Here is a 72,089-nt window from a genome sequence, read left to right as displayed (position 1 = left end):
TGTTTCATGGTAGTCTCTGGCGAGTCTTGATTTATATTTGAGCCTATGCTAATTGTTGGAATTCTCAGGTTATGTTATTTGGTTGTGTTTCCATGGGAGTTAAGTGTCAGTCTAATCCTAGTATGTGTGGGATCTTATATCATTCTCTAAGAATAGAGGGGTGGTTCCTTTTGGTTCCACATGGTTGGGCGGATGTGCCTTTTCTTCCATTGGGATTCATCTTCATTGGATTTTTGTGAGCGTGATGGATACTTCTACTTTTTTTTAGTTCTTATGCTATGGATTCTTGAAACAGATGTATATTATGATTTACTATTGGAGTAGATATTGTATATTTGTATTGGTTACTAGTACATGATGAGATAAGAAATATGTAATGTAATTATGATCTATGTAATATTGGTTTTGAAAGCAATTCATGAACAAGTGCTTTATGGCATTTTAATATGGTTGTATATCTCTTATTGAATTGTAATTAAGTAGTGACTTTATGGTACTCTAGGGAAGGATGTTTCTATAATTAGATATTATTTTCGCTTGTGCACTTATGATTATTCTTAATGAGTAATTTTAGTTAATGTATTATGGTATCTTTAAAAATAAATTATTATCATTATTTTCCTAGATTGTGTTAGTTTCTCTAGGGTTTCGTGGCAGACATAACAATAGAAATGTGTTCGAAGGGGATGATTTTGAGTGAAGAGTGGTCTTATTCGTTACACTTGATCAATTTGATCAAAATAAAATTGAGTTGCTTGGAATATGACCAAATGATTACAATTTAACAAAAAGTTTGAAATATGAGTAACTTGGTTTGAATTGATCAAGGTTTGTGATCCACTTAGTTTGAGTTAATTAAATTTTAATTAAACTATTGCAAATTTGGTACAATTTTATGTAATTTCAATAAAAATATGGCTAAATTGGGATCAATCAATCAAAATTTGATCATATTGTGACTTGATCGGTTGCATTTGGTTGAATTTTAATTAATATGTATACAATTTGGGCTTGCTTTATTCAATCTTGATAGGTTTGTGATGTAGCTAGTTGTATTTAATCAAATTCTCTTTATAATATGGCTGAATTGTTTCCATTTGATCAAAAGACTATCTAATTAGTTGTAGTTGATAAATTCAAATTGAAATTTTAATCCAATATTGATGGAGATGCATTTGAGTTAGGTTGAATTGATCATTTCTAATCAAAATATCATGTAGTTGGTTTGAAATAATTGAATTTCAACTAAAATTAGAGTGTTTTGGTCCCATTTAACCTAATTTGATGGAAATATGTTATGTTTGGATTCAATCAATTAAATTTTAATTGCATTATAAGCTAGTTTGTTGCATCTAATTTAATTTAAATTTAAACCCATACCATTTAGGTTTCTTGAATTAAAATTTCACAGATTTGCAATATGTTTATTTTGAATTTGGTTAAATTTTTATAGAAATATTATAATTATGTTCATTTGTTTTAAACTTGATCTAATTAGTTATTTGATTGAAATGTGATTGATGTGCTTTTCTTTGACTTAATTTTTTGTAAATGGATTAGGTTCATTTGATACAAATACTTTTGATCAAAGGTAAAATAAACTTTGGAAAGATATAGTGTTATGATAAGGTGAAATTAACCTTGCAAATCCTATGTCATTAATATTGTGTCCATGTTGCTTAGAAAGTGTTCCCTAGGACATGAGAAAAAAATTAGATTATTGTACTTTATGGAAATATTTTAATTGAATTTTCAAGATGTAAACATATAATGGTGATAAGGATAAGTCAAAATGGATAAAATTCACTCTCTTAGTTGTCCACATTAGGATATGAAGAGTCATGCTATTGGGTGCCCAAGATTGGAAGGTGAAAATTTTTCCATTGGGTGATTCAAAGAGTCACTAGGGAGTTATGGAGCATCTGGTAAGCTAAATGTTTGAGTGGCTATGGTTTAGGTACCTGTGTTGGAGCTATTTGAAAGAAATCAATATTTTATTATATCTCATGACTATCCACTTTCTTAGGCATGGGTTTTCTTCAAGTGGCTTTTTGCCTCTTGTTTTGGGATACCACTATGGTTTTCCCTCCCTCAGTTTGCTATAAATTGGAGCCATGTCATTGTAGTTTGGTATGAGTTATTTGCAGGTATCTAGGCGATGCCAAATTTGGTTGGAGGAGTGAAGTGTGTTATTGTTGTTATCTCTTTTTTGAAAAATAATAATATATTTTCCCTCTTTCTCTAGTGGTGTTTTTTCCCATAAGGGTGTCTCCATGTAAATCTAGTGTCTCATTTGGTTGCTGTTTTTATATTATGTTGAATGTTGCAATAATTTTATTATTTCAATTTTGTATTCTATTTTCAGATTTGCAATCACATAAAGAAGTTAAAATTGGAAGATTTCTTCACCTTTTTTTCAAACATTTGTTACCAAAGCTAACAATTCTGTTGAGATGGGATGCCTTTCTTTCTAAGTATTGAATATTTTTTTACTGTAGTGGGAGATTTTGTTGCATGGTTTTGTAGATTTGAGAAGACGATTGTAAGCCATGGATTCTACTTCTTGCACATATATTGGCAAATTCAATAAAAATGACCATGAGATGTGGAAATTGAAGATAATTTCTTTTTTGAAAGAAAGAGATCAATGGTTGCTAGTTTCACAAGAGACAAATCCATCTACCATGATCGACAAAGATTGGAAGAATTTGGACAAGGTACAAAAAACCATTTGATTGTCTTATGGATTTTGTCCTGTTGAATGTCTCCATAGAAGACTCCACTTACAACTTGTGGAAGTGGATAGGCGATATCTATCAAAATAAAACATTGTCCAATAAGCTATATCTCAAGAGACAATTGTATTCTTTAAAAATGAAAAATGATGAGTCTATTGCTAATCATTTAAATTTATTTCATGCAATTTCAAGTCAGCTTGCATTAGTAGATGTTAAGATAGAAGATGATAATTTATTTTCTCAAGTTGCTCGTAGCTTTGGAAAATATATATTGGATTTGTGTGAATGTTGTCATTGATGTTAAACCCGGTGATCCGGTTAGGACCGTATGTGGCAGAAGCATTTTGGGTATTGTAGGCTAAGCAACAATGGAAGATAGGTATGTATGTGATCTACTGGAGTCAATTCTGGAAGATCCCCTTCTCCAAAATCCTATGGTGTGCTTATCATGGTTTGTATCTAGTTCTGGCATCAACTATGTGAGTTCTGGTATCGATATCAGTTATATCAGTCATATCAGTTGTATCTATTTCTATTCAAATGATTATATTGCATCATGCTTTATCTTGTAGTTGGGAGTTGCCGTGCTTGGAGTTTGTGCTTATGGGTCCAAGTATATGGGTCTGATAGACCCTTGTTTTGTTTGAGCAATTGTGGCATACATTTTGGTAAATGAAGTTTGCGAGGGAAGCGTGTAGAAGATTGGTGAAGGCCAACTTGTTCATCCCATTTTTTGGTCGATGCATGTTTTATATAACATGTTGATCCGAGTAGTGCATTATTGGGTAAATCATTTATTTTTGGCGGACATAGTATCTTGGTGTATGTGCTTACTAGTATATATATATATTTGTGTGTGTGTGTGTGTGTGTGTGTGTGTGTGTGTGTGTGTGTACACACACACACACATTTAGTTGGTGTGTGAAATGAAGTGATATAATGAGAAGTAGAGTGTGTGTGGTATAACATAGTAAGAAGTGTGCAAGTGATAGAGTTGTGGATAATAGATCAGTTGCAACAAGAGAAGAAGTTTATAGTGTGAGTAGTATATGAGCAAAGGTGTATGAAGAAGAGTCAAAGTGTGGACAATGTTGTAGTAATCCTTTACTAGATCTACTGCAATGATCCCTTACCAGATTTGTTGTGAATTTTGTGAGTTGTAATTTGGAACTAACCTTACGCATTAGGAGATGCACTTTTCTTCAATTCATTTACTATCTATTGTAGTGAGCATTCTGACAGTGAGCTGCTTGTAATATAGCAGTGAGCCATTCGACAATGAGCCACTCCTTATAACTAGTTATATTATCTTGAGAGTTAACACTCTCTATGGTTTTTCCCATTTGGGTTTTCCACATATAAAATACGGTGTTCAATTTGTGGTTGTGTTATTTGTTTATTCTGTATTTTTTGTTTCATTTTAATGAATTAATAGATAAGATTTATATAATATCATAAGTTTTTGAAACAGTGGAAATATTGATTCACCCCACCTCTCAGTATTCCAGACCATTCAACCAATTTAACAATTAGTATCAGAGCTTGGTCCCTTGCTTGAAAGCTTAACTACTTGAGGGAGATCCTTGTTGGTTGAATCATGGCACCGATGTGTATGACCAAAGAATATCATCTAGATGAGGAATTGAAAACAACTCTTGAAGATCTAGAAAGTGTGGAATCTAAGAATGAAGAATTGAAAGAGAATGTGATGGTAGCAAATGAATGTGTGCAGAAGCTGAGAGAACAAATTTAGAAGTTCAAGTTGATACATAAGGAAGTTAACAATTAGTTGAAGTAGATGAATGAAATCATTAAAGATCTGATGATGAAGATTGAGGAGAAGAACAAGATAGAAGAAAACTTAAAACAATCAATTAAGATGCAAACAAAAGAATGTGAGAAGCTGGAATAAGAAGTAAATAAGATGAAGGTAGAAAGTAAAGTCCTTGAAAGTAGTAAATTATTGGAAGATTTGATTAACATGCAGAAAGATCATTTAGACAAGATTGGACTAGGATTTTAGACTGGTAAATATTCAAATCAAAATGATAAAGACAAAGGCAAGGAAGTCAAAGTTGATGTAGAAAAGAAACCTGGAGATGCAAGCAAAACTTGGAATCAAAGATCTACTGCAAATAGACTGTTGGTTCGTCAATCCAATGCACAAAGGTACCCATCATTTAATGTTTATTTTTTTCAATGCAATAAATTTGGTCATAAGGCTGTAGATTGTAGAAGCATTCAATGTTACAATTGCAAAAACTTTGGTCACAAAGAAAAATACTATAGAAATCATGCTATGAGTCAAAATAATAATCCAGTTATAATAAATAATATGAATAATAAATTTCATGGATATTGTCATCTATGCAATGGTTATGGTCACAAGGCTAATCAATGTTAGAGTAATCATGTCTTTACTTGATTAATTAAACAATATTTGTTTAATTCTTTAAGTTCCCTATTATCTCTTTTTACACTTAAGCTAACATTAGGCTCATAATAATTAATTCTTTTATTAATTATTATGTGCAAGCCTAGGTTTTCCCTTTTAAGGTTTCTTGACCTATTAGAGGTTATTTTTCTTTTCCTTATATCATTATCACATTACACATTTTTGTGAATATTGAGCTCTCATCTTTTGAGCATATTTTTCTGTGTTTTTGCTTTTAGTTTTTTTTGCTTCCTTGCTTCTCCTTGTAAAAGATTATTCAACTTGCAAATGATCTTTAGGCTCCTATGGTGTCGTGTTTCTCAAATCTCACATGGTATCAGAGCTTCAGATCTGCAGCTATTTGTTCTTGTTTTGAGAATTTTTGCATTGGAAGTAGATCTGGGGTTTCAAGAAGTTTTTTTGTACTTAGGGATAGACCTTTCTTTTTGAGCACTTTGGGCCTAAACAGACCTCACCATCGTGCTCAAAAGGCCCAAAAACCCCTATAGTCATATAAAACTTGCCTAGTTTTGACTCCTGAGCATCTGAGGGTATTTTTTCTCCAAAACCAGGCCATCGACCCTGACACACAAATCAAGAAATTTTTTTTTCAATTTTTTTTTTTGCCTTTTTATGGCATGTAGGCCGATTTTTTTATTTTTTATTTTTAAAATCAACAAAAAAACCAAAAAAATAAAAAAGGCAATAAAAAAAAGGTTTACAAAATTTTTGGAGATTGGCGGATTTCGCAAGGTATCGAAGCCTGGCAGTTCGATCGCCATACGGTTGACCGGATCTGTCCATCCGGCCCCTGTCAGTCCTTGCCAGCCCTGCCCTGCGGCTCCTGCCGACCCCAACCCCCCCGGCACTGCCCTGTCGGCCCTAGCCGACCCTCCGCCACCTGCCGGCCTCATCGGCCCCCGCTGGCCCTCCGGCCACCTGCCGACCCCGCCAGCGCCGCCGCCACCCGGCCCCGCCAACGCCGCCACCTCGCCTTGCCAACACCGTCGCCACCTGGTCCCGCTAGCGTTGCTGCCCAACCACCCCCTCTGCAACCCCGCCACTCTGTCGCTCCTCCCTGGAGCGCCACCAGAGTGCCACCGGAGAGCCACCAGAGCGTTGCTCATGCGCCACCGCCACCTAGCTTCCCCACCAGACCACCACCCTCTTGCCTTTTTGAGGGGGGGTTCATTTTTTGGCCATATCTAGAGCATCCAAAGTCATTTTTTGGGAAAAAAAAAAAAGGCGTCAGAAAGATGGTTCCGAGCCGGACCTTGTGGTGTTGGATTTTTTTTCTGAATCTTGTGTTTGACTATACTTTTTTCTAGTCAAAGTCAGGACTCTTTTCTGCACTTTCGGGGCCGTAGAATGGGCAAACAGACTCCGTTTTTCGAAAACAAATAGGCGTTGGAAAGCTCTTAACATACTCTATTCAGATATGTAATCTTATTTCTCAGAATTTTTGTCAAGTACATGAGATTTTAGTTTTAAGTTTTTTTTCCTTATGCACTACTTCCTTCTCATTAGTATGTACTAGGGTTTGGGTTTATCTATTGTGGGGGGGTGTTTTTTTCTTGCTTTCTGTCATTTCTATCAAAAATCAAGAACACCAAAACTCTCAAAACAAACAAACGCTTCTGCATCTTTTGTCTATTTTGAAAGATCACATAATAAAAAAAACCAACAAGTAGGTGCAGGTGCAAAGTTTTTTCATGTCAGATCCTTCAGTTGAGTTGTTGACTTCACACAACTATCACACCTGGAAGGCCCACATTATGAGGCTTCTCTAGGCATGAAGGTTGTGGTCTTGTTTGGATGAGGTTCTACCTCTCTTGCAGCGTCCTTATGAGCTTCTTCAACATAGAAACAAGATGGATGAGGCCATGGGTTTGCTCTCTTTGCATGTCTCCAACAGTCTTCTGTTTCACCTTGATGAGTTGCTCACTCCTTGGACTATGTGGTTAAAGTTTGAGTCTCTCTTCAAGAGGGTGAATGAGATTCAGGCATTACAGATTGAGGCATAGTTGGTTTCCTTGTCACCTGATTTGTTTCCCACCATTGAGGATTTTTTGAACAAGTTCAAGACTACCAGATCTATTCTTCAGGGATGTGGCAAGACCAAGATAGACACAGAGTGCATTCACTTGATTCTTTGAAAGCTTCGAGGTCATTTTCAGTTTTTTGCCTCTGCTTTCTACTCCACCATGGATGGCTTGGGTGCTCGTTTCACCATGCCTACCTTTGATGTTTTTTGTGAGCGTCTGTCTCATGAGTAGTCTCATCTTTCTTAGCTAGATATGCTCTCAGGATCCAAGAACAAAGCATTGGTTGCTCAGTTCTCTAAGGAGAAGCAAAAGCAAAAACCAAAGCCAAATAAAAATTCTGCTGACAGTGAGCATTCCTCCAAGGCTCCTCCTAAGTTTGATTCTAAACCACCATTTCCTCCAAATCATGGGAAATATTCATAGTCTGGTGAGTCTTCCTCCAAGACTAAGAAAAAATTAGGAGACACTTGCAGTTTTTGTGGCAAGGAAGGACATCCAGTTTCCAGGTGTTGGAAATGCTTAGAGGCTTTAGAGGAAACCATGCAACAACATCAGATATCCTCACCTTAAGCGTCTTCTCCTTCCATAGGAAAAGGTCACGCTCTCACTGCTCGAGCTTAGAACTATGGGTCCACATCGATACTTGATTCTGATGATTCTCACCATATGACTCACACTCAACAGTTGGTTACTTCTCTTGCCTCTTGTGGTACTTCACAGATTGCAGTGGGTGACCTAGTTCAACTTTCAGTCTTGGGTTCAGGTTCTGTCTCTTTGGATGGGGGTACTCTGCAGGGTGTTCTGGTTGTCCCTGACATCTTGACGAACCTCCTGTCCATTTATCAGATTTGCCATTCTGGCTCTGGTAAGACAGTTGAGTTCTCACCACATGATGTGGTTATTCGGGACCTCCATGACTCTGATTTGGTTGTGGCTACTGGGAGTATTGATACTGCATCTCAATTTGATGGATTTGAGCCCTCTGCGGGTGTAGGTTTGTCTCTTATAACACATGTAGATTCAGTGAGTAAGCTTTGGCATGAGTGCTTAGGCCATATCAATTATAGATATCTTCAGCAGATGAGTACACAGACACTTATTCTTGGGCTTCCACAGATTTCCTGCACTGATGGTGTTTGTCATGGTTGTGTGCTTGGTAAGCATCACAGAGATCCCTTTCCGAAGGGAAGAGCCTCGCGTGCTTTGGCACCCTTGGAGTTGATTCACAGTGATCTCATGTAATTTCCCACTCCTTTTTCTAGGGCCAAGTATGTACTCACTTTTATTGATGACTTCTCCAGACGCACATGGGTGTACTTTCTTAAGTACAAGTCTGATGTCTTTGATTCATTTCGAATCTTCCAGACATTTGTAGAGAAGCAGTCTGGCTATTCTATTCGATAGATACATACAATTAATGGGGGGGAGTATGTGAATCAAACTTTTAGATATTTTTTCACTGAGCATGGTTTGCAACATCAGTTTACTGTTCCCTACACCCCTCAGCAAAATGGTGTCGCTGAGTGCAAGAACATAACTTTACAAGAGATGGCGAATTGTATGATTCAGTCCAGGTCCATGGATTCATCTTTTTGGGCTAAGGCAGTCAATTGTGCCAACTATATTCAGAATCGGATGCCTCACAAGGCTATTCGACATATGACTCCTGAGGAGGCTTGGTCTCATGACAAGCCTGATGTTTCTTTTTTTTGAGTATTTGGCAGTGAGGCATGGGCTTTTATTCCTGATGCTCAGAGGAAAGCCATGAAGCGGAAGAGCCGACCCCTCATTTTTGTTGGCTAATATGAGGATGTTAAGGCATACAGGTTGTTTGATCCTGATTCCAGAGAGGTCCTATTTTGATGGGATGTTCAGTTTGATGAGCACCTTCCCACAATGGATACCCGACCTGACTCCAGTGTCTACTCCTCTGCCTACTCCTCCCACTGCATCTGTTCAAGATTATTTTGAGGATGATTCTAATAATGGTGCTGATGATCCACCATCCCCACCTCCACCTGCTCCACCTCAGATGCCCATGTGGGCTCGCTTTACTGTTGAGGTGACATGTTCTATGGTTGGTGATCCTTTAGATAATCGTCGCACTCGTTCTCATATTGTGGGTTCTAGTCTTTTGAGTCATGCCATTTTAGATGATCTCAGAAGTTTTTCAGAGGCTACAGGACACCCTAAGTGGGATTGTGCTATGGAGGAGGAGTATTCTTCTTTGATGAGGAATCATACTTGGGATCTCTGTCCTCTTCCTAAGGGAAGAAATATGGTTAGGTGCTGCTGGTTGTATCACACTAAGTATGCTGCTGATGGTTCCATTGATAAGTACAAAACATGTCTTGTTGTGAAGGGTTTCTCATAGGTTGAGGGTATTTATTACTTCGAGACCTTTGCCCCTATCACCAAGATGAACTCTATTCGCTTTGTACTCTCTCTTGTAGCTTCTCGGGGATGGCCGGTTTTTCAGATGGATGTGAAGAGTGCCTTCTTGCATGGGGACCTATAGGAGGAAATCTATATGGAGCAGCCTCCTGGATTTGTGCAGGACAATTCTTTGGTTTGCAGACTTAGGTGTTCATTGTATGGTCTCAAATAGGCCCCCCAGGATTGGTATGAGAAGATGGATTCTTTCTTGCTCTCCACTGGTTTTACCCGTAGTCATTCTGATCACACCGTGTATATTCAACTTCTTGAGGGTGAGATCCCAATTCTTGTGCTCTATGTTGGTATAAATGAAGGTGGTATGAAGAAGTTGATAGAGAAGAATGCAGTGAAGACTAGTGAATCAAAGAAGAAGGAAGTCATGGTTTGGAGAAAGAAGTGAATAATGAGAGTAAGCCTGATGTACCAGAATCTGATGCCTGCATGTCTTCCTCTAGGAATTGAGCATATTGATTTAGCTCGGGGGAGTTTTTTAAGGAAAATATTTTGGTCCCCTCTTTTGAATTGGCTCATGTTGTCAGTCCGACATGACTATGTTAGAGATGATATCTAGTATCTCAAGCTTTGTGCTGATGTCATCGACAAGACACTTTTTGGTAGAAAAACCCTAGAAGAAATTTTTAAGTTAAATTTGGGAATTTGAGATCATGTTCATCATTATGTGAAGAAGAATATTTTGAAGAGAAGGAGCAACAATTAAAGTGTGATGAGAAAAGAAGCAGAGGAAGAATGAAATAAAAAATGTTTGTTGGAGAATCAAGCAACAAATTTTTTCAGTGTTTGGGAAAAGGTACGGTTGGATGAATTTGGGACAAAGAAGATTAGAAAAATGGAAATGAGTTTAAGTGAAGCATATTTGTAGAATGTCAAGGAGTTGAGTCATAAAGGAATAGATTTATGGAGCGAGTTCCCATTATTTGATAATGAGGAAGTGATCATGTTGATCTCGAGTCATGTGTAGAATGACTGTATTGTGTTAGATAAACCCTATCCAATCTTGAAGGACATTATTTTAGCTATTACTGGCCTATGCAACAGTAGGAGTGTATTGGTTAAGACGCCAGTAAAGAACAAGGAGCTTGAAACCCTAACTGGTGTGATGAGCGATCAAAGAGCATTTCTAATCAACAAAATCATTAATCTTATTGTGAGGTATGTGGCATATGGTATATCCTATAAAATTTTGTTTTAGAGATAGGGCAGGTTCTACTTCGACGATTGCTTTGTTTGTTGCGTATAAGATTGCTATGGAAGATGTTGTGTTCAATTTGTGCAAATTGTTAAGGAATTAATTATTAGAAAATATCAGAATGATAAAATATCAAGGTCACCCCTTCCTGTTTGGATCGTTACTTGTGTGTTTGGTTATGTATTGTCTGGAATCTCTTCCAGCTAAGGAGAATGTGTTATGGGAATTTGGAGTCCCAATTGGTAGACAAGTATTTTGATATCTTAATGGATTGGATAAGAGAGAAGATGTATGTGATTCTTATTTCAATTCATTTTTGGATATGTGGATTATCGGTTGCTACCAGTTCGGCTGAGGAGGGTCCGACCTCCAAAAAGAGAAAGCGTAAGGAAATTGAGTACTCTGGTTCTTCTAAACTTGAGGAAATTAGAAGTGCAGAAACAGGAAGAAGTCATTGAGTTGGATGATTCAAAATCCCCTACAATTAAGGAAGAATTGTAAGTTGCAAAGCAAAAATAAGAAGATTCAGAAGAAGAAGATGATAACATGCAGGATTTGTTGGAAAAAATGTGAAGATGCTAGGAAGAATTTATCCATATGCATAAATTGATGGAAATAGGGAAGACAACTAAGGGGGGGGGGTGTGAATCATTTTTCACAAAAAATCACACAATTTAAACTTATTCTCAGATCTAATAATTAAACATGAAATCATAGATCAACAACACAACATAAAAACACATAACACCAAGATTTTTGACATGGAAAAGCCGGTCAAGGGAAAAACCACGGTGGGAACACACCCACAATATGAGTATACTCTATTAGAAGTATAGAAGTATTACAACGAGGAATAAACATGCATTCAAGCACACTGCTTAGAGCTCGCTGCTCAAAAACAAAAAGGGCTACAACCTAGGGAAGGATCAATACCTTACAAATAGATTCGGATCACATCTAGAAGTAATGAATTGGAAAATAACATCACCTTAATTCCTGGTTATAGTTCTGGTTAAGCACATAAGAACTTTCTCTTTCTCCTTCACACTTCTTCTCTTCTTCCAAAAGATCAATACATTATTCATACATATACTCACTCTCATCCATAGCACCATACTCAAATACAAAGATATTACATTTATTTATACATGACATCAACCTTGGAAAGATCAGCAAGGTCGGCTCAACACTCACCACCTAATTACAAAAATATAACCACAAACAATACAATATCACATGCGGACCAAGCAATGTCGGCCAATACATAACATAAACCCAAATCTTCCGCCTTGAATATGAAACACCTCGAAGAATTATGCATCAAACATCTACAACACGTTACCAGCATCCGACTGGCCAAAAACATGAAGAAAACTAACGGACCAGTGAGAACCATAAATTACAAACTCAATGATCAATGCAGACCACCAACACAAAAGGCACACAATCCACAAGCATCATGAATTACCACAACAACATCCACACCAACACAAATTACTAGAATCACATCATCATTATATCGAACCTTAGAAACACTAACTGCAATGACTGTCAACCTTGAAAAATCACTCACGAACCTCCAAACCTCAAACCATATAAATTGAGAACACAGACCAACGTCCCAAACATTATTTGAAATCCATAGATCAAGATATTATAATGGGAAGCAAAATACTGACACTCTATCATCACTAAACAACTGAAAAACCAACCACAACACAGATACCCATAACTCAATCTAATCTTCATGCAAACCTCTGAAACCTGATCTAAATCAACTATAGACAACCTTCTACAAATTCTTTAATCTGCAAACTCTGATCTTCAGCAAGCTAAACAAACCAACTCACTGAACTTCACTACATCAATGTCATAGAGAGAATTATATTGACATCAATGACAACACAAATATTAGATATCTCTTAAGCATATATTTGCAGCATACTTCCAACAATATCTAGCAATCTCCCCCTTTGGCATTGATGGCAACATATAATGTAAAAAACAATCAATGACAAAGTAAATCAACAACTCTCTCTCTTAGACCTTGCATACTCTCTCTCCCTAAATCAATTCATAGTTTTTCACATGACTCTCTCTCCCCCTTTAACATCAATGACAAAGACACATATTTGCAATCAAATCACAAATCTCACTTACAAAACTGACTATTGACTACTCTCCCTGAGTAGCAGCCATCACTCATCAATCCAGATCACAAGATATGATTGTGAAATACATAGGACTGATGCATATCAATGCATCTTAGTTCTGATCAAGAGGGGTAATCACCCCTAACTTCCCTCTGAGATAATCAAAAGTATCTTTAGGCAAAGGCTTATGTCTGTAGTCTATTCCTTTGTAGGCACATACTTCAATCTGACTTCCTTCTTTTCTACCTTGTCTCTCAAAAAGTGAAACTTGATAGATATATGCTTAGTCTTTGAATGCAACACTGAATTCTTATAAATGTTAATTGCACTTGAATTTTCATAGTAGATAATGATAGGCTCATCATGCACTACTCTGATATCCTTCAACATCCACTTCGTCCATACCACCTGAGTATAATTGTTAGCAACAAAAATATACTCTTCCTCTGTAGTAGATAGAGAAATAGAGTTCTGCTTTTTGCTTAACCAAGAAACCAATGTTTTTCCTAAGAAAAATACACCACCATTAGTACTCTTCATGTCATCCATATACCCTACCCAATCAACTTTAGTAAAAGAACTCAAAGTAAAATCATCATCTTTAGGATACCATAAACCAAAATCAATAGTTCCTTTCAATTATCTAAAAATTCTTTTAATAACTACAACATGAGATTCCTTAGGATCATCTTTAAATTTAGCAACAAGACAAACATGATTCATGATATCAGGTCTAGTCTGAGTCAAATATAGTAGTCCACCAATCATAGATATGTATCTAGTTTGATTTTCTTTAGGGGAATCATCATCTTTAGTCAACTTACATCCGGTCACCATACGAGTACCAACTATCTTTGTATCTTCCAAACCAAACTTTAATAAATCCTTCACATACTTGGATTGAGATATAAATATTTCTTTTTCTGACCGTGTGATTTGCAAACCTAAAAATAATTTCATCTTACCAATCATAGACATCTCAAACTCATTCTGCATCTCATAAGAATTTTTTTGACACAAGTTATCATTTCCTCCAAAGATAATGTCATCAACAAAAACTTCAACAATCAAAATGTTATCATGATCAATCTTGAAGTATAAATTACTATTAGTAGTACCTTTGTTAAATCCTACCTTCAACATATATGTTGGTATTATGGATATGTTGCATTGGTTTTGTCATTGATGTCAACACTTATCAACACTTATCCTTTTGGAGATCTTTGGTTATGTTGAACCGACACATTATATTCACTGGCAAGTTTAGTGACTTATGCACAGTCACCGGTATATCACTCACCAACAGGTTATATTGTTCACTGACACTGAGGATGACTTGTTATCATCCGAAGATCACTTGGTTATGTCAAAGACATGGTTTGGACAGTTGGTTTTAGTTATTGGTCTAAATAGGTTGACATATTTGCTGTTACCAACATATTGGTCTAGGTTATGGATCGACATGCATTATCTATTCCAGATCAACACAACACGTTATGGAGGTGATTTAATTAATTGGATATTGTTGTAATTATATTGAGCCGACATGATGCATCACATCTTGACTTATCTGTAATTGCTTTAATTGTAATATTCTTAGTGAGCCGACCTACACATTTGGTCTTAGGTTTTGGTATATATGTAAGATCTCATTTATGAGATAAAAGATAGATAGAGAGACGATATATGGTTATGGTATTGTAACATGGTATGTACTAATATTGAAGATCATATGAGAAGATCATAGAGAAGGTTCAAGTAAGGTTTGAATGTGATTACCAGAGCTTAACCGGTACTAAATCCAGCACTGGAAATGCTACTTTGAGTAGTACATTATCATTAGATTTAATCATCCAATTGTAGTCAGTGTGACTCCTATTTTGTGATTGAGTAGTGAGCTCTAGGCGGTTGGCCTTTCTACATGTGTAGACCCCATTTGTATACACATACTATCTGCATTAGTATCATCTTACCTTTTTCCCCTTACAGGTTTTCCACATACAAATCTCTGTGTTATGTGTTGTGTATGTTGTTTCTCTTTCTGTTATATGAATTGAGTTTCACCGGTATTAATATTAACTGCTAATCTATCTATTAACATTAAGTTTGGTTTACTAGTATTAAGTATCAAGTTTGATTAAGTTATATTTGGGTTGAAATTAATAGACAATTGATTCACCCCCCCTCTCAGTTGCCTCTGGGTCCTAACAATTGGTATCAGAGCTAAGTCCTCTTTTTGTAGAAGTTTAACAACTTGACGAGATTCTATGACAAGTAACTTTTTCAGGAAGGACAGTCCGAAACTTGATGGAGCTAACTATGGTATATGGAAGATCAGAATGGAGACACATTTGAATTGCATTGGAAAAGACATATGGGATGTTACAAAGAATGGCTATATTGGTCCTACACCGAATCAACCTAATCCACCAACATTAGGTAAGGATCAAGAGAATGATTGCAAAGCAAGAGAAGCACTCTTGAGTGCCTTGTCAGGTCAACAATTCATGAGATTATCGGACTGATCTACTACTAAAGCTATTTGGGATAAATTGGAGACATTGAATGAAGGAAATACCACTATCAAAATTGCAAAACTGGAATGCTTCCGGGTTAGGTATGAAAATCTGAAAATGGAAGAAGATGATAGAATTTTTTCTTTTATGGAAATGGATAATAAAATTATTTTGGGAATAAAATGTTGTGGAGGTTCCTTAAGTGAAGATGAAATTGTTTCTAAAGTTTTAAGAGCATTGTCACCAGCATAAAAAATGAAAGTAACAGCTATTAATGAGTTGAGAACAATGCTTGATACATCAGTATCTAGAGATACCTTGGTTGGAAAACTTTCAACATTTGAGCTTGAGGAATTTGGTCCTGTTGCTACAATTAAGACAGATTTAGCCTTCAAAGCATGATCATCTGCAACACCATCATCATCATTTGATAAATCTGATTGGAAAACACTTTATGCAAGAGAAATTGAAGATACCGAGAGGGAAAATGAAGAACTAGATGAACTTGAAGCACTATTTGCAAGGAAAATGCCTAAAGGTCCTATTGGAAGTAAGTATGAAGGTAAAGAACCATTTAAATGCTTTAATTGTAATAAAGTTGGTCATATGGCATCTAGATGTCTTGATAGACATGCAAGATTGAGAGAAGAAGCTAAAAGAATATATAAGCCTAACCCTGAATATTAAGAGATACAAATTTAAGAAGAATAGAGACAAATCATGTTACTATGCTGATGAAGGAGTTACTGATGACTCTGATGAAGAACCGACAGACAATGGATGGGCTTTTGTTGCAATAAAAGAAGATCAATCGACACTTACTATTCCACCGGTAGAGCAGGCCCTGATAGCTAAAATTGAAGAAAAAGATGAATGGATTATAGATTCCGGATGTTCACATCATATAACTAGTGATAAAAGTAAATTCTTATCTTTTCACAAATACAATGGAGGTCTAGTAAGATTTGGTGATGACAAAGCTTGTTTGATCAGAGGAAAAGGCACTATATCTTTTGATGGTAAGCACAATACTGACAACGTTTATTATGTTGAAGGTTTGAAGCATAATACTTTGAGTGTTGGTCAATTAGTTGAAAAGGGATTTCAGTTACAATTCAAAAATGGTAAATGCAAAATCATGAATAGAACTGTTTTGGAGATTGCAACCAACAATCAGACTAGAGGTAATATATTCCATTTGAATAACAATGAAAATACATGCTTGATTGCACATATTGATGAAAGTTGGTTATGGCATAAAAGACTCTATCATGTGAATTTTGATTGCATTATAAAGATAAGTTCATCTAAGGCAGTAAGGGATTTACCTAAGATTGTAAAACCTCATAATCCATTATGTAAGGAATGTCAAATGGGAAAGCAAGTTAGAACAACTTTTAAGAGTATTTCTAAGAAATTCAATAATGTTCTTGATTTAATTCATACTCACTTGTGTGGTCCGGCAAGAACAATAAGTCAACAGGGAGATAGATACTTTATGCTAATCATTGATGATTATTCTAGAATGTGTTGGGTTGCTTTTCTCATGGATAAATCAGAAGCCTTTGGGAAATTCAAATTATTCAAGGCAATGATAGAGAATGAAACCGGTAAGTAAATCAAATGTTTAAGATCAGATCAAGGAGGTGAATTTACATCTAAGGAGTTTTATACATTTTGTGAAGTGAATGGAATTAGAAGACAATGAATTGTGGAAAGAAAGAACATAACTATTCTGGATGCAGCCAAAATTATGATATTAGAAGCAAATCTACCTCATGTGTATTGGAGAGAAGCAGTGAATACAACAGTTTACACTTTTAACAAAGTTCACATCAAAGGTGAAACTAGTAAGACACCTTATGAACTATGGTTTGGTAATACTCCTACTCTTAAATACTTCAAAATATTTGGAAGCAAATGCTACATTAGGAGAGATGAGTATATTGGCAAATTTGATCCTAGAAGTGATGAAGGAATATTTCTTGGTTATTCATCTAAGAGAAAGGCATATATATATTTTAATAAAAGATTGTAGAAAATCATTGAGAGTGCAAATGTGAAGATAGATGAACACTTTAGAGGAAATTCAAGGTCTATGGATTCTGAACCGGCAGTTGAGATGATCATAAATGAACCTATACAGAGTGCATCGATACAAAATGTGGATCCAGTCACATCAGCATCATCAAAGAATTCTACAGTGATTGAAGAACAACAACAAGTGAACACACCCAGGTATGTAAGACTGAATCACTCGGAAAGTCAGATAACTGGGAATAAGTATCAAGGTGTTATGACAAGAGGAACACTGGCAAATGAAGAGGTATGTTTAATTTCTCAAATTGAACTATCATCTGTTATTAAGGCATGTGAAGATAAACATTGTATTAAAGCTATGGAAGATGAAATAGAACAGACTGAAAAGAACAATACATGGACATTGGTTCCCCGACCTAAAGACAAAAATGTAATTGAAACTAAATGGGTATTCAGAACTAAACTTAATGAAGATGGAAAGGTAATAAAAAACAAAACAAGACCAGTGTGTAAAGGATATTCATAGAAAGAGGGAATTGATTACAATGAAACCTTTGCACCGGTAGCTAGAATTGAGGCAGTCAGATTATTTCTTGCATTTGTAGCACACAAGAACTATAAAGTATATCAAGTGGATGCAAAATGTGCATTTCTGAATGGTGATCTTGAAGAGGAAGTTTACATTGAACAACCTAATGGATTTTCATTGACAAATGATAAAGATATGGTTTGTAGATTAAGGAAAGCTTTATATGGATTGAAGCAAGCTCCTAGAGCTTGGTATGCTAGTTTGGACAAATATCTTTTGAAGCTTGGTTACACTAAAGGTAATGGTGACAACAACTTATATTTCAAAATGACTAATGAAGACATCTTGGTTATTGAAGTTTTTGTTGATGACATCATTTTTGGAGGAGAATATGGATTGTGTAAAGACTTTGCTAATAAGATGCAGGAAGAATTTGAAATGTCTATGATTGGGGAGATAAAATTCTTTTTAGGATTGCAGATTTCACAGACTGATAAAGGTATATTCACATGTCAAACAAAGTACTTGAAGGAACTATTGAAGAAATTTGGTATGGAAAACTCTAAACCGGTAAGTACTCCTATGACTACAACTGATAAATTGACATTGAAGGATGATTCAGCTCTTGTTAATCTGACAAGATACAAATCTATGATTGGAGGTTTATTGTATTTGACACAAACAAGACCTAATATAATGAATGTAGTATGCATTGTTTCAAGATTTCAGAGTAATCCTAGAGAAAATCACTACATTAGTAGTGAAAATGATTTTTCAGTATCTACAAGGCACAACAAATCTTGGTTTATGGTATCCTAAAGATGAAAATTTTGATTTATGTGCATACACCGATGCAAATTGGGCAGGAGATGTAGATGATAGAAAGAGAACCATCGACAAGGAGCTCTTTCTCGATACCAGATTGATTTCATGGTTGAGCAAGAAACAAAGTTGTACATCATTATCAACAACAAAATCAAAATATGTTGCAACAACATCTAATTGCACTCAAGTATTATGGATTCAGCAAATGTTGAAGGACATAAAGGTAAAATGCAAAGAACCTATAATCATTTATTGTGATAATTCAACAACAATTGATATATCTAAGAATCCAGTATTTCACTCTAAAACTAAATATGTTTCTATCAAATATAATTTTCTGAAAGAGAATGTTGAAGCAAAAGAAGTGAGATTGGTTTATTTGAATACTAAAGAGCAAATTGTAGATATCTTTACTAAGCCTTTGCCTAAGAATTTTTTTGAATATCTCAAAGAGCAGCTTGGGGTAATACCCTCATTGGTAGAGACTTAGATAGTTGATGATTGGCATCAAACCAACATAATTAACAAAGAAAACCTTTTTCCAGCTTTGATGGAGGGGAGCTACTTCTTAGAGGGAGTAGTTGGTTATTGTAATTGTTTCTATGAATTGGTTATATCTGGTATTTATATTGCTTTTGAATTTGATGTCAAAGGGGGAGATATATCTATGGAAAATCATTATCCTTTGGGAAGAGATTATTTATTGGGGGAGTGATATATACTCTCTGCATTTGTATTTTGATTTCTGGTATTGATCTATTTGGGAGATTGTTGGTTTTTGGTTTTTGGCATTCTGTTTTGGCACTTAGATGTTTTTCCATCTTGTGTTGCCATCAATGACAAAGGGGGAGATTGTTGGTATTATGGATATGTTGCATTGGTTTTGTCATTGATGCCAAAACTTATCAACACTTATCCTTCTGGAGATCTTTGGTTATGTTGAACCGACACATTATGTTCACTGACAAGTTTAGTGACTTATGCACAGTCATCGGTATATCACTCATCGACATATTATATTATTCACCGACACTGAGGATGACTTGTTATCATCCAAAGATCACTTGGTTATGTCAAAGACATGGTTTGGAAATTTGGTTTTGGTATTTTGGTTATTTCTCTAAATGGGTTGACATATTTGTTGTTACCAGTAAATTGGTCTAGGTTATGGACCACTATGCATTATCTAATCTAGATCAACACGACATGTTATGGAGGTGATTTTATTAATTGGATATTGTTGTAATTGTATTGAGCCGACAAGATTCATTGCATCTTGACTTATCTATAATTTATTTAATTGCAATATTCTTAGTGAGCCGACCTACACATTTGGTCTTAGGTTTTGGTATATATGTAAGATCTCATTTATGAGATAAAATATAGATAGATAGAGGATATATGGTTATGGTATTATAATATGGTATTGGCAAATACTGAAGATCATATGAGCAGACCATAGAGAAGGTTCAAGGAAGGTTTGAATGTGATTATCAGAGCTTAACCGATACTGAATCCAGCATTGGAGATGCTACTTTGAGCAGTGCATTATCATTGGATTTGATCATCCAATTGTAGTCAGTGTGACTCCTATTTTTTGATTGAGTAGTGAGCTCTAGGCGGTTGGCCTTTCTACATGTGCAGACCCCATTTGTATACACATACTATCTGGAGTAGTATCATCTGATTGTGGGTAAGATTTCCCACCATGGTTTTTCTCCTTATAGGGTTTCCACGTACAAATATCTGTGTTATATGTTGTGGATGTTGTTTCTCTTTCTATTATATGCATTGAGTTTCACCAGTATTAATAGTAACTGCTAATCTATCTACCGACATTAAGTTTGGTTTACTGGTATTAAGTATCAAGTTTGATTAAGTTATATTTGGGCTGAAATTAACAGACAACTGATTCATCCCCCCCTCTCAGTTGCCTCTGGGTCCTAACAATATACTTATCCAATCTGGCATACCATGCTCTACGAGCTTGCTTAAATCCATACAAAGCTTTCTTCAATCAAAACACCATATCTCCTTGATCACTCAATTGAAATCCATCCTATTGCTCAACGTACACCTCTTCTTCCAATTCACCATTTAGGAATGCTAACTTGACATCCATCTGATAGAATTTGAAATTCTTGAAAGTATTATAAGGAAGAAATAATCTCACAACTTCAATCCTTTCCACCAGAGAAAAAGTTTCTTCAAAATCAATTCCTTCCATTTGAGAATATCCTTTGCAAACAAGTCTTAATTTGTTTCTAACAACTTCACCTTGCTCATTCAATTTATTTTCGAAGACCCATTTTGTTCCAATCACATTTTTGTCCTTAGGTTTGGGAACAAGAATCAATTTGTTGTTCTTTTCAATTTGCATCAAATTCTTCTTTCATTGCTTTTACCGAATGCTCATCTTTACATGCTTCATTCACATCCTTAGGTTCAATCTTTGAAATCAAACAATACTCAATTTGATCTTCAACAATTATTCTTCTTGTTTGAACACCTTTATTTCTATATCCTATAATCTGATTTTCATAGTGATTCAATCTTACATACCTGGGAGTCTTAGGATTTTCTTGAATTTCAGACTTGTTTGTTCTTCTTCAACAGTTGCACTAGTTCCTTCTCCTTGAGTTACTAAATTCATTGAAATGATTTGAACTTGATTATGGGTCTAAGGTTACTTTCCTTTGTTTGAAATATCATTCTGATCATTTGAATCAAATCTACAAGATCTATGCTATCTCTCATTATTTTAAACAACCTTGATATTTGCACTCTCAAGTATCTTCCTCAATCTCTTATTATAACACCGGTAGGCCTTACTTTTAGTAGAATAACCAAGAAATATACCTTCATCACATCTTGAATCAAACTTTCTTATATCTTTATCCCTCTTGATATAAAATTTGCTTCCAAAAATTCTGAAATATTTAACAGTAGGAGCATGAGCAAACTATAATTCATAAGGAGTCTTACAGGTATCACCTCGAATTTGCACCTAGTTAAGAGTGTAAAAAATAGTACTCACAACTTCTCTCCAATAGACATGCAAAACATTTCCTTGCAACATCATTGTTCTAGCAACTTCTTGAATGATTTTGTTCTTCCTTTTCAAAACTCCATTTTGCTGAGGGGTTCTTAGAGCAGACAACTATCTTCTTACCCCATGTTCTTCACAAAATGTATTGAACTCATGAGAAGTAAATTCACTGCCTCTGTCAGATTTTAGACACTTCAACTTCAAACCTGTCTCAGTCTCAACCATAGCCTTGAAGATATTGAACTTCTCTAGAGCTTCAAACTTCTCCCTTAAGAAAGTAACCCACATCATCCTTGAATAATCATCAATCAACAACATGAAATATCTGTCTCCTTGTAAGATTCTAACTCTACAGGGTCCACACAAATCAATATCTACAAAGATCCAATAATTCATTTGAAAAATGGTTCTTACTTTTGAAATAAACTTTGGTTTATTTCCCTAACTAACATTCCTTGTACACAGGGCAAATAGGTTTCATAAATCTAGGAAGATCTCTCACAACTTGAGTAGAAACTATATTGAAAGTGTTATCAAAGTTTACATGACACATTCTTGTATTCCACAATGAACTTTCATCAATTTGAGCAATCAAACATATTTTACCGACACTATTTGAATGAAAGATATTACCTCTAGTCTTTGTACCTGATGCAATCTCAATTCCGAAACTCTGCAAGATTCTACACTTGCCATTCTTTAATTGAGGATCATATCCCTTGTCAACCATCTATCGAACACTCAAAAGATTATGCTTTAGGCCTTCTACATACAAGACATCATCAGTATTGTGCTTACCATCAAGAGAAATGGATCCTCTACCACATATTATACCAACTTTATCATCACCAAATTTCACAACCCCACCTTCATACTTCTCCAAGCTCACAAAATTACTCTAATCACCATTCCTATGATGAGAGCATCCGCTGTCTATGACCCATTCATATTTCTTTTCAACTTGTGCAACCAAATCTTTTTCCACATTCATGCAACTAGCAGAATCAGTAGGCATTAGATCATCTTCCTTGATAGCAATAAACACCCATTCACTATCACTTGTATTTTCCTTATCTGATTCATCATCTAACACACCTTCATATGCAACATAATAACATCTCTTCTAAAATTTAGGCTTGAAAGGTTTTCTAGAAACTCTTTCCAGACATCTTGAGGCAAAATGACCTATCTTATTGCAAGAAAAAACATTTAAAATGAAACTTTCCTTCATACTTACTAGCTCCTTTGGATAATCTCCTGGAAATAAGTGATTCAAGTTCCTCAAGATCTCGCTCTTCGTCTTCAATTTTTTTAATCTCCTTCTCATATATAGACATCCACCTTGAAAAAATTTATCCGAAATCATATCTCTTCTTATCCTTTTTTGAAACAATATATTATACCTTAGGAAGAGAATCACCAAAATCACTCAACTTAAAGGCTGAAAGCTTACTAATCAACACCCTTGGTTACATCATTCATAGTTTTTATCTCCTCAATAGCAGCAAATTTGTGCTTATAGAATGCAGGTAATACCAACAATCTCTGATTCTTGCAACTTTCCACCGACAAATTTGATATTGCAAACAAGTTCATTCACCTTCCTCATGAAAGAAGTGGTGTTCTCATCTTCGCTCATCCTCAACATCTCATACTTTCCTTTTAGGCTCTACAACTTAGCATTCTTCACATAACGGTCTCCTTCATACAAGGTTTCTGACTTCTTCCAAATCTCATGAGCAACTTGCAATTCCCTAACATTTGTCATCTCAGAATCAGTCAGGGCACTCAACAATGATTCCTTAGCCCTAATATTGCATTCAACTTCCTTTATCTCATCTGGAGTTGAAGGTCAATTTGTAGGAATGGTATACTTGTTTTTGGTAATAGTCCAGTAAGATTTGCCAATGCATGTCAAATGACACTCCATGCAACTTTTCCAAAGAGAGTAGTTGGTACCATTAAATCTCAGACTATCATTGTAAGATGCCATCCCAAATCACCTCAAGCTGTTAAGCTTCTTCGGAGGAACCTGCTCTGATACTAGTATTAAACACAATGTACCACTGAGAAGGGGATGAATAAGCAGTTTCCAAAACTCTTTAACATTTTGATCCTAAGAGTGAGTACCTGTTAGCAAAGCAAACACAAGTAAACCTACAGATGAGATAATGCAAGACTTTACAATGCAATCAAACAAAGGCACATCACATGACATTGGTATATACAAGGAAAATCCAAGATGGGAAAAACCTCAGTGAGAAGAGCTGCTGGAGACTACTACTCCAATCCAACCTCACAATGAAACATTGAGTTACAATATTTAGGGCACCAACCCAAGGAGTACCACTCCTACTTTATGGCACCAACCCAAGGAGCACCAAACCATGCACCAAGCTCCAACTCAGTGACAACAATACATTATATCAAAATAATACAATAGTTGAATCCTGGTTACAAATGAGTTATGTAACCTCTCTAAGTAATCTCTCTCTACCGGTTTCTCTCCTGCTCAACTTTTTTGGTAGTGTTCTCTATCTTCCACTCTACCTCCTCTTTGATAGTTCACACTCCACTACCTTACCGGTTCATTGCCATCTCCTGATAGTCTGCCTCCTCGTTGTCTGATCTCTGCCTACTCTCTTCTTAGCTTGCTGCTACTATCTTATTGGTTCAAGATCTACCAGTTGTCTGTCTTTGCACCTGGTTGCCAATGAATTCCTCATTACTAGTTCAACCCTTCTTTGTCCTTCACCTTACTAGATCTCCTTCAACACTCTCTCTGCATGCTTTATTATTCTCTGCCTGCTTCTTACCGGTGCAAACCCTACCAATTTACACTACTATTAAACTTTGTAACAGTTTACTGGTTGCCTTTGCCTTACAGGTTAAACCACTTTCAATCCTCTTATCGGTTACACCTCCAAATGCTTAGTTGTTTCACTCTCTTAGTTAGATTAACTATTTTCATTGAATTGACATCACACCTTCTAGCCACATCATCAAATCCGGTCTTCTGCCTTCATTCTTATTGTTGAGATTTCTCGCCAAAATGCAACTTCAAACTTTTGGTGCACTGGGGTTTCCTCACCGACCAATTTGATGTACCAGATTTGATCAAATCTCTTCTCTGATATTATAGACCTGCAACAAATCATCCATCAACGCCCATTTTGCGTCTTCCAATACTTATTTTCTATGTTTAGCAAATACGATTGACTGATCACCAAACTGCTTCTATCCATCACATTAAATGATCTTGCGGTTATCTTTTCTAGGTTGTTAAGTTGATCACATCTCCTTCTTTGATCAACTCATCAGGGGGCACCCTTTGATTTGCCTTGATCCATACACTTTTGTAATTCACCCGTGATTGTTGGAGTCAACATTAAATATTGACCAATGCCAACAAACTCACTGACATGACACTTCACCGACCTCTCCATGCTTTCCACTTCAACTCCACATGGCATCCTTGTTGGTATCCATCTCAGCTTAGACCTCTATGTTGGTTTAGATAGGATCACCAACCAAACACTTAACCAATGCACACCTACCAGTCATCTAACCCTACCAGTACACATCACCTTCTCTATCTTTCTGGTGTATCACATTTACCAGTCATCAACCTTGCTGACTAGCAGTAGATATCCATGGTGAGTCATCATGTACCTTACCACCTAATTAGGATTACTCCACTTTTCCTCTTGGTCCTTTGCTTTATACTAGTAACCACCTTATTTACTTGTTGACATGTTTCTGCCTTCATACCGGTAATGTGCATAATGTCTTCATGTCATCCATCTCCAACTATTATGCATTTGTGGTAACAAATTTATCCATATGCATCTCAGTAACACCATGTGTGCAACTATAAAGATTCATCTACATCTAACCAATTCTCCTCTCAACCGGATTTCCAAGATGGCAAACACATAATCTCAACTCTTTCTCCTTTGTCCCAACAAAACAACTTGACTCCACTTGTTGATCCAATGTACATATTAGGTCTTGAATTTTGGAGGCTTCCTCATATTTCTCTTTGGTCATCCAGTTTAAGCATCCAATCACATACCTTTTCTTATTTTGACTATCATATCCTAGAGAGTCATGATGTATGCCATGTATGCTATGAGGTAATCAAGGTATTAACACTTACTAGTGGGAGGAATAGACAATTGCACTTCATTTGCTAAACATCGATGGAGGAAGATCTATGTCACCTGCTGGCTAATGGAGTGACATCCATGTTATTGGGTAGATGATACTTCCGTACAATCCTCAAGCAACATTCCTTCTTCAATCTTCTCTTCTTTCAGGGACAATATTATTTACCGGTGGGAGTCCTGCTAGATTGCCTCATACTAACATACGATGGCTTGTTCACTCTACATAATCTTATTGGTCATCATATTACCAGTTAGTACCAACATGTATACTAACATTTTCATCCACTTGTTCACTAGATACCGATTTCTTTATACCCATTCATCAACTTGTATACTGGTGACTCTAGCTTGCATACCGGCTGGCCTCAACTGCACATACTGCCAATTGACATCCATGACATTAATACAAGTTGACATCAATGAAAATACTATGTATACATCTCCCATACCTGTTTCCACCCTATACTGGTTGACATCAATGACAACAGAATGCCAACAATCTCCCTCTTTGGCATTTATGTCAACACATGTAGTATCCAGTATAATACAAATTATTTCTCCCCTTTTGACGACAATGGCAAAGGGCATTGACATATGGTAAAATACATGCATTATGTCTCCCTCTTCCTACTGGTTGCTTCTCCATATTTGACCACTATGCTTTGCATCATCTCAAAGAACAACACTTGAGATGGAGGGCTCAGACACCAACTGACTCCAATCTTATATACCAGTCTGATACCAATTTGTAGAAGCACCCAATTGTTGAAAGATGTGTCAGTGAATACTACTTACCTACTGGTAAGACTGCATCTTCTCCATCTAATACCAATTGTTGATGCAGACCCTAATACCATTTGGTGCAAATCTGATGCCAATGGTACAATCTTAATTTATGAGGGTTTCACTAACAAAAATCCATTGGTAGCAATACCAATCTGATAGATTCTCCCCCTATGCAGGTAACTCTCCCTCTTTGTGCTCACAATTGGTTAAGTGAGCTCTTTTCTTCTCCTTTGTAGGTTGTTCTTCTTGTAAACTAGACTCCACTTTCAGTATGGTCAACCAACTGCTTGATGTGCCACTGTTTTTAGTATGCCTGACACCAATTAGAGGATATAGCTGTGAACTCTCCCCAAACTATAGATCTCTGGTGTTCTTAGCATGTCAGGTCCTAATGTAGTGCTTCATTTTGCACCTTGTGCTGCTAGAGGTGACCATCTATGAACTACAAATGATCAATCACTTCCATGATGTCCATCACAATCTTGTGACATCCTCTTCCATGACCAAACTACCAGCCTATATAAACATCATATCACCTATCCCACTGATTGACTCATCAGGATGTGTGCACATGAGATCAATTACTGGTTTAACACATTGCCAGACAATGCTTCTCCAATATTGCCCAAGGCAAATTTCTTCTTTCCAAGCCACCAGGGCCAATGCAATGTTACCCAAATGCATTGCAACACATATTCTTCAATATCGGTAACTGTCCCTACTGACAACATACTACACATGTGAGTTTACTATACCAATCTAATATCTCTGTTAGTATACTTTGTCCACTAGCCCTCCTTCCTATGTCACATCCCACTTTGACACTTGCTGCAGTGATCCATCTCGCCCGTGTGAATGTGTAGCCAAGATATTTATTTCACACACTCTTTCATCTCAACTTCTCCCTCATACTGATAACTGCTCGTCCTTAATATTTGTCCTTCTCAACATTTGAGGGTGAATGATTTGATAAACATGTAGCTCCCCCTAAGGATCTGTATCTCCTTTAAACTTTAGGAGATATCACCTCTGCATTGAATGCACAGTGCTGGTCCATGGTCATGTTTTCATCCTTCTTCCTCCATACTTGCTTGGACTCCCTCCTCTTCTGATTTGTATCCATTAGAGAAGGTCTCATCTTCTTCTACTGATAGGTCTTTGCTTTACCAGGTTCTATAGTATGACTGGATACATTTCCATAGAAGAATACTACATTCATCCCAACTGGATGATTGGAAGACCTTCTATCAGACCAATTTTATCTTCTTCTCAAGGTCATGCCATTGTAGCCCGCTACTGATTTCAATTGACTTCTTGATTTTTCTAGGGCGGTTCTCCTTTGGGCATAGCTGTTATGTCAACTGCCATGTGCATGAATCATCTTCTTCCTGTACTCATTACTTCTATGGCTAGATCCATTGCAGTTATAACATCTATAATTCATATTTCTTGAAACAACAAGTAGACTCTGGTTAGCATAACCGGGGGTGAGCTTATGCACGTTTCTACATTATGATGTTCTATGCCCAAATGCATTACATCTTGTACAAACAAAAATTCTATTCCTAGGAAAAACACCTTTTCAATTCCTAGAAATCATTTTGCATTCCTCTTCCCTATGGCCATATTCATTACAAGCAAAACAATAATAAGAGAATGGAGGCTTATTACTTACAAATTCAATTTGCCAGACATGAGATGATCTTATTGGTTTGGCTTCTCAACTTCTACTTGTCCATGGTGCAAAATCTCTTTGTCTTCTATGGGTAGGAGATATTTTAGGCTGCCTTCTTGTATTCTTTTTTCCGATGAACCTATCTTCTCTCAGCTTTGTTTTTCCTTTAGGATCTGCATTATTTATTCTTGCTACACCAGTCTTTATTTTTAGCTTCATGTCCTCACTGGTTGTAGTTAGGTCAACCTTATTTCTTGTTGCACTTCAGACTATGAAGGTCTGAACCTTGTTATCTCCATTAGAGGAGACAAAATGAATGCCCTTGTGGGATACATCCATGCTTGTGGAGCATTCACTGACAACATATCCTAATCCTCTGGTATCCTTGGAGTCATTTTGTTTACTCAACATTTTGTTCAAGGCCTTAGTGCTGCTATCATACTAGATCCTTACCTTGAGCTCATCTTGACACTTCTCAAGGTCTTTTGTGATGTCCATTTCACCTTTTAGGTCCTGACATTCTTTGTCCTTTGTCTCTACTTCTAGTTGCAGTTCCTCACATCTTCTCTCATTAGCATCAAAGACTGATTTCAATTCACTAGTTATTCCTTTGCCTTTTTTAGTTTAGATGTCAATATGTAGATATTATTATTTGATTATTCAAGGCATGTTCTGAACTGGCTGCATTCTTCATGAACTGAATCTTTGTACCTCTTAAATTCATTTCTAATATTTTGCAGCTCTTCTAGTGCACTTACTAGTTCACATTCAAGATCAACTTCTGCTTCATCTTCACTATCACTTCCAAACACATCTTGCCAGTAGGAATGATTTGCATGATCACTCTCTGATGCGTGCCTCTCATCTTTTTATTCTTGAGCCATGAAGAGGTGAGTTCCTTCTTCATCATTTTTGCTACTGCTCACTGATCTATAGTCATCTGCAGACGCATGTGTTACGTTTTCCTCCTTATTTCCACAAATCGATTCTGCAGTGCTAGGATCATTTCCATAAAGCTTCTTTAATCTGTCCCATAAGCTCTTTTCCGATTTGCATTTGTCCACCTATGAGGAAACATCATCTGATAACCCACAAAATATAGCCTTCATTGCTATATCATTACATTACTATCTTCTTTCTTCTTCTGAATCGGTAGGAGGACTCACTTTACTAGGGTAACCATTTAGTACTGATATCCATACATCAAACCCAAGGGAGGATAGGTAGAATTCCATCTTACAATTCCAAATATAATAGTTTGAACCATCAAATACAAGAGTAGGGATTGACACTAAACAAACCATTATGTTCAAATACTAGAATCTACCCAAGCTGGAGAAAGCTTATCAACCGAGAACCTAGGCTCTGATACCAATTGTTGAACACAATGTACCATTGAGAGGGGGGTAAATCAATGGTTTCCAAAACTCTTTAACCTTTTTATCCTAAGAGTGAGTATCGGTTAGAAAATAAAACACAAGTAGACCTACTAGTGAGATAATGCAAGACTTCAGAATGCAATCAGATAAAGGCACATTACATGACACCGACATATACAAGGAAAACCCAATATGGGAAAAACCTCGGTGAGAAGAGCTGCTGGAGACTACTGCTCCAATCCAGCCTCACAATGAAACACTCAGTTACAACATTTAGGGCACCAACCCAAGGAGTACCACTCCTTTATGGCACCAACCCAAGGAGCACCAACCCCTACACCAAGCTCCAACTTAGTGACAACAATACATTATATCAAAATAATACAATAGTTGAATCCTAGTTACAATTGAGTTATGTAACCTCTGTAAGTAGTCTCTCTCTGCCGGTTTCTCTCCTGCTCAACTTTTTCGATAGTGTTCACTATCTTCCATGCTTTCTCCTCTCTGCTGGTTCACACTCCACTTCCTTATCGATTCATTGCCTCCTCCTTGTTTGATCTCTGCTTACTCTCTTCTTAGCTTGTTATTGCTGCCTTACCAGTTCAGGCTCTACCGGTTGCCTATCTTTGCACCTGGTTACTGATGAATTCCTCAATACCAGTTCAAACCTACTCTATTCTTCATCTTGTTGGATCTTCTTCAACACACTCTCTACATGCTTTATTCTTCTCTAACTGTTTCTTACTGGTGCAAACCCTACCGGTTTACACTATTGTTAAACTCTGTAACAATTTACCAGTTGCCTTGGCCTTATAGGTTAAACCACTTTCAATCCTCTTATTGGTCGCATCTCCAAATGGTTAGTTGTTTCACTCTCTTAGTTAGATTAACTCTTTTCATTCAACTGGCATCACGCCTTCTGGATGTATAATCAAATCCGGTCTTTTGCCTCCATTCTTATTGTTGAGCTTTCTTGCCAAAATGAAACTTCAAACTATTGGTGCATTAGGGTTTCCTCACTGACCAATTTGATGTACTAGATCAAATCAAATCTCTTCTTTGATATTGCAGACCTACAACAAATCATCCATCACCGCCCATCTTGCAGCTTCCAATAGATATTTTCTATGTTTAGCAAATACTATAGATTGATCACCGACCCACTTCTATCCATCATTAAATGATCTCACGGATATCTTTTCTAGGTTAATAAGTTGATCAAATCTCTTGCTTCGATCAACTTACCAGGGGGCATCCTTTGATTTGCCTTGAGCTGCACACTTTTGCAATTCACTTGTGATTGTTGTAGTCAATATTAAATGTTGACCAATGCCAACAACCTCACTGACACGATACTTCATCAATCTCTGCATGCTTTCCAATTCAACTCCACATGGAATCCCTATCGGTATCCATCTCAGTTTAGACCTTTGTGTCGGTTTAGACAACATCACCGACCAGACACTTAACTGGTGCACAACTACTAGTCATCTAACCCTACTGGTACACCTCACCTACTTTTCCTTGTCGATGTATCATATTTACTAGTCATCAACCTTGCTGAATAGTAGTTGATATCCATGGTGAGTCATCATGTACCTTACTACCTGATTAGGAGTACTCCACTTTTCCTCTTGGCCCTTTGCTTTATACCGGTAACCACCTTGTTTACCGGTTGACATGTTTCTACCTTCATACCAATAATGTGCATAATGTCTTCATGCCATCCATCTCCAACTGTTATGCATATGTGGAAACACCTTTCTCCTTCTGTATCTCCGTAACACCATGTGTGCAACTACAAACATTCATCTACATATGACCGGTTCTCCTCTCAACTAGTTTTTGAAGAGGGCAAACACATCGTCTCAGCTCTTCCTTCTCCATCCCAGCAACACAACTTGAATCAACATGTTGATCCAGTGTACATATCAGGTCTCTACCTCTAGAGGCTTCCTCATCTTCCTCTTTGGTCATTTAGTCTAAGCATCCAATCTCCTCCCTTTGCTTATTCTAACTATCATATCCCGGAGAGTCATGATGTATGCCATGTATGCTGTGAGATATGAAAGGTATTACCACTTACCAACAGGCGGAATAAACAACTATGTTAGATGCAATGACAGTCCCAAAGACATTGAGAGGGGGGGCGTGAAACAATGTTTAACCGATTATTGGAATATTTAAACTTATTTATAACTTTGTAACCCAAATTAATGTACCGATAAATAAGTAATAATGCAACAAAGAGAAATAACAAAGACATCATAAATGCACATCATAACACAAGATATTTTGGCAAGAAAACCCGGTAAGGGAAAAACCTCGGTGGGATTTGTGACCCACAATATTTACTTACTGACCAATATGAATAAATTTTACTTACAATAGGGGCCTGCACATGTAGGAAGGCCAATAGCCTAGAGCGCACTTCTCAATGAAAGAGTCTCACTGACTAAAAAATAGATAATTAAATCCAAGACAATGTACTACTCAAAATAGCATCTGCAATGCTTGATTCAGTACCGATTCAAGCTCAGTCAGAAACCTTAACCAAAAACCTGCCAGTGAATGATATTTGCTCACATAACCTATCTTCTATAATCCATTACATAATCACTTTTCTTTTATTATGTATATTTTCTCATATCAAAATGACCTATAAGATATCATACATATATGAGTCTTTACAATGCATCATGTCGGCTTACAGATAATTAATTACATTAAAATACAATTCATATAAATAAAACTTGTCTTATGTCGGCCTGAGTGCCAGTATGCTTTATTTTCAGTGTAAGCTAGATGCCGATGAATGAACTTGTTGTGCTTGCTGATGCCGGTAGATGATGTCTACCTTGCCGGTGAACTTGTAGAATCCTATTATTGATTGGTTGCCATCAATGAAAACATCAACCATTCTCATGTGAATTTTGAATGCCAACAAACTGCACTTCAAATGATAAACACTAGTGGAGGAGGATCTATGTCACCTGCTGGCTAATGGAGTGACATCCCTATTATTGGGTTGATGAAACTTCCTTCCAATCGTCAGGCAACATTCCTTCTTCAATCTTCTCTTCTTTCAGGGACAACATCATTTATTGGTGGGAGTCCTACTAGATTACCTCATACTAACATACCGGTGGCTAGTTCACCCCATAGTCTTACCGTTCATCATCTTACTGGTTAGTACCAACATGTATACTAACATGTTCATCCACTTGTTCACTGATACCAATTTTTTCATACCCATTCGTCATCTTTTATACCAGTGACTCTAGCTTGCATACCAGTTGGCCTCAACTGCACATACTTTCGGTTGACATCCATGACATTAATATCAGTTGACATCAATGACAATACTGCACATGCATCTCCCATACCTATTGCCACCCTATACCGGTTGACATCAATGACAACATTATGCCAACAACTAGCTGATAGAAATAGGACAGACAACTTAGAGGGGGGTGAATCAGTTATTACAAAAAATCACACAATTTAAACTTATTCTCAGATATAATAATTAAACATGAAAGCATAGATCAACAACACAACATAAACAAACATAACACCAAGATTTTTGACATGGAAAACCCAGTCAAGGGAAAAACCATGGTGGAAAGATACCCACAATATGGGTATACTCTGTTAGAGGTATATAATTATTACAATGGGGAATTCACATGCATTTAGGCACACTGCCTAGAGCTCACTTCTAAAAAACAAAAAGGGCTACAACCTAGGGAAGGCTCACTACCTTATAAATAGATTCAGATCACTTCCAAAAGCAATGAATTAGAAAATAGCATCTCCTTAATACCTAATTATAGTTCTAGTTAAGCACATAAAAAATTTCTCTTTCTCCTTCACACTTCTTTTCTTCTTCCGAAAGATCAATATATTATTCACACACATACTCACTCTTATCCACAACACCATACTCAAATACAAAGAAATCACATTAATCTATACATGACATCAACCTTAGAAAGATCAAAAAGGTCAGCTCAACACTCACCACCTAATTACAAAAATATAACCACACATAATATAATATCACATACAGACCAAGCAATGCGAGCCAAGACATAACATGGACCCAAATCTTCCGTCTCAAATATGAAACACCTCCAAGAATTATGTATTGAATATCCACAACATGTTATCAACATACGATCTACCAAAAACATGAAGAACACTAACACACCGAAGATAACCATCAATTACAAAATCAACAATCAATGCAAACCATCAACACAAAAGGCACACAATCCACAAGCATGATAAATTACCACAACAAAATCCACACCAACACAAATTACTAGAATCACATCATCATTATACCGAACCTTAGAAACACTAATTGCAATGACTATGAACCTTGAAAAATCACTTGCAGACCTCTAAACCTCAAACCATCTAAATTGAGGACACAAACCAACATCCCAAACATTCCTTGAAATCCACAGATCAAGATATTATAATGTGGAGCAAAATACTGACACACTGTCATCACTGAACAACTGAAAAACCAACCACAACACTGATACCCATAACTCAATAAAATCTTCATGCGGAACTCTAAAACCTGAACTAAATCAACTATAGACAACCCTCTACAAACCCTTTAATCCACAAACTCTGATCTTCATCATGCTGAACAAACCAACTTATTGAACTTCACTACATCACCGTCATAGATAGAGAATTATGTTGACATCATTGACAACACAACTCTCAGATATCTCTTAAGCACATATGTGCAACATACTTCCAACAATCTCCAACATAAATGAGATGAGACATTGTATCAACAGTGTCAACACGTTCTACATGTATTGCCTTTCATGGCTAGTGGTGAAGCATGAAGAAAAAATCAAAACCGTTGAAGAAGAATTGAGTTCTATTGGCAAGTGATTTGATTTTATGAGCGATAAGGATGGAGAGAAAAGGAAAAAGGTAAATTCTCTATAGGCCAAGTTGTTATTTTTGCAAAGGCAGAGAGAAGATTATGTGAGTATTTTTTGAAAATTCAAAGAAATTGTTGAAGCTAAATTTGAGCACTTTTTAATATTGCTTGATGATGTTGTTGAGTATGAGCATAATCTGTCTGTTCTTGATAGTTTTTCTCATGCTATTGATGTATTGGTAGAATGTAGAAGTTTTTCTATTAGTATTAGATTGTCTATTCAGTCCTAGAAGGTTCTCCTTTTAGAACTTAAGGAGAAATATGAGCATATATTTTAGAAGAAAAGCAATTGAGAATCTTTTTGAGTTAGTATGCAATTTTGACAATTTGGTTGTTGAATGCATTGATTTTTAATTTCTTTTCTTTTTCATCAAAGGCACACTTTTTCCTTGATGTCAAAGGGGGAAAAAGGTAAATGAGCAAGGTAAATGGAGAAATAAGGAGAAAGGTAGTTGAATGGAGATATATGAGTATGGGGGAGTTATACATAGATATGTTTTTGAGATTATTCTTTTTTGATGTTTTTCCATCAATGACAAAGGGGGAGATTGTTGGATTTGTGTGAATTTTTTCATTGATGTAAAACCCAGTGATCCAGTTAGGACCAGATGTGGCATACGAAGCTTTGGTATTGCAGTTTGAGAAACAATGGAAGATAGGTATGTATGTGATCTACTACAGTTATTTCAAGAAGATCCTCTTCTCCAGAATCTTGTGTTGTGCTTATCATGGTTTGTATCTAGTTTTGGTATTAGCTGTGTGATTTCTGGTATCGATATTAGTTATATCAGTCATATCAGTTATATCAGTGGTATCAATTATATGTCATATCAGTTGTATCTTTTCTATGCTCAAATTCATCATTGCTAAATAGGAAATAAGGAAAATCACGAATCCCTTAACTATCTAAGCAATCCAAACATAAAACCAATGAAATAGATACAAAACAAAATGAAATTAGACAATGTAAAACTCCCTATTGTACATCATGGCTTCCATTGTTCTTCTCCTCTTTTTGGTATGGTGGCTTTTAGATATCACACTGGCAACCTAAAATTGACACAAAGATTCAAAGTTCATGATTGTTGAAAATGGAGATTGAATGCTCAATTTATAGATTATTGGAGAGGATTGATTGAAAGGTGGAACAAATTGATCAAGAGGCGGAACTCAGGTGAGCTCACATGAAGATTGATAGTTGAACTGCTGATTTAGAGGTGAAACAAAATAGATTAAATAGATTAATTGAGTCAACTAATTGAGAAAAAGATGACCGAGGGAAGAAAAAGAATGATTGGAGGAAATTAAGAAGATGACAAAGCTAACTAGAAGATGGAAATAGAGATTGGAGAGATAAATGATTAATTAATTAATTTAGCATGTGCTTGCACTTTAACTTAGATTTTCAATTTAATCTTTACATGAGATTTATTCAAATAATTGAATTTATTTTAAATTCAATTTAGTATTTGAATATATTTAGAACTTGACATTGATTTTCAATTTGATTTTTGAGATCATGCACATGTATTTGAATTTAGAAGAAATTAGAAGAATTTGAAATTTGAATGAAATTAGAATTTGGGGATTTGGAAATGGAATTAGAAGAATTAATTAGCTAATTAAATAATTTAAAGAAACTATTTAAATATTTAGAAATGGACTTTAATTAAATAATAAAGATCATTTAAATTAAAGGATTAAATCACAATTAATTAAATAATAAATATTTAATTAATATTTAGAAAAGGGTTGAATGATTAATTGATTAGAGATAGAAATTGAAAATAGTAGTAATTTATTTAAATAATAAAGACAAGGGTTTTTTCAGGGTACACAGGGAATAAGACAAGGCAACCCTTTATCACCTTTTCTCTTCATTCTCATGGCAGATCCCTTGAGCAGATACATCAATTTTCAATCTTCAAAAGGGCTTTGGCTTGGTGTCATCTTCCAGGTACTTTAATAACAGTAACTCACTCTCTTTTTGTTGATGATACATTGTTATTTGGTAAGTCTTCCCTAAAAGAAGCCAGGCTCATCAAGCAAACACTGGATATCTATTCCTTTGCTTCTAGTCAGAAAATTAATTTTGCCAAGTCTAAGATTTTCATTTTCAACACACCTTCAATCTTGTCACAAAGAATATGCAAGGCTTTGGGTTTCTCAATGGACCAATTGCCATCTTTCTACCTTGGCATCCCCTTTTTTATGGGAACAAACAAACCTTCCTATTGGTCTGCTGTCATTGGTAGAATCAACGCACAAGTTTCAACTTGGAAAGTAAGGTGACTTTCACTATCAGGTAGAATCCTTCTTAACAAGTCAGTGTTAACAACAATACCAAACTATTACATGTCTGTTCTCAAAGCTCCCTCATCCGTCATTCAACAATTATAGAAAATCATTAGAGATTTTCTATGGAATAATAAAATGACAAATGAAAGGAAAATCCCCTTAGCCTCTATGGAAAATATGTCATGCCAAAAATCACAAGGGGTCGTGGGACTTCACAATATGAAGCATCGCAACAAGGCTTTTGGTGGGAAATTGATTTAGATAATCTACACTAATCTTGTTTCCAAATGGTGCCAGATTATGCAAGCTAAATATTTGGACAACACTCAATCATCAAGAGTGTTGACAATTTTAGACCCTCCAAAGGGGTCTTCTATTTGGAATTTTATGATGGATTTAAGAAATCTAATATTTAAGTATGTTTCATGGGAAATCAATAATGGTCTTAGTGCAAACTTCTGGACAGACTCATGGTGTGGGAATCCTCCTATTGCTCAATTAGATAACATGAAAGACATTATGAATATAGCTATAGCCCATTGGGGGACAAAATTGAGTGACTATGTGTCTGCTATAGAAATATTTTGAGGGAAAATAATCTGGAAAGATCCTACTCTTCTCCTAATATCCATCCAACAATCTTCCTCATTGGCAAATATTTTATTGAATAGGACAGCTCTCATGTCTAACAGAGATGATGTGTTATTTTGGGCAGCTTCAAAATCAGGACAATATTCAATTAAAGAAGGGTACAATGCCTTACAATAGGGTTGCAACAGTAAGGTAAGTAGTCGGGCATACTCTTTCTATTGGAATGACATTGTCCTACCAAAAGCAGGTTGTTTTGCGTGGTTAATATTGAACAAAAGAATTCTAATAGCAGATAGACTAGTAAAACTAGGCATTACACAAGCTTTTAATTGTGTATTTTGTGACTTAGAGGAAGAATCGGTTGATCATTTATTTTTACACTGTACCTTTGCCTCCCAATATTGGTTCTTTATCATGAATAAACTCCAAGTTATGTTTCCCTTTCTGAAACCACCATGGGATATGTTTAACTCTTGGCCTCTTTTATTTTTTACATCAACCCTCTTAGGCATTTGGAAATGTGCTCCTATTCACATTATTTGGGCCATTTGGTGGGAGAGGAACAAAATAATTTTTAGAAAAACATCATCTTCTCTGGATCAAGTTTTGATCAAATTGGAAAATTTGATTGCAAAAACCATAAATTCTTCTCTCACTAATTCCAAGGACATCCAGTCTTTTACCTGATGGGATAAGGTAATTGCAAAATCATGGAATGATATTATTTTTGCCGATAGAGACTCCTTCGAACTGGTCCTCAGCTCATGTGAGAGATAGGTCGTCCATAAAATGGGTACCCCCAACACCTAATTTCTTTAAGATCAACTTCGACGACTCTTCCTGTGGAAACCCAGGGAAGTCGGGAATTGGAGTTTGCATTCGAGATTAATTTGGAAAAATGTGTGCTTTCCAAGCTTCACCCATCCCTTCGGGTACAAATAACTTGGCGAAGGCAAATGCCTTACTAGCTGGTCTGGTGTTAGCAAGGAAGTGTGGCTTCTCCAATATACACATAGAGGGGGATTCATTAGTTATTATCAATTCAATTACCTCAAAAAGATCCAAGACCTGGCATCTTTCGTATGTTTTGAAGCACACCTTGGATCTTCTCAACACTTTTTCAGATTCCATTGTCAGCCACACATTAAGAGAGGGCAACTCCATTGTTGACATGCTAGCAAATATGGGTTGCGATGGCATTTCAGTTGAGTCAGTTGCAATTCCCACTAAACTATCTTCCTTTCCCAAATTGCTTGAATTGGTACAAAATGAAAGTACAACACTCTAATCACAAATTACTTCCTAATAAATACTCGCATGGAAGCATTTAACCAGTGCCTGTGTACAAGAAGGCTGATAGGACACTAGCATTTATGCTTTTAAATACACTTGGTAGATGGTATGAATGAAATTTTAGTGCGAATTACTTTGGGATTTTCACGTCACTTCACATGGGGAAAAATAGACTCAGGCCTCTCACACATCCTCTCGACTGCATTACAGTCACAAATTAATGCAAGAATCGCAAACATGATCCTAAAAATTTGATCATTTATTGTACTTTGAGATTGTAATTTTTGTTTATAAATGGAATCAGCCTATTTTTATATACACAGTTCTTAGTGGAAATTTTCAAAATCTTTAAATTTTTGAAGTATGTCAGTGCTCTGCAATATGGAGAACGACTCTTGTGTAGGGTGCAGACAAATGCATTGGGAGTACATGCCATGGAATGACCGGATTTCAGTACAAATTTCAGAACCCTCGATGACTTTTCATGGACACATCAATGACATGGACCTCGACCAACTTTTTCTTCTACACAATCCACAATTCAGAAGAGCTATCAAAGACTTGATTGGTGAGGAGATCTTATCCCCTCAAGCCAAAAGGATTCTTTATCCCTATCAACTTCTCAACTCTTTTCTATCAAATGCTCTAGATCTCTTGCAAACTATTCCTCTGCTTGAACTAGTGTTCTTCAAGTTGGTAAGACAAGATGTGCTTGCACCGGTCTCGTTCCATGAAGCCCTGCTAAAATATAATCTATGGTAGGGGTCTACTCTCCTTGGGGGCCTCTTTCCTCATCACTTTATTCAATCCAACCATGCTAACATGGTACTTTATAACCGAATAAAACATGCCCTCAAATGAAAAAACTGCTGCCATGTGAAGAACGACCTGCATCAATTCGATGGACAATTGGATGACCACATTGTGCACAGAGTCCAAATTAAAGTTGGGGCCCTCATGGTGATCCTGGAAATAGAAAACGTTGATCCCTGTTTGCCAATTTCACAACCGATGGAAAGGGGATGGGCTACAGATAGGGTGCCATACCTCAACGCACCAGTGCAAGATGAAACCATGGGATGGCCCACCTTTGATGCACCTGTAATTCAGTCCTAGGAGGACGCCACCATGGATGAGTAAAGTTATTCTGGCTTTGTTTTTTCTACTTACAATATGCTCTTTTTTGATGGGTGGAAAATCTGACGGCAACCGGTATGACCCTAAAATCTTTTGTCTGCCCCTTGTTTACCGGTGTTGGTTTTGGCATTTATTTTCACTGGTATATCAGAACTGGTTGCTGAGCCATCTTCTTAGCCTATCAGCTAGCACCAGTAATGGAATCTTTTCTTCTATGAACTGGTCACGAGGACAACATACCGGTTTCATAGTTCTGATACAACACAACCGGAAACCGAGCATGGCATCTTTTTAGTGGTCCGACAACGAGATTTCCGCTTCCCAGTCTTCATGGCAACCAGTTGTGGGGGTTGGTTTTTTAAGGTTTCACCTGGTCTCGTTCCGACTTGCTACTCTAAATTTGGCCTCCAAGAGGCTCATTCTATGGGCAGGTCCTATCTATCTCTCCGGATCTTCGGGGGACTTCTCCTCATAACCTCCTTTCCTCTTTTTCATTGTATCTGAGCAAGGATATAGGGTTTTCTTCCTGATTCTTTCCCTATTGAGCTCTTGAATCAACTTTCTTATTAATATATATATCAGTGGCTTGCCACTTTTGCTTAAAAAAAAAGAAAGAAAGATTATTTAAATTGGGGAATTAATCAAAATTAATTAAATAATAAATATTTAATTAACATTAGAAAATAGTTAAAATGATTAAATGATGAAATAATAGAAAACAGAATAATTAGTAAGATTACGAGGAAATATGAAATTAGAAGAATAATATTAATTAACTTAGTTAAATAATTAAAGAATTATTTAATCAATTAGACAAATAATTAGCACATGATCAATGAGACATTTTTAGGTGTCTACATTTTCCCCTCTCTGAGACAAAGTTGGAATGACATTTTTTGAAAGAAAATGAAAAAATCCTGCCCCAGTATGCCTTGGTACCACTGTATAGTGTAAATATGCCCCTTCAGAAAAGGTGGTCAAAAAATTCAAAAATTGAGACCATATTTTTGATATCAGTATAATGAGAAATCGTGTTAAGTTTCATGCAATTTCAAGATCATTTGAGTAGCCTACAAGTTGTTTGAAGCTGGCAGGGACCGCGTGCGTCGAGGTGACAAAAAACCCTAATTTTGAGCTATAAATAGAGATTTTAGGTTTTCATTTGCTCATTTGCAATTTGGTAAGTTCTTGGTTTTCTTTGCTAATTTTGTACTTTACTTTGAGTATTTGATCATCATGACTGGCTATAGAGCTTGATTGCACTTGTCTAACCGAGTACGATCTTATCAGAGACCTCCAGGGATTGGCGACATGGTACTTTTCTAAAATTTTGCCTAATTTTCTACTTGTTTTTGATATTTTTCCCAAAAAAATTTCAGAGACCTAATTTGCATCCTTTATGCATTTGCCTTTTATTTTTCACGCATTAGCTATAAATGTTACGCATTCGTATGAACTGTTACACATTAGCTATAAATGTACCGCATTCATGCTAATTGTTACACATACATTGTAAATGTTATGCAATAGCTCATTTCATTACGCATTCATGGTAAATGTTACACATAAGCTGTTATTGTACCGCATTAATGCTAAATGTCATGCATGGGTTTAAAACATTACGCATTCGTTGTATGTGAAGGTTTTTGTCATGCGTTTGATAATTTTTTGTGTTCTCGTGATCTGATATCTGATATTTTTAACATTTTCTATATGCAGGAGAACATTGGAGTATTATACTGCCGACAGAGCATACCCAACGAACTTGATCTTCATGTTGATTTACTTGAGGAAGAGATCGAGTATATTCAACAGCTTGGACTATATTACGTGTTATATTTTCCAGAGGTTATGACCAATAGGGCCTTGATTACAACTTGGATAGAGTGATGTCATCCCGAGACATGTTCTTTTCATCTTCCTACTGGTGAGGCTTCCATTACCTTAGAGGATGTATGGCGTATACTGTGTATTCTGATTCATGGTGAGAGAGTTGTGTATGACCATGATGATGGCATTACTAGATTGTGTGCACTTTTCAAGTGTGAGGTACATGATTTATAGATCAGTGGTTGGTATGAGATCCGTTGGGATCGATTAGACTATGATGATCTGACTATCGTATTATGCAGTATTGTCGGTGGTTTGTTGATGCCTAACAGATGAGGTCATAGATTTCCAGTTGGATGGGGCAGAGTGATCCATGATATGATTGTGCATCGATGAGTATATGCTTGGGGTCCATGCCTTCTAGCCATGGTGTCAGATGCATGACATTGTATACCTTGGATATTGATCTATCAGTTACGGTGTGACATTGCTCTAGATGTGGGCATGAGAGAACATCTATATTTCAAGACATGTTATTCATTTTGACTTGCAGCCTAGTGAGCCTTATGCTTATAGGTACACAATGGGTATTAGACACAGGGGTTTAGGTAACATGTTGTATTGGAGACATCAGCTTGATATTTTGTAGCATTTCATTTCGAGACCATACTTAGATTGCTCTGGTTGGGCGAATAATGTAGTGCACTTTCTTTTCTGCCGATAATAGAGATATCTTCTTGGTAGGACATTCGAGATGCAACAGATTATTGAGATGTCTATTCCAGGATGGGTACTAAGACAGTTCGGGGAGGTATAGGTTACATTGGTGGTTACTGCTTATTTTGCTTGTGTATCTCAGGAGGTATCTGATTGGGGGGTATGTATACAAGCACATGTTGCTTCTACTGATTTTGATGCTCTTAAGCCATTACTTTGGGGTTGGGGTAGAGGTGCAATAGATCCAGGGACTACGCCAGAGTATGATGCATGGCAGGCCAGACATAGACCTATCTCAAATTTATCATTTCTAAATAGGAAATAAGAAAAATCACGAATCCCTTAACTATCCAAGCAATCCAAACATAAAACCAATGAAATAGATGCAAAACAAAATGAAATTAAACAATGTAAAAATCCCTATTATGCATCATGGTTTCCATTGTTCTTTTCCTCTTTGTGGTATGGTGGCTCTCAGATATCGCACTGGCGACCTGCAATTGACATAAATGTAAGGTCTTAATTGTAAGATCGATGGTGGAATGCAAAAAAGGATTTGTGCGAAGGTATATGGGAGATTAAGTAGAGCTATACATGCAGACATCATTTGAAGGTGAAGCTAGGTTTTTGTGAAAGCATATCAGAACTACACCGGTACTAAATCTAGCATATGAAGATGCTATTTTGAGCAGTACATTCTTATTGGATTTAACCATCCAATTATAGTCAGTGTGACTCCCATTTGTGTTTGAGCAGTGATCTCTAGGCGCTTGGCCTTTCTACATGTGCAGACCCCATTTATGTACACTTACTATTTGCAGTAGTATCATCTGATTGTGGGTAGGGTTTCCCACCATGGTTTTCCCCTTATAGGGTTTCCACGTACAAATATTGGTGTTATGTGTTGTGGATGACTTTGTCTTTTAGTTTCATGCATTAATCTTTACCGGTATTGCATTTATCTGTTGAATCTGTCCATCGGTATAATAGACTTATTTCACTGGTCTTAAGCAGTAATTTGATTAAGTTGTTTTTGGTTTAATATTATTAGACAACTGATTCACCCCCCCTCTCAGTTGTCTCCGGATATAGATGTTTTAACAAGAGATTGCGGAAAATTGTTGAGAGTACAAATGTAAAGATTGATGAACAATTCAGAGGAACTTCAAGGTATATAGATTCTGAACCGGTAATAGAAATTCTAACAAATGAACCTACACCAAATCCACCAATACAGAGTGAAGATCCAGTTACACCGGTATCATCTGAAAGTTCCACTATAACTGAGGAACAACAACAAACAAAGACACCCCGGTATGTAAGATTGAATCATTCTGAAGGTCAGATAATTGGAAACAAATACAAAGGAGTTATGACAAGAGGAAGATTGGCAAATGAAGAGGTATGTCTTATTTCTCAAATTGAACCATCATCAATTAATGAGGCATGTGAAGATAAATATTGGACTAAAGCTATGGAAGAAGAATTAGAGCAAATTGAGAAAAATAACACTTGGACATTAGTTCCCTGGCCTAAAGATAAAAATGTAATTGGAACAAAATGGGTATTCAGAAACAAACTTAATGCAAATGGTAAGGTTATCAGAAATAAAGCAAGACTAGTGTGTAAGGGATATTCTCAAAAAGAAGGAGTTGACTATAATGAAACCTTTGCATTGGTAGCTAGAATTGAGGCAGTTAGATTGTTTTTGACCTTTTCAGCACATAAGAACTACAAAGTCTATCAAATGGATATTAAATGTGCATTCCTGAATGGAGATCTTGAGGAGGAAGTTTACATTGAACAACCTGATGGATTTTCTTTGACAGATGACAAAGATATGGTTTGCAGGTTAAAGAAAGCTTTGTATGGATTGAAGCAAGCTCCAAGAGCTTGGTATGCAAGATTGGACAAGTATCTTTTAGAATTTGGTTTTTCTAAAGGTAATGTTGACAATAACTTATACTATAAAATGATTAATGATGACATCTTGACTATAGAAGTTTTTTTTGATGCTATAGTAGTTGGAGGAGAAGATGGATTGTGTAAAGACTTTTCTATTAAAATGCAACAAGAATTTGAAATGTCTATGATTGGTGAAATAAGATTCTTTTTAGGATTGCAGATTTCACAGACTGACAAAGGTATATTCTTGAGTCAATCAAAATACTTAAAAGAGTTACTTAAGAAATTTGGGATGGAGAACTCTAAACTGGTAAGCACACCCATGACTACAAATGACAAACTATCTTTAAGAGATGAATCTACTTATGTTAATCCAACAAGGTACAAATCTATGATAGGAGGTTTACTGTATTTAACACAAACAAGACTTGATATTATGAATGCGGTATGTATTGTTTCAAAATTTTAGAGTAATCCTAGAGAAAATAATGAATCAACAGTAAAAAGGATTTTCCGGTACTTACAAGGCACTACAAATCTTGGATTATGGTATCCTAGAGATGAAAACTTTGACCTATGTGCATACATAGATGCAAATTGGGTAGGAGATGTTGATGATAGAAAAAGCACCACCGACAGAGCATTTTTTCTTGGAAGCAGATTAGTTTCTTGGTTGAGTAAGAAACATAGTTGTACATCTTTATCAACAGTAGAATCAAAATATGTTGTAGCAACAACTAACTATACACAAGTACTTTGGCTTAAACAAATGTTGAAAGATTTAAATGTAAAATGCAAGGAACCTATAGCTATCTATTGTGATAACACAACAATAATTGATATATCTAAGAATTCGGTACTACATTCTAAAACAAAACATGTCTCCATTAAACTGAATTTTCTAAGGGAAAAAGTTGAAGCAAAAGAAATAAAACTAGTTTATGTGAATACTAAAGAACAACTTGCAGATATTTTTACTAAACCTTTTCCTAAGGAAACTTTTGAATACCTTAGAGAATAGCTTGGGGTCATACCCCCACTGGTAGACACTTAGAGAGTTGATGTCTGTCATCAACCGACAGAATTAACAGAGATATATTCTTACTCCGACTTTGATGAGGAAGCTACTTCTCAGCAGGAGTAATTGGTATATTGTAATTGGTTGGTATTTTGTATATGGACCTGATTTTGTTGTAACTTTGGCATTTGATGTCAAAGGGGGAGAGATATCTATTGGAAGAACACATTATCTTTTGGGAAGAGATTGTTACTTTGGGGAGATTATTGGTTTTTATACTTGGCATTTCTGTTTGGGCACTTTGATGGTTTTTCCATCTTGTGTTGCCATCAATGCCAAAGGGGGATATTGTTGGTATTTTGGTATGATTTTGTCATTGATGTCAACACCTACTAAAACTCTAGCACTTTGGAGCTCCAACAACATTCATTGGTAAGCAAGTGACTTTTACACAGTCACTGGTATATGGTACACTGGCAGGAAATAATGATCACCGACACTTGGAATGACTTGGAAAATGCTTGGTAATGTTGAAGACATTATTTGGACATCTTATCTTGGTGAATTGTTTATTGGCATATTCATATTTGCATATTTGCTATTACCGACAAATAGGTCCAGAGCTACACCGACATGTTTATCTTTTCCAGATCAACATGGCACGCTATGGAGATGATTAATTATTATTGTAAAGACATTAAGCTGACATGTTCAATCAGTTATTGTATTATTTGTAAAATGATTTTATTGTAATATCTTGTAGAGCTGACCTACTAAAATTGGTCTTAGGTTATGGTATAAATGTAAGGTCTTAATTGTAAGATCAATGGTGGAATGCGAAAAATGATTTGTGCAAAGGTATATGCGAGATTAAGCAGAGCTATACATGCAAACATCATTTGAAGGTGAAGCTAGGTTTTTGTGAAAGCATATCAGAACTACACTGGTACTGAATCTAGCATATGAAGATGCTATTTTGAGTAGTACATTCTTATTGGATTTAACCATCCAATTGTAGTCAGTGTGACTCCCATTTGTGTTTGAGCAGTGAGTTCTAGGCACTTGGCCTTTCTGCATATGCAGACCCCATTTATATACACTTACTATCTACAGTAGTATCATCTGATTGTGGGTAAGGTTTCCCAGTGTGGTTTTTCCCCTTATAGGGTTTCCATGTACAAATATTGGTGTTATGTGTTGTGGATGACTTTGTCTTTTAGTTTCATGCATTAATCTTTACTAGTATTGCATTTATCTGTTAAATCTGTCCACTGATATAACAAACTGTTTTCACCGGTATTAAGCAGTAATTTGATTAAGTTGTTTTTGGTTTAATATTATTAGACAACTGATTCACCCCCCCTCTTAGTTGTCTCTGGGACCTAATAGGCTTTACCTAATCTACTGCAAGTAGTTGGTATGGCAGAGTAGTGTAGCAATCCCTTACTAAATTTTCTATAGGTGATTGTGGACAGTGGTGTAGTGATCCCTTATCGGATCTGCTTTGAGTTTTGTGAGTTGTTATCTGAGCTTAATCTTGAACTGACCTTATGCATTAGGAGATGTACTTTTCTTTAGTTCATTTACTATCTATTGTAGTGAGTATTCCGATAGTGAGCCACTTTGTAATCCAAAAGTGGGCCATTTGGTAGTGAGTCACCCCTTTTTGTAAACACCATATAACTAGTTATATTATCTTGAGAGTTAACACTCTTCGTGGTTTTTCCCATTTGGGTTTTCCATATATAAAATCTGATGTTCAATTTGTGGTTGTGTTATTTATTTATTCTACATTTGTTGTTTCATATTAATGAATTAATAGTTGAGATTGATATAGTATTAAAAGTTTTTGAAAGAGTGGGAATACTGATTCACCCCACCTCAGTATTTCGGCCCATTCAACCAATTCAACAATATAATCATTTCTATAAGTGGTGGTAGTACAAATTTGAAGATGGATAACCTCTTTGGTAAACTTGTTTTATAATAAATGAGAAGAAAGTGCATGAATATTGGCTCCGAAGATGCCTTCATGTGCAAGGAAGGTCCAAAGAGAAGGGGCCTAAAGGGGATAAAAAGAGGGATAAGTCTAGAGGACATTATAAAATCCTTGAAAAGAGTAAAGAGTTGGAATTTTGGTAAAATAGGGAATGTGACAAAGGAAATGTTGATTCCTCCATGGAAAATTATTTTGATGATTATTCTGATGCTCTATTTATTTCAAATAACACTATTAATGATGATGTTTGGCTTATTGATACAAGTTTATCCTACCACACGACTTCTCACAAGGAGTGGTTTGTGTAATACAAAAAATAATGACGGGGTAGAGGTTCTCCTTGGTAACAATAACACAAATAATATTATAAGTAAGGGAAATGATAAGTTGTGTTTTAGGAATGAGAGAATATCCTCATAATATTTTGCATATTTCAAGGCTTACATGAGAAATTTTCCTTTTTTATCCAATTTGAATTATTTTGGAATGCATGTGATATTTGACAATTCTGGTTGCATGTTGGTAAGAGGGGCTTTGGTTGTATCCAAATGATTTCATACACAAGTGCCATCCCCTAAATATTAAAGTTATGCAGGACCTTAGGGGGAGCTAAGCATAATAATATCTTTTCCCCCTTAATCTCTAGATGAATAAGTGATTGAATGTGATAAATAAGTTGACTAGAATAAAGATTGTTTGTGTATACATATTAATTGATGCTGGGATTAGTTAAAGTTGTGCATATCTGCTATGGTTTCTTGTTGTGAAATGTTTATCACTTGGTTGCATAGCAAGTTTAGACATTGTTGGAATATAGATCACTGTGAAAAGGTGTTTAGTTGAGGTTGCACACTTGAATATATAAGGTTGTGCATGGCTATAAATACTAAAAATGATTTGCATTCAGTCCACACAGTGAAAATGATTGAGAGGTTGAAGACAATGTGCTACATTAGAGCTTATTCATGAAGGAACTTATTCATGTCAATATTTAGAGCATAGGTATGAAAAGGTTTGAGCATATAGTTTTTATCGCACAAATATCTATGACAATGATTTTTCTCAGTAGGGAGGAACAAGCATGGTGAAGCATAAGAGTGGAATGACTAATACAACCACATAAGAATAATGAGGAATTTATGTAATTGCAACATAAGAATATTAGAATTAGTTAAGATGGATTTGATCCTTAGGCTAACGTTGAAGCTAAAAGGACAATGCTCATGTAAACAACAATTATGTATATGTATCAATAGAGGTTGTGTACTTGCAAGAACAAAGACTTCAAAAGGATAGATTAATGCAACAAGTATGAATGAATAGGAAGACTATGTGGAATGAATTATAAAGATATACTAAGTTTCAACATCTGAAAGAAAAGCCTCAATGAGTGGTAAATATGTCATACACAAGAATATTTGTGATGGTGGTTAGGATATGTGAAATATTGTCATGAACAAAGATAAGTTTTCCTATGATGAGATGTAGCTATGAGACCTCATACATGCAATGGATTATTAGTCATCACTGATTTGGCTTTGAGACATTATCCAAGATCCATTTCAGCTTATGAGGGGAACTTAGTCAGGACCTTGAGGAGAAAACACAATGAGGTCTTTTGCTATTCAAAAGAAATCATTGCAACAATATAAAGAGGATATCATGAATGCTATAGTCTTTTAAGATCCTCATAGAAGGGATAGGTGCTTATATTCTAAATTGACCTTGTTACATGACTCTAAATGACATGGGGATGAAGACAATTTTATAAAGGTGAGACTAAAATCACAGTAGTCATAGAGCTCAACAAACTTTGTGTTAGACCAAGTGTTGGTATTAGAGGACACACCTGAAAGAGGGAAGATGGAAGTTATGCAGATAATCAGATTGGGCATAGAGGTCTGTGGTTTAGGGGGGAGCTAAGAGATTCACTTTTAAACCTTGTAACTGAAGTTATATGATGAAATATACTAGTTGTAATCTACAAGGGGAGCCAAGCATACTTACCTAGATTTTTATTTTGTAATGTTGGCTCACTTCCAACATATATTGTAATAATGGTCCATCTAGTGGTTTGGCTATTGAAATCAGGGATCATTGAGAGGGGGGATGAATAAGTGATCTACCAGTTATTGAATTTTCTGGTTTAACTTTAAACCACCAAAAGCATAAACATGAAATTGAAATACATAATGTTAGGATTCCCATAGATACTGAGAGGGGGGGTGAATCAATATCTAACCGGTTTAATGAATTTGTCAACTTAAAACATGTAGAGCAAATTAGAACTGTGTACTGGTAAACAGAAAGTAATGCAATAAATAGAGATAAAAACAACCACATGAAAAACACACCATAACACAGTATTTTAATGAGGAAACTCGGTGTGGGAAAAACCTCGATGGGATTTGTGACCCACAATATTCACTTACTGGCCAATAAGAGAATATTACTACTACAAGAGGGTGCCTGCACATGCAGGAAGGCCAAGTGCCTAGAGCTCACTACTCAAAATGGAAGTCTCACTGACTTACAAAATGGATTATATAAATCCAATGTGATGTATTGCTTCAAAATAGCATCTACTATGCCAGATCCAGTACTGGTTTATAGCTCTACTTCTTACATAAACCCTTAACCTATAATTCACATAATAGGTCTGCCTTAATTCGCCTAATTACATTCATCCATCTTACATCTATCTTCTCACAACATTCTACAATGAAATATCTTATATAAGAGTCATTTTACAACTTGCCAAGTTGGCTTACAATGATTTTACAATAATAAACAAAATATATTAACAACAAAATTCCTGTCGGCTTCTGTGCCGATATGCTTCCTTTCACTGCCGGTGCTGGTGGTCTATGTGCCGGTGTAGATCCTGATCTTGCTAGTGCCGATGGATTGCCTTGACGATGACATAGGATTGTAAGGTTGCCATCAATGACAAAACCTTCAATCACCTACAATGTCTCATTGGAGTGTGCATTTGCCAACAATCTCCCCCTTTAGCATTGATGGCAACACTCACGAGAAAATTCAAAAAGTGTATCCAAAAATTGTAATCCAAAAAGATGTTACCAAAAGAATATGTGAGCTCCCCTTGAGCAGATGAGTCTTTTGCTGATTATGTTTTCATACCACTACTCCCCCTTTGGCATCAATGACAAAGGTTGTCAAAGTGTCAATAGAGTGTAGTTTCCTGTCTCAACCTTGTAAACGGGTGGTTACAATTTGAAAAAGATCCGCCAAAACAAAATTGAGGCTTTCAAGAAACTTTTTACTGTCTTTTATTGCTGCCTTTGTTCTTTGAACTATATTGGTGAGGTGTTGCATTTGCTTTGCCGATGTTTTCTGTCCTTGTACCAATGCATCAGATATTTCTTTCCTTAAGGATGCTAGGTAGTCCAGTTTTGGACTTAGTCTTAATTTCAGATCCTTAGCCTTACTTTTTATTCTCTCCTTTTCTCTTTCTATCTTTAGTAATTCTTCCTCAAAACCTGTTATCTTTTACTCAAAAAACTGATAATGAATCAGATGAATTAATAAAATTGTCAGCTAGTTTATTAATTTCTTCCTGTATCTTGCTCATTTTCCTGTCTATGTCAACTATCAAAAAGTTAGTCTTACAAGTGTCTCTGTACAAAATCTTGAATTCCTTCAATGTGCTACATAGTTCCGGTAGAAGTGTGTCAAACTGCCTTGTACACTTCTTTATTTGTTCCTCAAAGAATTTCTGTTTTTCCTTTTCTAACCTCTCTTTGAATGCGTCCTCCTTTATTTGTTCAACTGTCACTGTGTTGTCAGTAATATACTTAGACAAAGTGTCAAGTTGACTCAAAGAATCCTTATTATCTACATTACATTTTGGAGCTATCATCTTCAAAATTGGAATTGTGTCATCTATAGCCTTATATGCCTGTGAACTATAATCTGTTATTTTCTTTATAGAGTCTAAAAGAACTTCAGTTACATTTGTTGTCTTGAATCCTAGATTTGAAGAGCCAACACTCTAAATTCCATCAGTGGGAGCAATATACTTGCTTGCAGTGACCTCTAGTAGGTTAGTCTGTGTTTCCATTTCCTTAAGCAATGGTTTGTTTTGTTCAGCAGTTGCCGGTGGCACTGATTCTGTATTAACCTATTCCTGTGCTGGAGCCTATTGCTTTGTTTGTTGTTCTGTCTGTTGTTCTGTGACACTATCTGCCGGTTTTCCTTCAGTGTTATCTATGTTATCAGTTACTGGTGGCTCACTAGCCATATCTGTCTTACCGGTTGTGTCCTTATCTACCACAATGTTGACCTTCTGAGTATCAACATCTATTGTATATAATACCTCAGAATTAGGATTTGTATCCTCTTGTGATATATCCATACTCTAATCAGTTGGTTGATCTTCAGTTGTTGTTACCGGTGGAGTATCTTGAGATGGTGGGGGTAGATTATTTGTTATTTTGGTGCTTGGAGGTCCACCAACCTTTCCTTTTCCCTTATCCCTGTCTTTCTGATATACCTTGATTGGTTTGGGGTTTCTATATTCTTCTTGTTTTTCCTTCTCAACAAGGAATATATCCCATGCATTTGCAGTTTCCTCTGCAACCTCATTTACTCTACCAACCATCAGTACAATATGCCAGTGTGCAGTAGAGAATACTGACCGATTAGCCTCTGCAATCAGATCATCTATTTCCTTTGGCGAGTTTACTGGGTAAACAACAAGTAATTTTTTAACTTTAATTTTCTTGTCAAGCTCTACAACAACTTGCCTTCTTGCTTCCAGTCTCTTGAATAGTTCAGTTGGTAATTCATCCACAACTTGCATCAAGAATTTCTTGTAGATATCCAAGTGTAGAATTACACTATTTTCAACTTTTTCTTTATCATCAACTGATAGTGAATCATATAATTTGTTGATGTTCTTAAGCTTTCCTTCCTCTGTTATTTCATCCAACAGTCTGTCAATTGGAGCAATATTTTGTTGAGTCCTTTTCTTTGGTGTTAACTTTTTCTTCTTTGGAGTTGTCTTCTTGGCCGGAGGCCTCACTGCCTGTTGTTTTTGCCTGGTTCTTCTAGGCGAAGGTGTGGATACCGGTGAAGGTTCCCTTTTCCTTAAAACTCTTTTAAATGCTGTTGGCATATCACTCTCTGAAGAAGTTGCTACTGGTGAGAGGTGAGTTTTAGGTTGTAGTGCCTCCAACTCATCTTCAGTGATACCAGTTTGTTTCAGTACATCTTCTTTGATAGCCTTAGCCTATCTTGAACCTCTCTTCACTGTTGCTTCTACTTTCTTCACTCTCTTCTTGGATTGAATTTTATTTTCAATGGTTTCAGCACTACCAAATACCTCTTCCTTAGGTTCCTTGGGTGCTTCCAGCAGGGCTTTTGCATATGTTTCAATGATGTGATCATCTATCTCATAACCCATTTCAGTAACCCAAATTGTTCTTGGGATAACTGCCTGCATCTAGATCTCATCCTTCTCAATCACAAAACATATGTCATCCTTATATTTATTTACAATTTCTTGTGACAGTCTGACTCTAGCGTTCATTCTGGCCTTTAATGCTTGAAAGTACTCATTAATATTCTTCTCTTTGTTTTCACCCATGTATTTCAATAAGTCAGATAACTATTTGCCTACCAGTATGTCAAATCCAGGGTTCTTATTACCTATACTGGGCTCCTGTTTGGTTATATGTAGCATTAAGCAAACAAGTAAGTTGCCAAATCTAAATGTCCCTTTCTTATCCTTCTTGATCTTTCCCATATTGTCAATCAATTCATCCTTCAACCATTCACACACATCAATTTTCACATTATCCTTAGTCATGTCGTGAGCACTCTTTATGCATAAGCTGGAAACTAAATTTAGTCTATTTGCATGTGTTGTTTTGTAGCCTAGAATCATGCTAATGAATCTCACATTAATGTCAGTTACATCATTCACCCTTAAAGACCTTTTGTCAGATGTTGCACCTATTAGGTTCATTGCTAGGTCATTTGAGACCTTCTTTGTCTTGTCAGGTCTATTATCGGTGGAGGGTAACCCTGTTATAGCTTTTACAACTTCCTTAGTAATTTTGTGAACATAATCTAGCCAAAAGAATGCACCATGTACCCTACTCAATACTATCCTAATAACTTCCTTGGGAAAATCCGGAATGTTGAGAATTTTTGTGAATCCTAGGGTTTCAATTATTTTGTGTTCAGGTTTCACATTACCGGAATCATCACAAATAATAGTCTTGTACATGTTCTTAATTTCTTCATCTCCTAATCCTTCTATATGGCAGTGAATATACATCCTAGGGTCTTCTGCAAAAACTACTCCTTTGGGGATTTGAGAAAAAGCACCAACATTATCATCCTTCTTTGCTATTTCAAGAACTAACTGAAAAACGGGCCTAGGGTGCTTGATTACTTCCACTACAGTAGGGTTTGCTATGAATTTAGGTACAGAAGAGGATGCCATGATTATAAATACCTTTTTCTGCCTTTGGAAAGATTGATTGCTGAATTGCTTTGCTTCTTTGCTCGAAATGCCTTAGCTGTGGAAATTTCACGCTCTTCGAATGTTTGAATGCTCGGTGAAGTAAAATGGAGCCAAAAACACTAATTTATAATGTCAATCTGCCAACTACCACATTTAATGCATGCCGGTTAAGTAATCACATAACTTTATCTATCAGTATAGAAGTAATTTCAACTTCTTACCATCAACCAAGGGAATAATAGCATATTTCTCATTTAATTGCCAAACCCTCAAGGGAATTTTCTTCAATTAGATGAAGAGTCTCCTGCCGGTGGACTGCTACTCTGTTCTACCAGTGGAGGAGTATTCCTATCAATATTCAGTTCTGATTTCCTGATCTATTGTTTTGAAAATTCATGCTTAACTTCTTCAAATTTTTCTTTTCCTTTCAAACTAGGACCTTTGTTGTTTACCGGTGAGGACTTGCTTCTACAAAATTTAGCAATATGCCCAGTTTTGTTACATGCATAACAAGTCACATTATTTTTCTGAATATCCTTTCCATAACCTATGCCGGTTTGTGTTATGCATTGATTAGATAAGTGTCCAAATCTTCCACAAACATGAAATCTCACATTCATTCTGCAATTTTCAAAATTATGACAAACTTTGTTGCATTTTAAACATTGATCGGTGGGTGTATTGGTATTCTGATAATTTCTAGATCTACATTGATTTTCTCTATGACCATACTTATTACAGTTAAAGCATTTTCCATTGAATTTATAAGCAGTAGGTTGTCTTATCGGTTTGCTATGATCCTGTGTGTTTGCAGTACCAGAGCTTTCACCAACTTCAAAGCCAATTCCACAAGTGTCACCAAGTTCTTCTGAGCTTTTCTTGAATTTCTCTTTGTGCTGATTTGTAGTATCCAGTTCTCTTTCTAAGATCTCTTTCTGCCTCATAAGTTCATTTGAGTCATTCTGTGTATGCATCAGATCTGTCTTCAACAAGTCATTTTAATAGCTAAGTCTGGTGTTCTCATTTGCTGCATCACTTAGTCTTCTAGTCAAATGTTGTTCATTCTTCTTCCTATCTTCAATTTCCTTACAAAATCTCATAGTCATATCCTGCATCTCATTCTTTATTGTCATGTTCTCTTGTTTGAGCTTGCATATCTGATCATTAAGAGATTCCTTTTCATCATTCTCATTTTGCATCTTTTCACATAGTTCTCTTCTCTTATTTCTTGCAATCATAAAATTCTCTTGAAGTGCTTGAATAATATCCTGAGCTACCTTTAGATCATCTTCAAGTTTGATATTTTTCAATTTTTCTGTATCATAGTCTGAGAGAGCTGTTTCCAATTGCTTCATCAAATTTTCCATCTTTACCAGTGTCAAGATCTTCCTCAAGCTATTAGGCTTCTAAAAATAGAGGACCAAGCTCTGATACCAATTGTGAGGATTCCCATAGATACTGAGAGGGGGGGGGGTGAATCAGTTTCTAACCGGTTAAATGAATTTCTTAACTTAAAACATGTAGAGCAAATTAGAACTGTGTATCGGTAAACAGGAAGTAATGCAATAAACATAGATAAAAACAACCACATGAAAAACACACCATAACACAGTATTTTAATGAGGAAACCCAGTGTGGGAAAAACCTCGGTGGGATTTGTGACCCACAATATTCACTTACTGGCTAATAAGAGAATATTACTGCTACAAGAGGGGGCCTGCACATGCAGGAAGGCCAAGTGCCTAGAGCTCACTGCTCAAAATGGAAGTCTCACTGACTTACAAAATGGATTACATAAATCCAATGTGATGTACTGCTTCAAAATAGCATCTACTATGCCAGATCCAGTACTGCTTTATAGCTCTACTTCTTACATAAACCCTTAACCTATAATTCACATAATAGGTCTGCTTTAATTCACCTAATTACATTCATCCATCTTACATCTATCTTCTCATAATGTTCTACAATGAACTCTCTTCTATAAGAGTCATTTTACAACTTGCCAAGTTGGCTTACAATGATTTTACAATAATAAACAAAATATATTGACAAAAAAATTCTTGTCGGCTTCTATGTCAGTATGCTTCCTTTCACTGCCGATGCTGGTGGTCTGTGTGCCGGTGTAGATTCTAATCTTGCTAGTGCCGGTGGATTGCATTGCTGGTGACATAGGATTGTAAGGTTGCCATCAATGACAAAACCTTCAATCACCTACAATGTCTCATTGGAGTGTGCATTTGCCAATACATACACAAAATAACCAACCACAAAATTATAACACCGAGATTTTTACGTGGAAACCTGAATGGGAAAAACCACTGTGGGATTGGAACCCACAATATTATTCTATTATAGCCAGTACAAAAACAATATTACAATATGGGTAATGCACAAGCATTCAGGCACACTTCCTAGAACTCATTGCTCAAATATAATAAGGGCTACAACCCCAGAAGGCTCACTACCTTACTAAACAATTACAATGATGAAATACAATGAAAGAACTCTAGAATAACATCTAACAATTCCTGGATATGTTTTGGTTAAGTGCCAGATCTCTGACTGTATCACCTTTCCTATTCTGCTCTGTTCTATTTCTCAGTCAGCTACCAGGTCAAGAATGCGCACATGAAATTGTGCCAAAATGGATTCTTGATGACCACTCATTTGCATATAAATCATACCATACACCAAAAATATCTTTTGCATTGGTCTTATATATCCGCAATCATAAAATAGATCATTCACCAAGTCAACCTGCTAATGTAACGTGTAGTCATATGTCAGCTTGACTGGATCACCAAAGACAAATATGGATCGCCAAAATGATGATAAAATGATGTCTCTATGTTGGCCCAATCATACCATACACGATTCATAACAACACAATCATCGAAAAGCTTCCAGACCAAAACTGCCCTGCTCAACTTGCAATATCAATTATTTGGCTACCAGTTGACATCCTCTTCGGGATATCAAGATCCGTGGTTATAGGATAAGAATATCAAGAATAGTTTCCATGAATGAAAACCCTAAACCATTAATAAAGTATCAACAACCACCAAAAGAGTGTCAATTGCCAACAATCTCCCTCTTTGGCATTGATGGCAACACTCGTGAAAATGGCTAAGTGTAGAAACCTGTACACCAGGTCAAAAGAATTTCTAAGGCTCCCCCTTAGACAAAGAATTATTAAACTTGTAATAACACTCTTCTACTATACATTTTTCACCTTTACTCTCCCCCTTTGACAACAATGCCAAAGATGGGGTGTTGTCCAAAACTTATATACAAAGATATCTACCGGAGACTTTACAAGTATTCGAAGATATCAGCAAAAATGGTCTTCAAAAATCCTAAGTGGTTGTCCCACCCATTCTTCAAGTTATCCAAAATTGTGACGAATGCACTAAAAACATATGCATGAGTCTCCACATCCTTCAGTTTAGATGGGACAAGTTGTCCCATAGCCTTTAGTCGGTCAACCTTATTACTCAACATGGTGTCCAACCGGGGATCAATCAAGTTCCATAGTTCACTAACTCTTCTCATAATTTTGTACTTATCCACATTAAGGTTCGATATTTGATCATTGAGAGCCATTATCTACCCTTCTACACTACTGAAAATACTGTGAAATACCATCAAGTTTACCCTGGAAAACACTTATTTGCTTATCTATGTCTACTATGAACTTTGGCAAAATAAGACAAGACATTTATTTTACGCCTTCTTCCAATACATCTAAAATAGTCTACAAACCTTTATTCAATATTACTCTATCATCTTCTATCATTTTCTAGAATGTTTGCATTCTAACCTCCATAAATATATCTAATACCCGCCTAGTAGTAGTCTTCTCCAAAGAATCAAAATTGGTATTTACATTGTTAATCAATTATAATAATTTACCAAAGGAGCTGGAATTGGGATGTAGTTGCACTCCCAGAGATACCTTCTACAACACATCAATATACATCAAAATAAGCCTTTTGTCTTCTGACTTTGATTTGACTAGATCCTGACTGGCCTGAGCTTGTATAGCTGCCGCAAGCATCAAATTTTCAGTAGGAGACATCTGTCTAATATTTAGAGGACCATCAAGATTGATAGAGATTTGGGGTAGGGTCCTTGTGAATTTGACTGGAGGATTGCCAATTTCTGGATCAACAATTCCCTTCCCTTTATCTACCTTTTCATCCCACATCTCTGACTTCTTTGGTTCCTTTACCTCAACACAATCCCCTTTATCCTGTGCACTAGTGTTGCCACTTGGTGCACTATCATCCTTTTGAATCTTAAGGATTGCTTCAGTACTCTCAACTATCAGAGGATTAGCACTGATCTCACCATTAGTGGTTACATTGCCTTGGTCTTCCAGATGCTCCTTGGTTTGAGTTTCATCCTTTAGATCACCTGAGACACCTTCTTTTACTTATAGATGGGATGTTTAAACTACATCACTATACAGAGGATTTTTCCTAATGATTCTTCTCTCGATATCCTCAGTCTCCTTCCTTACCTATTCAACCCTTCCAATCATCAACCTGTTCACCGTGTTTCTACCTTTGAATTCCTTTTTATTAGCTTCCTCAATGAGCCTTTTGGCTTCATCTTGGGAGACACAGGTGCAAATATTAATCAATTCTCTTTCTTTCATTTCCTTATCAATTTTGCTGGCAGTTTGTCATGCCCCACCAAGGAACCCAGTAGGACAAGAACAAAAGTTCCAAAATATGCTACAATTTTTTTTTTTTTAATATAACATACATCTACCACTTCTAGAAAGTAAACATACTTAATGCCCTTACAGGTTCCCTATAATGTTCATCAATATAATTGAAATATTAACACATAACATAATGTGCATAAAATAAACATACAATGACCTTCTTAATTTTAAGCATGATATAATATTTCACAATACATTAACTTTACTATCTATTTGATATGCTACAAAGCTTTTATCATTTCATTTGAGACCAAAGTAAAAGTACATAACAGTCCTATTTCCCATAATCCCATTCCCACTATAGAATGAATAACTATCCTTTGCATCATTTCCCCCTTGATTATTATTTACATCCATGCAATTAATAATTTTCATTTGATAACAACATATATGATAATGCAATTGTAGTTTGCCTTCTACTCAATTTTCATAACAACACAATAAGACCATAAAGGGATAGGTTAGGAAGGGTAACATAACTTTTAAAAACATTGTTTCAAATACAAAGTAATCATCCCTTATCATGGTTCCTATAACTACCCTCCCTTTTACAATGATTTTCATAAAATTACATGTTTATTATAAGGCCATTCATGGTTTACAAATAATCTTCACAATATTTGAATGTACTAGTTCAAAAGAAAGGTCTTCAACATCTTCAATCAAGGATTAAGAAGCATCATGAAAAGAGATCACGAACACACCTTGAAAAATATTTACCACCCAACTACGTGGAACCACAAAGGTCCACTCCCCTCTGCTAGGAGATAAAACCAAGGTCCACGCAAGTACTAGGGCAATACTAAGGCCATGAGACATGTTTCCCCAAAACAATAAACAAGAACCACATATCACAACAACATCAAATAACATCACAAGAGAGAGAGAGAACCAGAACACCTACTAGGTGGGTGTTATCATATAGCCTTAATGTTGGGATCCACCCTGCCTACCATGTACCGCGGTCCCCTCTCAAAAGGATCCACCTAGCCTGTAACAATGGTTACAGTACTCTAGCATGCCTATATGGACTAAAATAATCATTTATCTTGTATTAGTGTGTTATAGCCCAACCCAACCCAAGTTCATTTTTAAAAAGGTTATCACTTGAATTAAACCCACTCATAGGATCTCCTAGCAACCACTTTGGGTCCTGGAAACCTATAATGAGCCACCCACCTAGGGTATCTAGTTACCCTACTCAAGAATTCATCAAATAATAATAATAATAATTCATCTCACACAATAATCATATAAGTTCAAGTACTCTCCCATGTCCTCCAAACCATAAGGATGAGTCTGACCCTTATCTCCAAGCCACAATCAAGCATGAGAAGGAGGTGGCCAATGCATAACATATATTAAACATTTTATTTTATTTTTATCATGATCACCTCACGTATATGAATTAGAGGTCTTTAAAATAGAGGTACCTACTATAGAAAACACCCAAACCCCTAAGAAGGAAAAGCAACCCAAAGAACAACTCAAAAACCCATAAACATTGAACCATGTTTCCATAGATATTTATCTTGATAAATGGTTTGAGTGAAGACAAATATATTTGAGAAAATAGTATAATTATTTATATTTAATTTTAGCCTCAACCAAAGATTATAATAAAAGTTTAAATAAATTTTCTTAAAACTATTTAAAACCCTCTTTGATATAGTTGTGTAAAAGAGTATGTTCATAAATTCATTTTAAACCATTAAAAGATAAATTCATTTTAAACCATTAAAAGATGAAATATTTTGGATTATTATAATATTTGGAGTTATCTTTCATATCCATTTATTTTAGAATCATTTGGTTTTAGTTTGAGGAAGATATTTGATGCCCTATTGACACAAACAATGATTTTTTTTGAGTTTTGATTGACAAAAAATTAGTCTCGGTACGAGGAACTTAACTTTCAAACGAACTGTTGGAGTTTCCTAAATTTTGGATATGTTTTAGTACGTGTAGATTTCTACGTTTTCACTAAAGTGATTTGAAAAATAGTATCTGTAATGAAAGTTATGAATAACAGAATCAAAACTATCAAAACTGGGACAATCATAAGAATGGAAATCTTGTTTGTTGGGTTGATACTTGACACTTGAAGAATAGTTTGTTGGTTGAGATGTGACATTTAATTATTGATGTATTTTTATAATTGAATCACTACAAATCATTTAAAATTTTTATATATAAATAGATAAAACTAAAAATAAATACAAGAGTCATTACTCCCCAACATGACACTCATTTTCTCCAAATTGAATTTCCCAACCAAAGCATATCCCTTACACAAACAGAGCAAGAAGCAGAAGAAAGTATTTCCAGAATAATACTCAGATTTTTAAATTTAAATTTTCATCTAATATTTATTTAAATTATGCAAGCATAGCACAATCAAGCCACATGGATTCTTCCTGGAATGAGGCCTACATTGGGTCCTACAGAGAAAATCTTTTGAGAAAGAACAAGCAAAATCCAACCTCTTCCTGTGCAAATCTCTCTTCCTGCTCCTAAACCTTCAAATTCCTACTGATTTATCTTCTCGAAAAATACCAACCCCCTTCCTCCAAAAATACAAACTTCAATAAATAATACCAACTTGTATAGTTGGAGAGGTTGTTTTACGGGAAGAAACCGTTCCAACCTCTACGGTTGGTATTATTTATTAACACTAACTATAATAGTTTATTTGAAATTTAATAGATACCCCATGGAAATAAGTATACTAAATACTAGATAGCTAATAAAAATCTCAAATAACACATGTAGCTCAATGGTAACTATCAAGACTCATACAAGAGAAGTCATAGGTTCAAAACTCATTGACTAAGATAACATTATTTTAAACCTTGATCTTTTTACTTTATCCTTTTATTTATTTATTTTTATATATAGAATTAAAAAAAAAACATCTTATATTACACATACACACACAATATATATATATATATATATATATATATATATATATATATATATATATATATATATATATATATAACATAATACATCTATATTACTTTTGTTTCATCTTTTTAATGCAACATAACATAAGCCACTTAAATCATTTAATGTGTAGGTATCCTATCAAAGAAATAATCAAACATTATATAAAAATCATTATGAACAACATAAATCAGAACCAATCAAAATACTCAACCCAATACCCATCATAAACATGACATTGCCCAACCCTCAAGATAGGGTGATCTTCCTACATGGGAGACCTACACCCAATAGGTTTACTTGTGGGAACCTTGGTGTTATCTCTGCAAAAACAACATTCAAGGATTTAGAGGCACGCTCAGACCTGTGTAGCCAGGTGGAGTCGATGCCTATTACCTGCAATCCTACATCACCAAAATGATAGAAATATATATCCATATATAAATGACAAACAAGGAGGGGGAGTGTGACGTCGTGTGGATCTCCGTAGAGTAAATACAACTACCTCCCCTCATCCTACAGATATCTCATATAGTAATCCATTCCAAGCATGATTGGGTTAGCATTGTTAGCTCGATATAATAAACATATAATATTACAACCATATGAAAAGATTATCATAATGAAATCATGTACATAAATGAATGAAACCCTCAACTCACTTATGTATCAGATATCATACTAAACCATAAAGGTGCAAATATAACTAAATATGTCTTATCATCTACTCTAACAAGGAAATATAGAGTCCAATATCACCAAATATAACAAATAATGTCCATGCCAAGAAAAGCTGTAGGGTGGGTATTGCACAGTCAATCTTCTTGCATCAATAATATTATATAAATCTTTAGGGATACTGCACTCTAATTCAATCAAAGTCTTACTAAAGTTATGCAAGTACGAAACAACAAATTCTTTAACTTTTCTTTGATCCGCCTCATCCATATTTTCATAATATAGTCCAATATTTTTTGAATTTCCATCAACAATTATCTCATCAATTAGTTGATTTGTTGTCAATGGAGGAACAAATGTATATTTACTTTGCTAATCATCAGACTCAAGATCTTTGTCAAGTTAAGTTCTAACCTTTCTTCCTCTCTTGGGCTTTTCGGTAAGGATAGGTTCAGATTTAGATTTCTTGTTTTGTGGGGCTTCACTGGACTATGGTTTGCTCACCACCCTTACAAATTCTCCTTTCTTCTTGGCCTTAATTACTTCTTCCTCTTATTTGGTATCAGAGGCCACCAAAGATACAACAACATAGGTTCTCTTAGGCTTCTCCTTTTTCTTCAAAACTCCCTTTCTAGATGAGCTTTGTCCTGAAGATGGTGCTATCAGAGTAGGGGCAGATTTAGTCTCTTTTGGCTTAGCTTTGGAGGGAACCGGTTTGGCCTTAGGATTTTTGGTTTCCTCCTTAACCTCCATTTGTGCATATTTCTCTCTAGCCACTTCACCTCCTCCCAGGTAAATCCCATCTACATTGCCATTTCCTAAGCCATCTTGGATATTTTCCTCTTCCTAGCAGAAGCTGTGAACTGCTTGTGCAACTCTTGGTCTTTCTCCTTAAATGTACCAAACCTTTCTTCTTTCTCACCAAGTATCTGATTCAACATATGTTGAGCATAGGCATCTAGGGACATCAAATTCATAACCCATTTGAAGAATCCACACAATCCTTGGCTCAACTGCTTCCATTAGGTATTGGTCTTTTCAACCATGAAGCAAATTATTTTCTCATACTTCTCCACTATCTCTTTTGGGATTCTTTCTCTGCTCTTTAGTGTGGCTTGAAAATTTTTTAAATAACCCCACAGACTGGATATCCTCATTTCAGCATCACCAATCCCCATAATCCCTTCCTAGATTTGCATAGAAACTAGATTTTCATAGGCCCATTGGACCTTTCCTTGAACATCAAGGATTTTATTCATGAAATATAGGGCCAAACAGATAATAAGGGTGCCAAAATTAAAGGTGTGCTTCTTATCTTGTTTAATTTTTTTCAAATTACTTAGTAATTCATTCAAGAGAACCACACATAAGTCATACCTCTTGTCTTCCTTCAACATTAGATAGGTAGAATATATTGTTGTTCCAGAGATAGAGTTTTGTCTGCTTTACTGGTATACTTTATATCCAACCACCATTGATGCAAAATTGACATCATGCTCCAAAATGTCATTTATTGTCATTGCTATGCTGTCAAACTGAGAGCTAGTGGTGGCAATCAAAGTATTGTTTGATATTTTCTTTAAGCTAGGCATTTCACCAGATGCCCTTAGACAAGTCATGACCAGGATTACTTTCTTAGTGATATTGTATGGCTTATCCAACCACATAAATTCATTATGAATTCTGCTGAGTATAAACTAGATCTATTATTTCTCATCAAATATCAGAAAGTGTACGAACTGAGAGAAACCCTTGGCCTACAAATGTGATGTAGAGCATCTATCACAAACCATAAAACCTTCATTCAAAGGTAGACTTTAAACTTGAATCAAGAGATGCATATAAAAAGATAAAACATTCTTCTCAACTCTAAACCAATTTCAAAGGTTATCTTACATCCCTAAAAAACTTCATTCAATATTTTAGATCATAAAATTCACCATAACATGAGAGAACAAATTCTTTATTGCCATGGAATACCCTAGTTCAGGGTTTCATCCCTTAAATACTGTTTTCACCAAAATAACCACACAATATTCAATTCTGAACCAATTTAAGTAAGACAAAAAGAACTGGAAAGGAGATTCAGAGACCTTTCCAACACATATAGTCTTTCTTCATTATTACCCCTAATGTTACCACACCAAATGCTACAACCGGGCTGTTGCTGCCTTCACCAATATGCTTTTCACCATGAACTGTAACAAACAATCATCAATAATATTTTACATATTTCTCATAAAGAAAATCGATTCAGTCAAAATTTATATTACTGAGTTAAACAAGTTCTCTCAAAATTTCAGCCAGATCTAACAGTTGAATAAAAAGTTATGATCATTTTCCCAAAAATGGGTAACCCTTGGTAAGGTTTTGACAATCATTGAAAAAACAAACATATCTTGCCAAATACTCCACAAAAATGCACAGGAAAGGATTCATCTAAAAGATATTTCATCAATTTATCATTAAATAACATCTACATATAAAAATTACATCAAATGTGATCCTCCATGGATCTATGACAGCCATAGATTCCTTAAAACCTCATGACAATTTGAGGGTTTGATGGATAATCTTTGTCAAATCCCCTCCAAACTGATCTACCTTCTTGATTTCAACCAAACATGGTTTTATAAACCATTTACAACTCCTTTCTAACTACTCCAACCACCTCATAACCAATGTATTTCATTTTTACACTTTGGTTGCACTTTTTGGCAATATTGCAACTTTGCAATTTTTACAATTTTTGCATTTTTGACATAAATGACTCTAAACCTTACATGGACACTTTTAAAACTTTAATATGGACCAAATATGATATCTTTGGAAAAAATGGCTCATTTATCTTTACATATTATGATTCAATAGAATCAAATAACCTTAATACGTTATGAATGACTCAAATACAATAAAATTGTTCATATTACGACTTTGACCTCCTGGTATGCTTGTGTGCTTAGGTGCCTCTGCACCAAAATGCTGATATTTTGGCTTGAGATTCCCCAATATATCCATGAGACACTTGTTGTATAGGTTCAACATGTCAGCACTATCGAGTTCATCGAGGTCACAGTGGATATATGCCCCGATGTCCTCATTGTGAAGAACGCCGTAGGGTACAGAGGAAAATCCTCCTTTCGGATCATCCTCGACAGATTTGAAAGGATGTTTCTTGAAAATGGGTGGAGCTCTAACCTTAATTTCCATAAATAGAGGGGTAGAAATTCTAGACATTGAAGCCATTTAGAACTTAGGGTTTTTAGAAACAGATAGCTTGAAACAGAGAAATACCACAATTCGCAACCGGGGAAAGAAGCTCTCTTTAGGATCACTATAATAGCTGTTTAGATTGCCAAATTACTTTTATCTACTGCTCTGCACTTTTCTCTTGATCGCATTATGAAGAATAAAGCATTGAGATGCCTTTTTATCCTTCAAAAACCTAATTCTCTATTGTAATAAATGTTGCAATCAGTTACCTTGATTTTCATGGAGTCAATTACCAGAGCATAAAATCTTCAATAAATATTCCGGATAACATTTGCATATATGATTTAAGCCTTCTGCAACCTTCTAGAATTGGTTGCAGATCACTGAAGAGGGGGTTCTTAGAATCTATATGAAAAGTTCCCCCTAAGGCAAAAATCCCTAGTTACCGGTTGAAGACCCTGCACCGGATTCAGGTGCAGGTCCATTGTCTTCTTTGGATTCATCTTTTTTGACCCACATATTCTCATTCTTGTCTTTTATCTCCTCCACCTTTGCCTTTGCCTTGTCATTTGATTTGTTCTTGTCTACCAGAGCACTCTTTTTGCTTCTACAATATTTTGCAATGTGACTGGTTATACTGCATGCACGACAAACAACATTTTACATAGGTCTGAAGTTCATTTTATTTGGTCTCATCCTGCACTAGTTAAAGATATGTCCAAACATCCCACAAGCATAGAATCTCTTATTTTGAAAGTTATTCATTACTGCTCTGTACATGTATGATTTGTGACCAAAATTATTGCATATGAAACACTGACCGGTAAAGGTAGGACTATTGTTCACATTGTTCATTACATTATTCATCGTACTTCTGCATTGATTCACCATATGACCAAATTTATTATAAGTAAAACATATACCATTAAATTTATGAGCACTAGGCTGTCTTACTAGAGGATTCTATCTCTTCTTCTGATTAGGTTTTGCATTGCTTTGTCCAAATTTGGAGGATTCTCCTTTCTCAAATCCAATTCCTCGCATGTCCTTTCCATGTCTCTGACTTTCCAGCATCTAATCAAGCCTTGCTGAGATATCATTGAATTTATCTTTGTATTCATTTGTAGTAGCAAGTTCATCTCTTAGGGCAACAATCTATCTTTCAAGTTCTTGACCATTATTCCTTGATTGTGTCTGCTCAAGCTTCAACTGATCATTCTCATAGGTAATCTTGAATCATTCATCTGCTCTGTCTTTCAATGATTGTGTCAAATTCTCTTCATTCTTCTTCCAGTCCTCAATTTCCTTAGTCAACTTCATCACAATGGATTGCATTTCATTCTTCAAGGCAACATTCTCTCTCAAGCTTGTCAACTTTGTCCTGATTCTCCATGTATAGATCTTCTTTCTCCTTTAGCTTGTCCATCGGCTCTTTCCTCTTGTCTCTTGAAGTGTTCACTTGTTCCTTCAAGTTATTAATGAAGTCATCAACAACATTTAGGTTTCTCTTCAAGGAATTGATCTCATTTCTTGCTGTATCAAGATCCTCAAGTGCCACGTTGAGTTGTCTCTAAAAATTGGAATCTATTGATTCAATCTCTTGGACCTTCCTCAAGTGGTTAGGCTTTCTCATCTGATACCAATTGTTGAAATTAGGGATCACTGAGAGGGGGGGTGAATCAGTGATCTACCTTTTATTGAATTTTTTGACTTAACTTTAAACCACTAGAAGCATAAACATGAAACTGTAATTCAGAAATACAAAATAACCAACCACAAAATCATAAAATCATGATTTTTACATGGAAACCCAAATGGGAAAAACCACAGTGGGATTTGAACCCATAATATTATTCTACTATGGCTAGTAGCAAAACAATACTACAATATGGGGAATGCACAGGCATTCAGGCACATTTCCTAGAGCTCACTGCTCAAATACAATAAGGGCCACAGCCCCAGAAGGCTCACTACCTTACTAAATGATTAAAATGATGAAACACAATGAAAGAACTCTAAAATAACATCTAAAAATTCCTAGATGAGTCCCAGTTAAGTGCCAGATCTCTGACTGTATCACCTCTACTATTTTTCTCTGTTCTCTATCTTATTCAACTACCAGATCAAGAATGCACATGTGAAATTGCGCCAAAATGGATTCTTGACCATCACTCGCTCGCATATCAATCATACCACACACCAAAAATACCTTCTCCAGTGGTCTTATATATCTGCAATCACAAAATAGATCATTCACCAAGTCGACCTGCTAATGTAATGTGTAGTCATATGTCAGCTTGACTGGATCACCAAAGACAAATGTGGATCACAAAAATGATGATAAAATGATGTCTCTATAGACACCTAAAAATATCTCATTAATTCTACACTAATTATTCGTCTATTTAATTAAGTAATTCTTTAATTATTTGATTAAATTAAATATTTCTTTTGATCAGAACATTTAACATTTCTAATTATTGAATTTCTACCATTTCATCATTTAATCAATTAACCCTATCTCAAGTATTAATTAAATATAATTATTTAATTAATTGTGACATTTTCCTTAGTTTAATAATCTTTATTATTTTATTAATTCAATTTCCTATGACTAAATAATTTCATTTAAATTATTTAATTAATTAATTAAATTCTTCCAATCCCCAAATTCTAATTCCAATTAATTCCATCTAATTTCATGTCATTTTCCCCAAATTCGAATTTCACTTAATTCCAATTAATTCCATCTAATTTCATGTCATTCCAATTAATTTTATTTCTTCCAAATTCATATTTCACCAAATCTGAATTTCAGTTATTTTCATGTGCATTTCAGCATTCGAAAGTCCAAATTCAAATCTAAATTGAAAATGAAAATCAAATTCAATTTCAAAATTCGACAGCACATGCTAAAATCAGAACTGATTGATCAAATCAGTTATCTAATTAGTTAACTTAGTTAACTCATCAATCTCCCATTTTCACTCAAAATCAACTTTTTATGACTAATCAATCATTTTAGTTTTCTAATCCATCAATTCATTCATTTGATTCATCAACTCAGTCAACTGATTAGTCTACTGGTTAATCAATTGAGTTCACTCTCCAATCAATTTCTCTCCAATCAGTTCAGTTGACTCCTTAATCTAATGAGTTAACAAATCAATCAATTTCAGTTATTTGTCAATCAACACTTGAGTTCAAATTCTCACCTCCTTTGTGTTGAAAAGCTATAAATTCAACCTTATTTTCTCATTTTAAGCTAGAATCACAGAATCAAGAATCACAGTCTTCAAAGTTATTGTCCATCTTATGTAGGAAATCAAGTGAAATACTTGAGAGCCACCTACATCAACAATAATAGAGAAGAGAAATGGAAGCTTTAGCACATCAATTGAGGGAGTTTACATTAGATTTAATTTCATTATGCAATTGATTTGATGTTATTTCATTGTAATTTAGGAGTAATTTAATTAGATTAGAGTTGGTGATTCACTCTGATAATCTAATTATGTTATTTACGCTTAATTTACCCCTGAATACATTTGGTGAACCCAATGTGAAGCAAATCTAACCTTCCTCTATTATTTTAATTGGTTTTGTAGATCTGTATGTGCACAGAAAACCAGAATTTGCAATTGATCAGACAAAAAATTGCAATTGAAAATACTTATCTGCAATTGCCATTAAATCTGTTGCAATTGCTAGTAAAATCCACCACAATTGCTAAAATGCTCCACAATTGCTCATAAAAGGAATTTATTTATTTATTTGTCATTTCTTAATTAGTCGATCTTGTGCACCTAACCGTTAAAATTCTTTCAATTCTGGAAATTTTCATTTTTTGCATAAAATGTGTCTAATCCAATGGCAGGAAAGATAACCTTTAAAATCTCATGTGCAAGGAGGGCAAGACAGCATTGGAGAGAACAAAGATCATACCAAAGACTCCTAAAAAAAAGAGAGAGCTTCATGAAATTGAAGAAAAGAAAAAATCGCCCAATACCATAGAAGCATCCATCGATTCATTGCCAAATACAAATTTTATGATGACATTGATGTAATGGATCGTGTGATTTGGGATAACATCATTGGAGAATAAAATCTCTATCTCCTGTCTTTTGTTGTTGTCTAATTTTTTTTCTTTTTTTCTTTTTGCATTTAACTGATGAGTAATTGACCTTATATTGTTATGCAAATGCTCAGACATCAATTCACAATTGCTATCACAGTAATTCATAATTGATAGCATATCAGTTTGCAATTGATCAAATATTTGTTCACAATTGCTCAGTAGTTAGTTCACAATTGCTAGTTTAGGTTTTTTGCATTCTTTCTTTATTTAGTTCTATTTTTTATTAGGATTTCTCTCTGCTGGTGAAATGACAGATCTCTGTAACTGAGAAAATTAGGTTAGATAGCCCACCATATATCTACTAACGTTATTTTCTCTATAGGGTTAGAGTAGAAAATTTATTTTGGTGCTATTAAAAAGAGTAATACAACTTTCATCATTTGTATGATGGTTAAAATGAACCCCCTACCTTTTTGGAGCAACATCTCCAATAGTTTAGAAAACATTGCAATGAAGGTTTAAAAGGAATCATTGCTCATCATGTCTTCAAGGTGATAGGTATATGCTCTCCCATTTTTTTGGTAATAAAAAATCCAGACCCACCTTTTTCATGCTTTATTTCATTTTCTGCATTAGGATAACACCTTTAGAAGGTCTGCCTCCCAAGTATTCCATAAGGCCAAGTGAGAGGGAACGAACTAAGAAGAAATGACTAAAGCCAAGTAATCAAAGCCACTCTAAGTAAATGCATATGTGATGAAAATCATATGCGATGAGTGTTACATGATGTCACAATGGTGTTATGCCTCCCTCAGTGCCTATACGGTACATTAAAATTTGTAGAGCATAACCTCTATAGACTAGGAGACTTCCCTCAATGCAGTGTAAAACAATGTTGATTGTGACCACTCGAACAAAACCCTTTCTAAACACCTTAGAAATTAGAAGCCCAATTGAGTCAGTAACCAGACACTTGGATTATCACAGTGCAAGGGTGGGGAAGAATCTGCCCACAAGACACTCACCATATATCTCGCAGGATAATGAGCCAATTGAGGAGTGATCCTCTTTGGTTTAATTTTTGGACAAAGGCAAAAAAATGGGTGCACCTTAGGGTGTGGCAGGGCTGTTTGAGTTGACAAAGTATCAAGATGTGGGCTATGGTAATACTTTTGACATTTTGACCATTAGGAGAGTTTACTTGATGTGCTATCGATTGATCAATTACAACGAAAAAAAAATGGGGTTTTGAAAAAGACTCCAACAATCATGAGAATTTGAAAAAGTTCTTTAAACAAGTATTCTTTTTGTGTTATTATTATTTTTGATGTGTCTGCTGTGTCATTTGCTACACTTCACCAAACTCAAACATTTTAGAAAATATCAAAAAACAAAGTGGAGTCTCAACCAGGTTTTGTCAAAAACATCAACAAAGTCAAGTGTCAACATCAACATCAACATCAACATCAAACTAAAAATTTTGTAAAATTCAAAGATGAAAAACATGGCATTCTCAAGTGATCTTAAGTCATAGACATCTAGTTCATCCATAAGTCCTTTAGTGTCATCATACTGTACAAAGTTTTTGCAGAAGTCCTCATATCACAAAAAGAATAATCTTCAATCAAGTTGCATCCACTCATATAGAATTCAGTATTACATTAGAGTCAAAGAAACATACCTCAATACATGGGTCTGAAAGGAGACGATGCATTTCCATTTGAGCAACGTAGTCTTGGACCAAACAACGACCAATTAGCAAGAATTGATAGTTTGGACAACCTTGATTAGAAACTAAAAGTTGATCATGCTCAGTATGATATAGTTGAAACTGTCATAGATAATGATATCCAAAAATCTATCCTTCTTGATGAAAAATTGAGGAAAAAGATAAAAAAAGGCAGCTCAAAAGGAAGCTATCAGACAATTGGTTGAAAAGACCATAGCAGAGTTTCTAAATCCTTGTTAGAGTCCTTAAACAAAAGTATCAATCATTCCTAGGTTCCATATAGTTTGCATTGTAATCTTTAGCATATGGGTCTGAAAGGAAATGACAAATTCCCATTTGAGCAACCCAATCTTGGGTCAAACAATGTTCAATTAGAAATAATTGATGGGTCAAACATACTTGCTAAGGAATTGATAGTTGATCAAGACCAATTCAACTTAGTCCAAGCTGTCATAGATGAGGAAGTT

Source organism: Cryptomeria japonica, chromosome 3 (assembly GCF_030272615.1).
Source record: "Cryptomeria japonica chromosome 3, Sugi_1.0, whole genome shotgun sequence".
In the NCBI taxonomy this organism is placed as follows: Eukaryota; Viridiplantae; Streptophyta; class Pinopsida; order Cupressales; family Cupressaceae; genus Cryptomeria; species Cryptomeria japonica.
This window is presented reverse-complemented; position numbering follows the sequence as displayed.